Source organism: Syzygium oleosum, unplaced genomic scaffold, assembly GCF_021117445.2.
Source record: "Syzygium oleosum isolate NSW1041296 unplaced genomic scaffold, Sole_v2.1 Sole_v2.01, whole genome shotgun sequence".
NCBI classification, from domain to species: Eukaryota; Viridiplantae; Streptophyta; class Magnoliopsida; order Myrtales; family Myrtaceae; genus Syzygium; species Syzygium oleosum.
The window spans coordinates 20,746,074-20,816,010 of NW_026607485.1; the positions used below are offsets into that span (position 1 = coordinate 20,746,074).

At 39.8% G+C, this 69,937-nt stretch overlaps 7 protein-coding genes across 7 annotated transcripts; 4 read left to right on the top strand and 3 right to left on the bottom strand.

Moving 5' to 3' along the window:
- The first annotated feature begins 3,752 nt into the window (after positions 1 to 3,752).
- On the top strand, positions 3,753 to 11,992 carry LOC115688383 (succinate--CoA ligase [ADP-forming] subunit beta, mitochondrial). The gene is made up of 12 exons (XM_030614183.2): positions 3,753 to 4,081; positions 4,699 to 4,809; positions 4,897 to 5,008; positions 5,722 to 5,786; positions 7,103 to 7,180; positions 8,667 to 8,741; positions 8,830 to 8,982; positions 9,204 to 9,338; positions 9,825 to 9,989; positions 10,821 to 10,943; positions 11,523 to 11,594; positions 11,734 to 11,992. The coding sequence occupies exons 1-12, from the start codon at positions 3,980 to 3,982 to the stop codon at positions 11,806 to 11,808; spliced, it is 1,266 nt and encodes a 421-aa protein (XP_030470043.1). The 5' UTR covers positions 3,753 to 3,979; the 3' UTR covers positions 11,809 to 11,992.
- Positions 11,993 to 13,274: 1,282 nt separating this feature from the next.
- LOC115688336 (plastid-lipid-associated protein 6, chloroplastic) lies at positions 13,275 to 15,936 on the top strand. Its single transcript, XM_056309905.1, has 4 exons — positions 13,275 to 13,680; positions 14,694 to 14,930; positions 15,317 to 15,443; positions 15,558 to 15,936. Exons 1-4 carry the CDS (start codon positions 13,417 to 13,419, stop codon positions 15,767 to 15,769), a joined length of 840 nt encoding a protein of 279 aa, XP_056165880.1. The 5' UTR covers positions 13,275 to 13,416; the 3' UTR covers positions 15,770 to 15,936.
- Positions 15,788 to 19,325, bottom strand: LOC115688337 (glycolipid transfer protein 1). Its single transcript, XM_030614133.2, has 7 exons — positions 19,161 to 19,325; positions 18,512 to 18,643; positions 17,906 to 17,961; positions 17,656 to 17,786; positions 17,335 to 17,470; positions 17,084 to 17,215; positions 15,788 to 16,584 (listed from the first exon to the last, which is right to left on the bottom strand). Exons 2-7 carry the CDS (start codon positions 18,627 to 18,629, stop codon positions 16,549 to 16,551), a joined length of 609 nt encoding a protein of 202 aa, XP_030469993.1. The 5' UTR covers positions 18,630 to 18,643; positions 19,161 to 19,325; the 3' UTR covers positions 15,788 to 16,548.
- A 3,680-nt stretch (positions 19,326 to 23,005) lies between these two features.
- LOC115667088 (60S ribosomal protein L14-1) lies at positions 23,006 to 25,251 on the top strand. The gene is made up of 5 exons (XM_030588708.2): positions 23,006 to 23,096; positions 23,201 to 23,302; positions 24,437 to 24,566; positions 24,659 to 24,771; positions 25,031 to 25,251. The coding sequence occupies exons 1-5, from the start codon at positions 23,094 to 23,096 to the stop codon at positions 25,085 to 25,087; spliced, it is 405 nt and encodes a 134-aa protein (XP_030444568.1). The 5' UTR covers positions 23,006 to 23,093; the 3' UTR covers positions 25,088 to 25,251.
- Positions 25,252 to 29,312: 4,061 nt separating this feature from the next.
- On the bottom strand, positions 29,313 to 32,828 carry LOC115688338 (putative pentatricopeptide repeat-containing protein At3g23330). Its single transcript, XM_030614134.2, has one exon. The coding sequence runs from the start codon at positions 32,803 to 32,805 to the stop codon at positions 30,577 to 30,579; it is 2,229 nt and encodes a 742-aa protein (XP_030469994.1). The 5' UTR covers positions 32,806 to 32,828; the 3' UTR covers positions 29,313 to 30,576.
- Positions 32,829 to 35,470: 2,642 nt separating this feature from the next.
- LOC115688341 (putative protein phosphatase 2C-like protein 44) lies at positions 35,471 to 37,783 on the top strand. The gene is given in 6 exon segments (XM_030614137.2): positions 35,471 to 35,503; positions 35,917 to 35,965; positions 35,968 to 36,191; positions 36,613 to 36,880; positions 37,319 to 37,452; positions 37,640 to 37,783. Coding segments are annotated over 6 exon segments (852 nt in total).
- A 1,368-nt stretch (positions 37,784 to 39,151) lies between these two features.
- Positions 39,152 to 48,240, bottom strand: LOC115688340 (COP1-interacting protein 7). Its single transcript, XM_056312884.1, has 14 exons — positions 48,149 to 48,240; positions 47,871 to 48,009; positions 46,589 to 46,768; positions 45,952 to 46,072; positions 45,837 to 45,876; positions 45,455 to 45,507; positions 45,309 to 45,364; positions 44,653 to 44,805; positions 44,012 to 44,241; positions 41,987 to 43,548; positions 40,854 to 41,801; positions 40,304 to 40,703; positions 39,530 to 39,595; positions 39,152 to 39,433 (listed from the first exon to the last, which is right to left on the bottom strand). Exons 2-14 carry the CDS (start codon positions 47,927 to 47,929, stop codon positions 39,366 to 39,368), a joined length of 3,936 nt encoding a protein of 1,311 aa, XP_056168859.1. The 5' UTR covers positions 47,930 to 48,009; positions 48,149 to 48,240; the 3' UTR covers positions 39,152 to 39,365.
- Between the last annotated feature and the right edge of the window lie 21,697 nt (positions 48,241 to 69,937).

Sequence of the window (69,937 nt, forward strand, 5' to 3'; positions counted from 1 at the left end):
TTGTTCTTTTCAGTCCAAATGACATGACATAGTGCACCAAAGGAAAATCTAGAGAGGCGGTGAGCAAAGGAAGATCCACCGCAAACTTTCATTGCCCACCTAATATGCTCTTGCCAAGGACGGTTGCGCCATGGAAGGTTGCATTTAGTTGCCCAGAAAGAAGCCAGCCTAGAAGTAGAAGTGCACTCAAAGAAGAGGTGGTTGATCGAATCTGGTCTATCACCACAGAAAGCGCACAAGGCGGTGTCAATCCTGCGGATTTGTAGGAGGAGTACCTGGGTAGGCAGCCAGTTGAGAGAGATAAGCCACAAGAGAAAGGCATGTCGGGGGGCAATATGATGACCCCAAATGAATGAGTGCCATGGGGCTGGATGCCCTTTCCTTCTGATATGATTCCAAGCTAGCTCTACCGAGAAAGAGTCAGAAGGATGTGGAGACCATATCAGTTTGTCCGGAGTATTCTCCACAAAAATTGGTGGTGAATCCGTCCAGCTCAGGATAGTGTCAAGTGTATATGAAGGTTGCCATAAACAATCATAGAATTTCCGAACCGAAGTATCCCGGGGGATCCGCGATTGGTATATGTCCACATTGTTGAATATGAGGTAGAGTGGGCCTTTGTTATGCCACCAATCAAACCAAAAGGACACCGAGCGTCCATTACCAATCTTCCACCGAAATAGTGCTTGGGCGGAAGCTCGCAAATCCAGAATTTTCTTCCATGTCCAAAAGCAAAATGTAGGTTTGGATACAATCCAAAAGTTTGATTTTTTTAAGAAGGTTGAATGTATCCATTTGCACCACATGGATTCCTTATCAATAAAGAGAAGTCATATGTGTTTAAGAGTCATTGCTCTATTGTATTCCACAAGTCGCCGTATCCCAAGGCCACCTTCTTCTTTGGGTAGACATACAGCATTCCACGCTACCTTAGCTCCACCCATGCCAAGGTCAGGACCTTTCCATAGAAATTGTCGCAAAATAGCCTCAATTCTATATAATACTGATTTCGGAATAGAGAAGATAGTAGCCCAATACACTTGCATGGAATGCAGGACTGATTTGATGAGTTGTAACCGACCCAGCGAAGGACAGGAAATGTTGAGTCCATGAGCGGGCTCGAGCCGTTATAGAATCAATCAAGATTTTACAGTCCTCTTTACGCAGTCTAGTTGATATAATAGGCACGCCTAAATAGCGAAAAGGGAGTGTACCTTGTTGAAAGCCAAGGCATTGAAGTAATTGGCCATGCAAAACCGGATTCCCTCCCGAGAGGAAGATATTGCTTTTCCTATTATTCGGTTTAAGGCCAGACCAGTCGGAGAACAGGTCAAGAGATTCCTTGATCAGTTCAATCGACCTCAAGTGAGCTTCGGAGAAGAGGAGCACATCATCCGCAAAAGATAGATGAGAAATACGGGTTTTTTTGCATCGCCAAAACCAATGGAAATCCGGAATGTCTGTTTTTGCCTTTAGAATTCCGGACAGGACTTTCATAACCAGTATGAAAAGATACGGCGATAGCGGATCGCCTTGTCGTATACCTCGGCAACTAGCAAAAAACCCATGTAATTCCCCATTGATTGAAACCGAGAATTTGGCTGTTGACACATAAGCCATAACCAGCTTGATGAAGAAATCCGGAAATTTGAAGGCCTTTAGTGTCTTTTCAATGAACTCCCAGTCGACTGTGTCAAAAGCTTTCTGAAAATCCACTTTGATGGCGCACTTAGGAAGGTAAGCCTCATGATAAAAGTCCGCGAACAACTCTTGAGCAATCATGATGTTGTCACTAATTCTGCATCCTTTAACGAAAGCTGTTTGAGAAGGGCCAATCAAAGTTGGTAAGACATGAGCAATACGCCTAGCCAGGATTTTAGAAATGCATTTGTAAAGGGTATTGCAACATGCAATTGGACGGAAAATCAGTCATGGCTGAGGCATTAGGGGATTTCGGCACTAGAGTTAAAATGGTATTGTTTAACTCTTTAAGCATACAACCAGACTCAAAAAAATCTCTTACCACCATGAGAATGGAGGGTTCAATGATCTCCCAAGAGGTTTTGAAGAAATCAACGTTATACCCATCCGGCCCAGGGGCTTTGCCTCTAGCAAGTGAAAACAGGGTTCCTCATCCGAAACCGGTTGTGCTAGACGGTTCCTCTGATTCTCATCTATAACCCGGCCAATGAAATCCCGTATCTCACGGACAGATGGCTGGATAGACGCAGAATTACCATTGAGTAGCTCCTGAAAGTGACCAACAATGTGGTTCATGACCGCTTGTGGGTCAGTTAGTAGAACACTGTCATCAGCAAACACCGAAAGGATTCGATTTTGTAACCGCCAAATTAATTTTTTAACCATGAAAAACCCCAAACTGGTACACTCGTGATAAATTTACCCAAAATTAATTTTTTTACCACAAAAAATCCAAAACTTGTACACATGTGATAAATTTACCCCAAAATGGTAATCTTGTAACAAATTTACCATCTGTTAGCGGACCAATTTGGGATTTTTCGTGGTATTTGCCCTATGGATTTCCATGTGGACTTGCCACATCACCATAACCCATCACCATGTGTCATCCACATCAACAAATTTAACGGTAAAATTGGATGGAAGTTAACGGAGGGTAAATTTGTCATAAGTGTATCAGTTTCGGGTAAATTTGTCACGGGTGTACCAGTTTGATGTTTTTTGTGATTAAAAAATTAGTTTAGAGTAAATTTATCACAAGTGTACTAGTTTGGGATTTTTCGTGGTTAAAAAATTAGTTTGAGGTAAATTTGTCACAAGTGTACCAGTTTAGGATTTTCCGTAGTAAAAAAATTAGTTTGGGGTAAATTCATCATAAATGTACCAATTTGGGGTTTTTCGTGGTATTAACCCTTTATTTTACCATGGATGTGTATCTATATCATCAATATAGAGTATGAACTCACTTGTCTGGACGGCCCTAATTGTAGAGAAGATAAAAAGAAACAAAACTACAAATGACCATGAAGGAATTACCATTGAAATTGAAATTTCAAATTGTTTATTTGTCTGAAAAAACATTTGATTTTTATGGGTAAAAAAAACCGAAAATGATAGTTTGCCCTAGACCTATCGAAATGGGTCATAAACCTATTTCTTAACCCAAATTTGATGGATTGAGTTGTTATATAACTTAATTATATCCAATAAATATATTAGAATGGTATAACCCAAAATAATATGGATGTTAAATAGGTTCACAACTTACTCAGATCCAATCAACCTCTATGAACTTCTCTTCACTCTTTTTTGCTTTCACTCGATCTCGCTCTTGCTCTCACTTCGCTCTGTCACCTAAATTTAGGTATGAGTTTTCTATATTGAGTTAAATATAAAGATGTTTTAGTCGGGTTGTGTACATCAAAACAGGTTAAATAGATCAATTTGGGTCGAACCATTTCCGACCCGACTTAATCCACCCGTTCGACAGTTTAGCTTGCCCTCCCACGATTGAATCCAGTTAGAAAAGTGAGCGGGCGTCAATTGGGTTGGGTGTGAAATCGAGTTAAATATAAAAATACTTTAGTAATATTAGTCGGGTTGGGTATAAGTCACTGCATTTGTATTGCACGACAATAAATCAAAACGGGTGAAATATGTCAATTCTGATCGAACTATGTTCGGCCCGACCCGATCCACCGGTTTGGTCCGACGGTCTAGCTTGCCCTCCCGCGAGCGAATCCGGTCAGAAAAGCGGGCGGGCGTCTGATCGGCGTATTCTCTCTCTCTCTCTCTCTCTCTCTCTCTTTCTGTCAACCCTTCTTTTTCTCGCAAGCCTGTCTGCTCCAAGAATCAAGAGAGACGCCACGCCCAATAAGGAGACGAGGAGGAGGAGGAGGAGGTGGATTCTTCATCTTCTCCGCGAGGCTAGGGTTTTCCACCGCCTCCGCCGACCGATCGACCGAACGACCGGCCGACGCACCGACGCAGGCCGAAAATGGTGAGAGCGTTGCTGAAGCGCCTGGCCTCCAACACCCTCGCGGTGGCCGGCAAGTCCCAGCACCACCAGCTCCGCCGCTTGAACATCCACGAGTACCAGGTTCCTCTCCCCCTCCTCTTCCCCCTCTCGCGATCTGCCTCGATGCGGTGTCGTTCGTCGGGGGATTCGTCTCCGGAGAAGTTGGGATCTTTAGGCGCTCGGATTGCATCTGCGCCGGATGTGATCACGAGTTGACGGCGGAGATGCCCGAAGTATCTTGATGTTTTCGCGTTTCGTCTGCGGAGGAATGGCCGAAGAGCTCCCGTGCGATTGATTTTCGATTGTGCTTGTTGTTAGACGGTGATTTCTTGCTGCTTCAGGAAATGACACGGTTTTCACCTCTTACTTTTGACGACGCCGGAGTCTGCCGAGTTGCGGTTGTGTCTATGTCTGATTTTGTTGGGGTGCTAGGCGAGCTTATGGATCTGCTCATTTGTAGGAATACTGTGTTTTTGGGGATTAGAGAGATTTGATCAGATTTTTAAAGGTTTGGTAATCAACCTGCCTAAACGAAATTCATGAATGATGTGTCGGCTTTTAGGGAATATCTTGCGGATGCTCAATGCAGTAATTTCTTTTTCTTCATGCGCAGTTGGCTTGTGCGAATGATTTGAGGATGCTTCCTTGAGGCTTTTTAATCTGCTACCTGACACGGGCTTTGTTTACCTTGAGTTCAGGGTGCTGAGTTAATGGGCAAATATGGCATTAATGTCCCGAAGGGTGTCGCCGTTTCTTCTGCGGAGGAGATCAAGAAGGCAATTCATGAAGTGTTTCCTAATGAAAATGAGGTATTGTAAATAACATGGACTGCTAACCTGAGCCAAAAGGGCCTGAACATCAGTCTAAATTCTTTGTCTTTGCACTTTTTTTGGCAGTTAGTTGTCAAAAGCCAAATACTTGCTGGTGGAAGAGGATTGGGTACGTTCAAGAATGGGCTTAAAGGCGGAGTGCATATTGTCAAGGCTGATGAGGCTGACCAAATAGCTGGTATGGAAGCATTCTTCAAGAAAACTGCATGTCTTCTGAAATTTCCAACGTATGGTCCATTGGGCCCAAATTGCCTGAGAACTACACTTAGATTATATTCGATTCAATTGAATGGAATTGAGTTAGGAAATGGAATTAGAGGAAGAGTGGAGTTGAATGAACTCCAATTTCTTTGTTTGCTTGCGATAAAGAATAACTTGAGAATGAGAAGGAAGCGATAGAGCATCCAAATTACCCTTGAATTAATTGTAAATATAGAACCGTGAGGGCACACATGGAAGTGTGTGAAGGAAACAGGATAAGCTTATGGTAAATGGATTATCAACACCCCAGTAACCAAACATGGGTGGAAGGAGTGGGCATTCCTGTAGAAGTGGACAACTAAACATAAACATGGGAAAATGGAGAAGATCACACTTTGGTGCTCCTTTTTAGGGCTTTTCAAACATGTTAGGTTTTTCTAGAGAAATTTGAACCATTAATATGTGGATTTATTAAGGTTAAATCCCCATGTGGATAATTTGGAAGAAATTCTACGCAAGATAATATCATAAATTTGGTCTTGAAAGAAAAATTGTAGATGATGGCTGGGATTAATTTTGGCCTCTGGCGTATTTGATATTGTTAACACCGAAGAAATTGTTTAAAGTTTGTTATTGCCTTTCTGCTATATATAATATGTACTTCTCAGCATGAAAATTCATTGGTTGCAGGGAAGATGCTTGGACAGATACTTGTAACCAAACAAACTGGGCCTCAAGGAAAAGTTGTCAGCAAGGTCGGGCATACTCAATGTTGAATAGGCTTTTCTGCTTAAACATGTTGCTTTCGTTTACTTCCATTTTGTAGCCATATTTATTCTTGTAGCATACTAGATGACATGAATCCTCAAATTTTTGAGGACGCCCCTTTGATTGTTAACATACTTGTTCTTTTTGGCCACTCTTATAGGGCTGTTTTTCTTTTTTTTTTTCATTTCAAATTTGCTCTATGGGTTAACGTCTGGAAGTACCATTGTATGGTTCTGTTTTTCATCTAGTGAGGGTTTGTTTATGGTGTTTCTGTTTTTCTATGACAAAAATAGACTGATGAGTTGGCGAGTAGCTTTTTGTTTTTTCCTTTGGATTATCTTTTTTGGGTTGGGGGCCGTAATCCAGTTAGACTTTTGGTTACTATGAGAATGAGAAATTGATCCTTATGAAAAGACAAGTGTATGTGGAGTGTAAAGAAGCTGATTGGATATGGACTTTGCTATAGTCCTCACTGGGTCTCTTATTATTTAACCCAAGACTGAACTATACATGAAAGCCATAGGGTTCAACCACACCAGAACAGTAGGTTCACTCTGTTTTGGATTTGCTTGTTTCTGGTGTTGTAGCTGAGCAAGAACAGCAAAAGGCAAAAAGAAAACAAATTAAGTGGAAAACAATGGATACACATGAAGGCATGGTTTAAAACCATGGCTCTCTTATGTATTAGACCTTGTTGCGGTGCCATGCATGATCTGAGAGAGCAGATTCAACACTTCACTTTGATTATGGTGCCTAATCTCTCTTTGGCACGTCCTGTCTGGTATATTCAAAGATATTAGGTTGAAGAATGAATGTGTTGTTTTATGCCCGCTAAGATAAAGGATGGCTCCATAAAGGCATGTCTGTATCTTCTCTCTATTTTCTGCTGTGGACTACACCTGATGAACTGAATTAGACCTAATTTTGGCTTAAAAACAAAACTGAACATAGAAAAACTGAATTTTTTGGTTTGATTCAATCAGTTCAGTCAGCATTTTCAGGATTGTCATTTTTATTCTGGGGCATCCCTAGATATATTACAGGTGACAATTAAAACCTGGCTAATGAACTTGCTTTTCTTTTCTGTTTTAGATTTCCTATAGCAAGTAGGTGTCAGCCTTTTCGTTTGATTAGTTTATCAATTTGTTTAATTATTTAATGCGTATTCTAACAAATGTGAGCTTTTTCCTGCTGTTTCTTGTTATAGGCTCTGTATTCTCTTGCTTTGGGCCTGTCTTCTCTTTTCAATTGCTTCATGATTCTGCTCTCCCATTTATCATGACTTCATTGTTTCTTCCTGCAGGTTTACATATGCAAAAAGCTTTCCCTTATCAATGAGATGTATTTTGCCATCACTCTGGATCGGAAAACTGCTGGTCCTGTATGTCTTTGACTCTCTATGTATTCTTTAGCATTCCTTTTCTCCCTTTTAGTTCTCCAAATTCTGATCTCGGCTGAGATACATAGCCATTTGTTCCTAAAGGATCCTGCAATATTTGGTTTCTTTCCTATTTCTCACATCACTATCATGACTATTTAGCGATCTGCCACTGCCTCCCTTCTTTCATTAATTATATGAAGAACTGTTTTATGTGAATAACTTGAATTTTGCATTATGTGAATAACTTGAATTTTGCATCTTACTCTTTGGTCCAAATAATAATCCTGCGTAATGCTTACCATACATCCTGTTTCTTGGAGAACTGTTTTACGCAATATGAAGAAATGTTACGCAACTGGTGCTCTAATTCTTTGTCCTTGTGCTTACATACAGAGTTGATAGTCATCACGTGATGTTAATCTAGTCAAGGGTTTGAAACTCTTTGCACTGAAATGGCTTTAATTACAACATTTTATGGTAGTTGACAGCTTCATAATTGAATGGTAAAAGAGTGGCATAGGATCTATGTCAAATGTTAACTCTTTAGTACAACCGCGTCATAAAATTCAGACATACCATAGTTTTTTTGGTTTTTTGGTTTTTTGGTTGAAGACATACCATAGTTGACTTGTCTGATTTCGAGCACCAGGTGATCTAGTTGACTTTGTTACCTTTATGAGTGACGTCAAGTGATATGGCAACAACCTTCTCCCAGGTGACGATTATCTTGAGATCAGGTAGTGTAGTGATAGTTTTGATGGGGGCAAATAAAGAGGAGGTAAAAAGAATAGATATATGCGAAGGAAAAAATAGTTGCATGCTATGCATGTGGCATTAAAAAGATAAAGGCATCTTTTAGGAAAGATGAAATAGTAACGAAATTTTGAAAAATATAAAAAAAATAGGAAAGGGAGGTTTCTATGGATAAAAAGGAGAAAGTTGGGGATGTTATAGAAGCCCGCGTACTTACATTGTGAACTGTATATAGGAGAAAATTTAGTTTCACATACATTCAGACAATTGTTTATGCATGTATGCACAGTTTTTTTTTTATTTGCATATGCTTACTTGTTTGATTGCGTCTGTGTATCGAAGATACTTTTGTATTTATGATATTTTTTGTTGGCAAAAAATAGAATATTGCTTTAATCCACGGAACCGACCGCATTTAATGTCAAAGCTTGGCTGTTGTTTGATGATATGGTACAATGGTGTTCACCTCAAAGTTCCGGTTTAAACTTCTATGTGAATGTTTGGTTTGCTGTACATTTTCCGAGGCTGTCATTTGAGGCTAAGAAGCTGCAAGATCGTGCAGCCAGGTCCTCTTGTGTGGCTTTAGTTTTCCCTGGATGAGAAAATTATATTTCTTTTTTTTCTATTTTACTGCTCTCATGCATTTACTGCATATCTTCCTTTGTGAGTTTGTTGAGGATGATTTGCTTCCTCTATTCGTGCATTTATAGCTTACTCACACTTTACTTTGCAGATTATAATCGCCTGCAGTAAGGGAGGAACCAGCATTGAAGATCTTGCTGAGAAATATCCGGACATGATAATAAAGGTTTACTTTCCTATTCTTCATAGATATATGTCAGCGTTTCCATCTGCTTCATTTGTCCTCTTCTTATGGGACTTGTTCTTTCATATAGGTACCAATTGATGTCTTCCAAGGAATCACCGATGAAGATGCTGCCAAGGTGGTCGATGGTTTAGCCTTAAAGGCTGCAGATAAAAATGCAGCTATTGACCAAGTGAAAAAATTGTATCAGCTTTTCTGTGCGTGCGACTGTACGTTGTTAGAGGTATGCATATTCTTCTCTTTCTTTTCTGTGGTTGAAACTAATCATACTCTCCACTTATTAAAAGATAAAAAAAAGTGTACATTCTTTCTTTTTTTGTTTTGGAGTTTATTGTTTGGGGTTTTTTTTTTTTGGGGGGGGCGGGGTGGTGTTGTGTTTGGGGAGGGGGAGAACCTTTACCATTGGTACATTTGGTACTTCATGAATTTATTTTCGTTTTACAGATTAATCCCCTTGCAGAGACTTCTGATAGCCAATTGGTTGCTGCTGATGCAAAATTGAACTTTGACGACAATGCTGCATACCGTCAGAAGGAGATTTTTGCTCTCCGTGATCCCACTCAAGAAGACCCTCGAGAGGTTTGACTTTAATCTATATTCTACCACTGGCATTACACTTTTTTATCCTATTGCTTGGAGCTATTGATGCATTCGCAAACTCTTGTTCCATGACATCTGGCTTAAATATCTGCTTGACTGACTCTTATCGTTTATAAATCTGAAGTAATCGCTTTGAGAATAAGCTCATTGGATTGATATGGAAAATGGGTGTAAATCTGGTTAGTTGGGAGACAGAAGGAAAATTCATAATCCAAATAGAGTGGGTAGTGCATTAATGTGGCGGCACAATTTGGCGTGACCACAAGAGATCATTATTGCTTAAGATTTTGCAGTTAGTATTACTTTTCTACTATTTAGTGCTTACCTATTCAACTTATTCAGCTAGTTAATGCACGCAATTTAATTCCTCACGGGTCTTCTGCTAGTTAGAAATAACACTAAGTTTGAATAAGGGAGTTCCATTCATGAGATTTGGTTTCTTTTAATTTCTTGGCGCTTTTGTAGGTTGCTGCTGCAAAAGCAGATTTGAACTATATTGGTCTGGATGGAGAGATTGGTTGCATGGTGAATGGTGCAGGATTGGCAATGGCTACTATGGACATTATTAAGTTGCATGGTGGAACTCCTGCCAACTTCTTGGATGTTGGTGGAAATGCTTCAGAGAGCCAGGTAATAAACTGCATCTTCAGAAGTTCTATTATCTGGACAGCCAGCCTGTAAGGACAGCATTCCTCATGCACAGGATATGTTGAACCACTGATTCAGTTTTTTGTGTGATAGCATATGAAGACAGCCTTTCCAATAATGATTAATCTTAGATCCCTCTGCAAGTAGAACACCATTCATTAACTCATATTAATTTTGAAGCAGCAGGGTGTTACTGCTTTTGTTTTGCATCTCTTACAAAGTAAGTGCACACTTTATTGGAGCCTTTGGGTTTTTCTTTAGGCTGTGCCATTTTGTCTCCTGGTTTATCAATTCATTCTTAATTGATGAACTGTGAATATAGATAATCATCATGTTAGACCCTCCTGCAAGTAGAACAACCATTCAATTATTTGTAATAACTTTGAAGCAGCACACTGTTTCTGCTTTTCTTTTCCATCTTGTACGACTGCACCGCGTATTTGAGCATTTGGGTTTCCGTTTAGACTCTACTATTTTGGTTCCGTTCAGGGTTCATTCCGTCATTCTTGCTTCGATGAACAATGAATATCAATATGATTTCTTTTCATTGCTGTGATCTATATCTGTAATTAATATTAGAGCGAACTACTCCACATAGACCCTGCATAGGCTAAATATATTTGGTTGCTCATGTTGATGTTCATTATCATGCATTTTGCTCCTTTCCTTAGCCATGTTAGGTGCTCCAGTTAATTGGAGTTGCTTTGCAGCTTTTAACTTGCAATTTTTCCTGTTAAAGTCTCTCTTTTGAATTTTCCCATAATAGTTTCTCTGAATTATCGTTTGTTCTCTCCTACTTTTATTATTGAGTAGGTGGTGGAAGCATTTAAGATATTGACATCTGATGAGAAGGTCAAGGCCATCTTGGTCAATATATTTGGAGGTATCATGAAGTGCGATGTCATTGCAAGTGGAATTGTCAATGCAGCCAAACAGGTCAGAAGTGCAATGTTTGACGCACTGACTATTTGTAGGCTTATATTTTATTATTTTGCATACTTTGTGGTTCTGCTTATAGTTTCTTAGTTCAGTGTTTATGATTTTCAAACAACACACTTGAATAGCACGACGCCTTTGAGAAGTTAAAGTGGTCATTGGTATGCAAAATGGTTCTATACCAAGATTTTAGTTTTCACATCCATCTCAGAGCAACCCACATTTCCGTTTCGTTGCCCAGGAGAGGGGAAAAGAAACCTACCCTTTGATAAGAACTTCACCATGATGATGCTATTTTGTATTCTTTAAATTAGAAGGAAAGTAACAGCTTACGGGTTGTCGTGCCTAGTCAGCATGGCACTTTCTTTAGGACTAGCATATCTGCCTATTGGATTAGTGCGGTTAAATCCGGCCAATAAATAGAAATGTACCTGAAGATCTCATTTGAAGTCACTTGTGGAGATTCCAATCCAAATATGAAGACCGTGTGGTGCTAATTTAACTGTTTTAGCATTTTATTGCATGATATGATATTCGAAAGTGCTGAGATCTTTGCTTCTGCTTTTTGTTTGTTGCCAGGTTTCCTTGAAAGTACCAGTGGTGGTTCGCCTGGAAGGCACAAATGTGGACCAGGGAAAGAGAATACTAAAGGTATATGTTTTCACTTTGTTTGCTTTCAATGCCTTGCACCACCATGGAGTGAAGTATGATTTCTCTACCTCGTTTTCTTCTTCTGTAAATGGAGGATATGGTGATTTGATTTTGGATCCTGTTTGTGGATGATTTGTAGGAGAGCGGGATGACTTTGATCACAGCAGAAGACCTAGACGATGCGGCTGAGAAGGCAGTTAAAAGCCTTAGCTAGTTGAGGGAATACATTGTTGTTCTTGACCATTTTTTGGACAGTTAAAATCTGTCATTCTCGGGTTTATCCGATTGGAGTAAACAGAGCTCTGCCAATGCTTATATGATATGATTTATTTTTCAATTTTCAAAGTTTGCTTTTGAATAGACTGTGGAATAAAGAAGATTAGAGAAGAGTTTTGCTACTCCTCGCTATTAGTACAGTCTCTGCTGATAAATAGGGACTTCGACTGATGAAGCGGTTCACGCTTCCTGCTTTCACCATCCTTGTCCCAGAGGAAGGGGTCGGCGGATCCGGATCCGTATGAGAAATTTCTGGGACAAAGAGTGGGAAAAAATGAAGTGGGTTTCGACTGACTTATTTTCGGTCGAAGCTTTGCATTAATTGGTCTGATGAAATGAGAATATGCATTTGGCCTTGGAGTGATGATAGTTTGTCACACTGATTTGGCTGTCTTTTCCTTTTTCTGGAAGTCAAGTGGGTTTCCATGCTCTGATTCTTGCTGATTTTGTGGGCAGGGTACACAACTTATCCACATGTGAATGCTTATGCTTGCAAATCGGTGATCCGAGGGTATCTAAGCAAGCCCGTCGAGAGATCTCGGTTGAGGCAATTTCGGTTAGAAAAAGGTAGATGCGGTGATCATTGGATAGGCTCGGCTCGTGTCTATCTTATGAGAAGTTGATCTTAGTTGGCGGATTCATGAAATAGGATCCTTATACGGGCAATGTGTTCTTCAAGGGGTGAAAAAAGGATTGGCGCTTTGGAGTGTTTACGGGCCTTATGCCGAACAAAAATTAAGGAAAACATGCTTGGCCTTGGGCTAGGGAAGCCTTGTTCGATTTACGGCTTTCGCATTGCAATGCCGAATCCATATATCTTGAGCTATTACATTGTTACAAACAAATCTTCACTAAGATAATAATAAATATGACATTCGACATCTCTTCCATGTTTGCTTGACGAAATAGGACCCTAGACGCGTCGGAGAGACTCATTCAATTAATGAACAATCACATGTCAATATTGTTTTGTGAACAAGATTTAATACACTTTTTTTTTCAACTGTGCGTATTATTAATCTACATCGATATCAACCCATTCTCGTTCTAGACTAAGGCGCGAACGGGTCGGTCTCAAATAGATTTAAATGAATCGCTTTTGTGCCTTTTGTAGTGTCAAATTAATCATAAAGTACTACTATGGTTTAGAGAGGAGCTAGGTTTGTTCATCATGGCTTCTCTCTTTCTCACCTCTTTGCAACTATTGCGGTTCTTACAATTGAATCTTCATTCAAGCAAAGCACTCAAGACCTCTCCAAACATGTATTTATATTAGTGCATATTATTTTTCACCAACATTTTTTTTTAGATTTTCTCGAGTTTCGAGTTTTCGAAAGGGAAATTACAAAAAATAGATAAAAAGAGAAAAAGAAAAGTGATTGGCTTGCGTTCTGCCACAAACACAGCACCATCAAAATCAACTCTCTCTCTCTGTTTCTCTCTGTTTCTACGTTTGTTTCTTTCGTCTTCCTCTCGCGGAATCTCATATCGTGTCCCTCGAGAAAGCGACAAGGGCAGTTCCAAGTGCAGGAAGAAGAAGCCAGCCATGGCTTCTTCGAGATCTTGCCTCCTGCTTCCGAACCCATCTTCGTTCCCTCGCTCCCCTCCGTCGTCTTCCTCCCGCGCTCTCCCGAGTGCTCTGAACCGCCGCCGGAAACGCGACGCACGCCGTCGCCGCTCTCTGAGTTTCGATGGTGTGACGAAGTGGGGCCTCGCGACGCGGTCGGGTCTTGATGAGGTCTCTGTTCTCGACCCGCCGCCGCCCCCGGAGTCGGGGCTTCTTGCTGTTTCTCTCAAGCTGAAATTGCTGGTGAGTGGTTCTGGTACCTGTTTGAATTTGAATGTGTTTGAATTGCTGCTGCAGGAATTTCGCCCTTCCAGTTACGCCGTGCGCTCAAGAACAGTGATTCCTTTCTCTTTGGTTTAGATAGTCATTGAAGGGTCTGGTGAAGTAACTGTTTGGATTGATCATAACTCGGCGTATGATGAGCGTATTCAATCGTTGTATCCTGGGTTTTTGTCTCGAACCTGAGCTTTACGTTGTCTCCATCAAAACAAATGTCGGGTGTTTGCTTCTTAACTGTCTTCGTTGAACCACAAACATTATTTAAGGTAATCTTTCATAGGAAGTTGAACCGAACATTCTTGGCTATCTTCGAGAAATCTATAGACTTTCGTTTCCGCGTGCTATGTGGACCCTCCATCCTCAATTCAGAAAGAAAACCAGTTTACACATCAAATTCATCACTTTCTGGGAAATCAGGCGGAAGTTCCAGTTTAAATTTTCTGGGCTTGGCCAAGTTCTGAAATTTACCAAATGGCAAATGAAAGGGAGTTCATGTGGTTAGCCTGTGACCAGAGTACTTGCAGGATCATCGGCCATCTTCTAGATTTCACAACAACAAAATCTTCTACAGATGGACTGATTTGATTCTCTCCGTTGTCGTACTTAGCCTTGAAATAGTTAATATGGTCATAGACAAAAGACAGTAACAACAATTCACTTTGGAGCTTTTAAGAAGCTTGATAGGCATAGATAATATTTTGTCCAAAAGCTCAAGCTGTCACCAATGAGTTCACAAATCCCCAAATGTTTTAAGCTATGGGAAATTAGTCCACATTGTTGTTGAGTATAATATTTCTTTGCAATTATCATTTAGTCCCTCTCTCCTATCAATTTATGTAGGTTTTGAATGGTTGATGCCAAAAGAAGCTGACATGCATAGGGAGTCGACGTGATTAGCTTTAAACCCTCTATGTCCAATTTAATGTGTCAAAAAAAAATTTCTATCGTTGAAGCACAACATTTCCTGACAATCGCAGAGTGCTGTCTCTGGTCTGAATAGAGGGCTCGCTGCGAGCGAAGAAGATCTACAGAAGGCAGAGGCTGCTGCGAAAGAGGTTGAAGATGTTGGAGGACTTGTGGACCTTTCGGCTGATCTTGATAAGCTTCAGGGTCGATGGAAGCTGATATATAGCAGTGCATTCTCGTCTCGTACTCTAGGCGGCAGCCGTCCTGGACCTCCCACTGGAAGGCTCCTTCCCATAACTCTTAATCAGGTGTACTGCACTCGTTTTCCATGAGTTCTTTTGCCTGACTTCGGCATATGTCTGTTTTAGCCGGTAAATTGTTTTCACAACTTCGAGGTTGATGTTGGCTTTGTCATTGCATTTCTTCAAATGCAATAGCAATAAGCTGTATATTGAGCACCTTATGAGATACATTTTCCCTTTTGCAAACAGTTTCGTTGTCAAATATTATGTTAAACGGAGAGTAGAAATCTGGGCATTGTAAATTATTCTATCTAATTCCTGATTCTCGTTGGAAATATGATTTCATCACTCATTATGTAACTCATTCTGACTTAACTTTTTGTACTTCCCACTTTAACATCTTGTTCCATCTACTCATCCATCATGTTTCTTCTCTCCTGGAATTTCTTCAGGTCTTCCAACGGATTGATGTCTTGAGCAAAGATTTCGATAACATAGTGGAGCTCGAGTTAGGTGCACCATGGCCTCTCCCTCCCATTGAAGTAACTGCCACGCTTGCCCACAAATTCGAACTCATTGGTTTGTTTCTGCTTCAACTCGCATTTTATTTCCAGTATTGCAGTTCCCAGGTTAGAATCACCTGCCTATAAGCAAAACACTTTTCCTAATCAACCGGTAACTTGTCCTCTATAGGATCTGCAAAGATCAAGATAACATTCGAGAAAACGACGGTAAAGACGACGGGGAACTTATCACAACTCCCACCGTTAGAGATACCTAGGTTACCAGATGCACTAAGGCCTCCGAGTACAGGAAGCGGCGAATTTGAAGTGACATATCTTGATTCTGATGTGCGTATAACTAGAGGAGACAGAGCCGAGCTCAGAGTATTCGTGATATCTTGAATCTTCCAACTCGTGCTGTTCTTGTTCATTTTGGTTCCTTTTTTTTTTTCCTTTGTTCATTTGTAAATGCAGAATAATACGCAGCATTTGTGATCTCCCTGTTGAAGCAAGGAAATTTTGTATGTAAATTTGATATCTGATGCAACGTTGTTCTCTTTCCACTTTAACATGCCAATGCTCACTGGAAAGTGAGCACGTGCACGTGCATCCGCGCGCCGGTGGGCACGCACCGAGAGGTTTTAGAAAGGCCAATGTTGAGAAATGAACTTTAACCCCCGAAAAAGGGTCAACAAGGAACGTGAAAGTGGACACTTGTGCCTACACAATCACGGATTCACAGACGCCTTCGTGATCCATGCACAGAGATGGGCGGGCGATGAGAGCATTAAGACCATTTACCGAGCGACGATTGTAAGAGGAGTCTCTCTATTCATTGCTCGCACAAAACAACCGTGAAAGTGGCAACTCGAACAGCACATCATGGGACTGAGTTCTGTACGTAAATTTCATATCTGATGCAAAGTAAAGTGGCTCTTTTTCCGCTTTAACATGCCAATGCTCACTGGAGAGTGTGGATGACTCGAGTGCACCGAGAGGTTTCGAATGGCCAGATGCTAAGAAAATGAACTTTAACCCCCGAAAAGGGTTAACAAGGAACGAAAGATATGCTTAATCCCTAGAAAATGTATCTTCGCAATATATTGGATGGTCACACGTCTAATTCAAACAAGAAAAGATGAGGAAGAGTTTGAGCAGGGTCACCATTTGAAGCTCTCCAATCAAGTGCCTTTCATATTATCTAGACCAACACTTGCCTGCATCGAAGAATTCAATTAGGAGCATATGAAGAAAGTAATCGAGAGACCAAACAATTTATTTTTGTGGGCAATCTGAAATTAAATCGAATATCGTATTAAGTCATGAAGTACCAGTAGTCTAATAATACTTAAATTCTGAAGTTCAAGAATGTGTCACTATGAGAAGATGAAAAATGAGCGTTATAACCAAATCATCAAACTCTTGACTTAATAATGGCTTCGTAATTGTTCGTTAGCCTTTTATCTTCTGAAATGAGAGGGGAGTGAAACAAGTCTTCTTGCATAAAAAACTATGAGAGGGAAAAAAAGATATCAGAACACACAACTGCGAATCTTGAACCCACTGTCTTCCCTTCATATAATATCGACATTCAGGTATTATTTTCTTCAATTCTCAACTGTAATAATAGAAGTCGAATATCGATATAAAGTAGCAAAATTAGATCACCATTGACTAAATATGGCTTTTGCAGTATGTTGTAAAAGATGTTCTCACCAAGAACTTGTGATTTTCCTGAAGAAGTGGACCATACTTCTCACAAAACGACCTCATGTCAGCAGTGAGATCACCAGATCCGCCAACCACTTCCAGGAACTTTTTCCTGTCTGGAACAAGCTTCATTGCAACCTGTCACTCCCAAGCAATTACAACATTAGATTCTCCAACAGATAGACTTATAAATTCACGTTTAATCATCAAATCCTCAGATTATATTAATGGAGAATTGTCGGTACAAGAAGCATTACAGAGAAACTTGAAGTAGCAAGCCAGCCATGCCATTTCTTCAGAGTCTTCCCATAGGCATGATTGCAGGCCTGCGACATCGACCAATCCGGATGATCGAGCAGGTCGTGAAACAGTTCCACCAAAAAATCCATGGCCCTGAAAGCATTCAGGCACGCATGGACTTAAGCAAGAATTGCTTCAATTTTTTATTGATCAGTGATCATGTACAGGAGAACTGGAAAAATTAAAGTCATGTTCATTCATGAGGTTCATTAAAATCTGTGTGATCTCCAAAGGCATATAATTCCAACAAATTTTTCTTTGTCCTGACTTTCGCATACCTCGTCAACCAAAGAAGCGCGTTGGTGCAACTATAGGATGATTTTGCTGTTTTGGATGCAACTTCTGCACATACCATGCTGTACAAAAGGTTGAATTCAGAAGGACTCGACCTATATTTCTGCTCCATTCTCTACAAGGAAAATGGTCATATCTCATAAATCAGGAAAAAAAAAGGTTTGTATACTTGAGTGGGTTGTTTTATAAGACATGGAAGTTATTGCTCCCAAAATAATTGACATGTCGTCTTACCGAGAGATTTCCGCCAACATCGGATTTCACTGCGGCCATAGCAGCCCCAAACTTGTCTAGCATTAAAAGCACAAGATTAGAACAGGAACAAATGTGATTTGCTAAGACTTAATGAGCTAAAATATGTGAATTTCCACTGTTAAATCCAAACTCATGCTCCTAGCAAATCAAGGGTAATTTCATCGAAAGCGGTTGACCAATGATAGTACTTAGAGGAACCAAACGAGCATTACAGGGTCATGGAGTTCACCAATTCTCAGAAGAACCATTTGACCTTCTTAAGATTGAAATTTCTCAAAAGCTTGTAGTTTCATGAAATTGCTCTTGATTCTTGACAGGAAAATTATATAATCTTTATGGGAAATCTTTGTTCCATTGAGTAGTGGAGCGAATATTCTAATCTGATTATTTACAGAGCTATCTGCTTGTCCTTCAAACTCCGAGAACAAGAACAGGGTAAAATCGAAAAGAAAAGTAAGGACCTAAATCAGCTAAAAGGAAATTAAATAGTGCCATTAATTACACCTTCATCCAACATTCATTTACTAAAGAGGCATATAAACTCAGCTTAAATAAATAAATAATTAAGTGAAGAGCTGCACACACCGATAAGAGGCAATATCATTTTGCAAACATCAATGAAGGGTTTGGTTAGTATTTCTCCTTCTTTGGACTTGACATGCTTCAATTCTTCCAAAGGACGGGTAAATGCAGTTCCCTCCATATCAGTGCATATAACTGAGTAGCATAGAATAAACAAAAAAAAAGCATAATTATTCAAAAAATATAAGCCCTCTAGTATAAAACATTCTTTCAGGTTTATTCGACAATGATATGTATCCGGGTTACGCAGCAACCTGGCAATTGGAAATGGCGTATACCGTATACAGAGTCGCATGTAAGAGATGGAAACGAACAAGTGAAAACTCATCGTGTTCTTGAATGTTATTAGCTCATTCAAAACACGAGTCTCACGTACAATATCCCTACAACACTACAGGAAATCAAATGCAATGCAGATAGCTCTTCTTCTTCTTTTGATCTTTTTAGAAGTGATGCAGATAATCAATTTATTGATCTAAATCATGCAGCTTCAATATTAAGCAAGTACTCGAGCAGAAAAGTATTTCTGGCATACACGTGAACTCTCTATTATTTGTACATTGGAAGAAATTTTTTTTAATGCAAGACCAATATGGCGCATATAACATTACAAGATAATCACACACCATGCATGCAAATCTAATGCTCATACCTGGTTCGTCGGATTCAACAATAACGTATTAGCTTGACGTTGAAAGGCTTGCTCTGACGAAAGCGACTGATTGATATGAATCGATTGATCAGCAATGACCTGAAGGTGATAACAATCCAATTTCGTGGGGGAAGAAATAAAATGGGGTTGATGTTCCTTTTGTGATTCAGATTCTGCTTGCTGTGTCTTTTGTGTTTTCTAAGGTTTTCTTTTTCTTCTTTTTTTGTTGGATTTTTGTGGTTGCTCGGGCTTCTCGTAAGTAGACTTGCTATAAATGTGGACTGCATTGCATGGCGTCATTGTAGGGAACTTTGATTCTAACTCAACATATGACATTGCCAGCAACATAACTGACAGTTGACATTGCAACATGCAAATCTGTCTCTCTCTCTCTCTCTCTCTCTCTCTCGTAATATGTGACAAGAAGCAAGCTTGAATTCAATTTAACTAAATACAGTGGATGGCAGTTGGCGCCTAAAAAGATCCAGCAGAAAATGAATAGTTAATAGAGGGCAAAGAACGGTGGCACACGGTGAAATTTGAATGAGATTTGCTACTTTGCTGCATTTGATTTTCGGCCTTTGACTTTTTTCAGCATTTTATATACATGTTTTTCCTGCAACTTCAATCCTTGCTCTTGTGCCTGGTGGCTACCTGTTCTCAAGCTGCATTAGTTCGCCTTCATATCGAGTCCATGACACGCGTTATCGTCCCTTTCTCGGAGCCATTCAGAACCCTTCGATCTCCGGTGCCGTCCAATTGTGTTTAAGGTGCCATATTATCTTGATTATCCAACATAACCATACCGGGATTCTTTGGCCACTTACTAGTTTAATCATCTTACACCCAAGTTATAACATGTAATGTAAACCGCACTCTATCCGCTTCAAGTTTTTAGGGATAACTATCAAAAAAGTTATAAACTTATTGGATTGGTATCAATCCAGTCTTAAATCTTTTAATTGGACCAATTTAATATTAAACAATTTCCATTAGTACCAATTGAGTCAATTCGGTCAATTTAGGCCGGAAATTGCTAATGTGGACACCAAGCCATCCTACGTGGCATAGCTGGCGTTGATGTTGCCATTTTTTTTATAATTTTTTTTAAAAAATTATTATTATTTTCTTTTCTCTATCCTTTTTCTTTTTTTTTCTTCTCTTTTTGTTCGTTTCTTTTTTTTACTATTAAGGACCAGCAAGGGCTCATTGTCCTCACTCGACTAGCGTGGGCCACGAGCCCTTGCCCAGCTATGAGTGAGAGCCACGAGCCCTCTCTAGCTGTCGGCAAGGGCTTGCAAGCCCTCACCCAGTGGTTGGCGAGGGCCACTAGGCCTCAACCAGTGGTCGGTGGCTCCTTGCCGACCCTCAATAGTAAAATAGTTAATACCACAAAAAACCCTAAACTGGTACACTTGTGACAAATTTACCCCAAATTATTTTTTTGACCACAAAAAATCCTAAACTGGTACACCTGTGACAATTTTACCCCGAACTATTTTTTTGATCACCAAAAACCCCAAACTGGTACACCTGTGACAATTTTACCCCGAACTAATTTTTTAATATTATTTTTTACTTTTTCAAATTTTTTTATTTTTTCTTTTTCCTTTCCTTTTTTTTTTCCTTTATCTTCTTATTTTCAACCTATAGCCGGCGAGGTCGGCTTTGCCGGTAGCTGGCGAGGCTGAGCCTCGCCAGCGACGGCGAGGATGACCCCTTGCCGGCAACTGGCGAGGTCGAACCTCGCCAGGGGTGGGCAAGGCCGACCTTGCCGGCAACCGGCGAGGGGTCGTCCTCGCCGTCGCTGGCGAGGCTCAACCTCGCTGCTTCTGGGCGAGGCCGACCTCGCCAGTTGCCGGCGGGGCCGAGCCTCGCCAGCGACGGCGAGGACGACCCCTCGCCGGCAACTGGCAAGGTCGAACCTCACCAGGGGTGGGCAAGGCCAACCTCGCCAGTTGCCGGCAAGGGCGGCCTCGCCAGCTACCGGCGAGGCCGACCTCGCCGGCCATAGGTTGAAGATAAAGAAGATGAAGGAAAAAAAAAAAGAAAAGGAAAGGAAAAAGAAAAGAAAAAAATTAAAAAAATTAAAAAAATTCGAAAAAGTAAAAAATAATATTAAAAAATTAGTTTAGGGTAAAATTGTCACAGGCATACCAGTTTGAGGTTTTTTGTGGTCAAAAAAAAGAAGGAAAAGAGAAAAATTAGTAAAAAATTTGAGAAATTATAAAAAAAAATTTCACGTCGGCGTCGATGGTGCCAAGTAGGATAGCCGGCATCCATGTCAGTGAATTCTAATCAAAATTGGCTAGATAGACTCAATTGGTACAAATGCAAAAGGTTTATAATTTTTTTGGTAATTTTGCAATTGAAAGATTTAGAATTGAATTGATACCGATGTGATAGGTGTATGATTTTTTAGGTATTTTTCCCCAAGTTTTTAACATAATGATGCATGCACGTGTTCATCTCTATATTAGGGTTAGAGCTCTCGAGTTCATGATGTTTTGTTCAATGATATTGTTGATCAGTTTGATTGTAGGAAAATTTATTTTTTTGGTCGGTCCTATATCTAACTCTCCTCACCTTCTAACTTTTACTCTGCAAGACAGAGCACAAAAGTCGAACCCGCATTTGTGATTCTAACGTCCCGCCCCCAGTCCCTTTACCAGAAGGGTAGGACAATCTATATTCCGAAACTGTGTCTAAGAAGTGTAACAGTCACGTCCAAAAGAAGCCCACGTGTTGTCCCAAGCAAGAATTGACATATGCTGCTTAACTTTAGGCAACCCTTTTTCCAAAGCCATGCTGTATGCCCAAAGAATAAAGTTAATGAGAGTCAATCATATGATTCATATCCTATCAAGTTAAAGCCCCCTAACTGATTTCCCGTTATTATGTCATCAAACCTTACTTTCTCGTGATTTTCTATGAAGCCGCTTCAGAAAAACCTTATGTCCGAATCCACATTCTCATGAAAAAAGAAGGGTTAAATTTCTCCACTTGCTTCTCTTGTCATCAATCACTAGAAGAAACAAAAAGAACCCTAAAGAGGTTGCTTAGTAGCACGCGTGTCTTCTTTGCTCATGGCCGATGGGCCAACCTTTGTGCTCTAGTAATTATTTGATGTGTGTAAGACTTAGAGATCGTGGCACCTAGTACTCCGGATTTATCAAGTGATCAAAGAGTCTTAGATACCTTAATTTAGAAACAAAAGGGGAGACAAAAAACTTAAGGGATAAGGACATAAATAGTCCATGAAGTTTAGTTCAGTATGCAATGTAGTCCATGAACTTTTAATTTGTTCAATATGGTTTATGAACTTTAGCTCAATATGCAATGTGGTCCTTGAATTTTTGATCTGTTTAATGTAGTCCTTAAACTTTTTGTGTATGTTTAATGTAATCCCTAAACTACATGAAAATGTTTAATGTTTTCCTTCCATTAAATCGAGTTCAAGGGCAACATTAAACATTTTCATATAATCCATGGACTAAATTAAACATATACCAAAAGTTCAGGGACAACATTGCATATTGGGCTAAAGTTCAAGAACCATATCGAGCAAATCAAAAGTTCAGTGGCGATATTGCACATCGAGCCAAAGTTCACATATCATTTGTGGAGAATGTGAAATAGGAAAAGAAATTTCCTGTAGTGAAATGACAAAAAGGGGGGAAAAGAGGACCGGCCCAGCCCTAAGTATGAACCCCAACAAAAAAAAATTCCTCAGGAGAACAGAGCAAAGCCCAGCCCACAAGATCACGAACAAGCCCATCAGCTCGGACGGCCCAGATCAAAATCAGAAGCCACCTATAAAATCCCGAAACCCTAAACCCCTCCTCCTCTGATCTCTCGCCATCGTCCTCTGCCCCCGCTGCACCTCTCCCTCTCTCTCTCTCACGCCGTCTCCTGCATCCATCGCCGGCGACAATGGTGGGTCATCTGATCTCTTTCGCTTCCTTTCTTCCCCCTTCTCGACGAGGTTTGGAGCTGATTCAAGCTTCGGTGGTGATTCGAAATGTGGTGATGCTTTGCAGCCTTTCAAGAGGCACGTGGAGATCGGACGGGTCGCCCTCATCAACTACGGCAAGGAGTACGGCAAGCTCGTCGTCATCGTCGATGTCGTCGACCAGAACCGGGTATGCCTGCCACCCCCCTCCTTCTCTTTCTTTCTCGTCGCGAGCTTGAAATTCCGGGTTGTTCCGCCGTGATCTGATCGGTTGATGACTGGCTAGTGCTCCTTTGGGGGAGGTTCAAGTGTCGGTTCTTGTGGGAGATCGTGTGTACGGTGATGCTGCGCTGGTAGATTGGTTACTGAGAAATGGCTGTTTCTTGGGTTGTCCGAGATTTTGTAAGCTCTTTCACATTGCTGGCAGAGTGACCCACATGCTGTGGTCAATCGATAGCCATCTTAGCTGTCGGCGTGAGATGCAATTTTTCTAGTGTACAATGTTCCAGATGCGTGTATGAAGCAAGATCGAGCTTTGTAGTTTACGTTCCTAATTAGCACATTATGAGCTGTGGGTTGCAGGCATTTGTTATGTTCATTACAATATTATTAACCTACCAATTGAGAGAAAAATCAGTGTGATTGAGTTGGGGATCGAATTACATTAATTTGCCGGCATCTTTTGTGCGTCTTAAAATTCATGAGAAATCTGGATCAGGGAAGGTGAAGAGATGAGCACATAAAAATTTTCATTAGGAGGGTTCTACTTTCTGGTCGTGGTATTATTTTTAGTGACTCTGGTTGGCTTGCTAATATAATTTGTTTTCACTATTTCAAGATGACTTTTTGATATTAAACCATGATATCAATATTGTGTGTGGAATGCTTGATTGCAATTCAAGATTATTATATTTCAGATGCATTCTTTTGGCTTTCGTAGCATCCAGTGTTTTTCCAGGTTGAAATAAGTTGTGGTAACACGTGTTTAATTTGGTGGGAAAATGCTGATTGATCATAATTAATTCGGTATGATTCTTCAGTTTCATCTGTCTCTGATTGAGATTTATTGTGATGCATTGAACTGTATTCATTCAGTGTCTGTGCTAATTTGTTGCTTTGATAGCTAAGAATTTTACAAGATCCACATAGTGAATTTGTTTCTTTACCCATTTGATACAAATGCAAACTGAGACACTACCGTGCTCTCTGTTGGGCATTGTGGCACCTACAAAAGTAGATGTCTTGCTTTCCAATATTGAAATGCTTTCTCCCCAGTTTGTATAGGATATATTCATCTTAAACTGTTTTTTGCGTGTGCTGTCAGGCTCTTGTTGATGCCCCTGATATGGTTAGAGTGCAAATGAACTTCAAGAGGCTCTCCCTCACTGACATTAAGATTGACATTAAGAGGGTTCCATCGAAGAAGACACTCATTGCAGCCATGCAGGAAGCAGGTATGATCACAAAGTCCCCAGGATGTGAATGTTTATTATTTTGGGTTATTATTGTTAGGACTTTGTGTGATGAGTTTTGTTTATGATGCCAGATGTGCAAGGCAGATGGGAGAAGAGCTCCTGGGGCAGGAAGCTCATTGTTCAGAAGAGGAGAGCATCCCTGAATGACTTTGACAGGTTCAAGCTCATGCTGGCCAAGATTAAGGTTTGTTAGGATCCTTATTGCCTCTATCTTCTTCCTATTAGAATATATGATCAATATATAAGCCGAAAACGAATCATTTTAAGAAATCTGTGTTTATTATTTACATGAGGGTGAGATTCCCGGTTGGGTTGTCACTCTTTTCATCTATCGGTAGTATTGTGAGTTTTTAATTGCTTGGCATATTGTTGTTGAAGTTCACTGCTCAGGCACATGAGATAGTTGTCATACTGATAAGTGCTCATTAATCTTTCTCCTGCAGAGAGGTGCACTGATCAGGCAAGAGCTTGCAAAGCTGAAGAAAGAAAGTGCTTCCTAAGTGGCCGTTTTCCTTACTATTGTGCTGAATTTTTTTTCAGACTCCACAGTTTTGCTTTTCGTGTCATTTCCTTGGTCTCAGAGCAATTTTAAGGGGAATTGAAACTCAAAATTCATCTGTCTTCTGAAATCGATTCCGGTAGTCATGTGAAATCCTTGTTTTTAGAGGCTTGTTTGGAAGTTAGTAAATTCACCGCTTCACGCATGGCAGGTGGCGTGGAAACAAAACGAAGTCTATTTCAAAGGCGACTCTCGGCCGCTTGTTAGAGCTATCTACTCTCGAAATAGCTCCCCACCCTGGGTAAATCGCTGGAGTGGTTTTGGATACATAGACCTACTTGCAAGGCCCTAATTCAAAAAAAAAGCTTCAATTTTAGGTCGAGTGATAATTTTGGCTTCAATTCTTTTTTTGTATCGTAAAAAATCACCAACTTTAGGTCGAATGACAATTTTGATCCCAACTTGATTTTTATTTCGTAAAAAAGCATCAGTTTTAGATCAAGTGACAATTTTTGTCTCAATTTTTTTTTGTTTCATTAAAAATCACTAACTTTCATTTAAATCTTAAATCTTGTCTCCCTTGACTTAGAATTATTGATTATCCAACTTGAGCATTTCACCTTAGCAAAAAATTCACGTGGACTGTTCGTCTCTATCGCTTTATCGGCCTTTATTACTTTACCGGCAAGTTAAAAAAATCTTCAGATTGAATCTCTCTAGTCAAATTTCGTCATTTTGTTGTAATCTGAAGTTGTAGATCATTGCCCGTCGACATACGCCATGGACAAGATCTGCCAAGCTCACGATCATAATTTTTTTTCTCAAACAAGGGTGACTTCAGGCAGAGAGTTAACGGAGGATTAGATTTGGGAATGATGAAAGTTGGTAATTTTTTATGAGACAAAAATAAATTAGAGCCAGAATTGTCACTCGACCTAAAGTTGGTGTATTTTTTATGAAACAAAAAAAATATTGAGGCCAAAATTGTCACCCAACTTAAATTTTGTGTTTTTTTTTTGGAATTAGCCCGCTTGCAAGGTGCCCAAGTTGGAAATTGTACTGGACTAGTTGCTCTTCAAATGAAGCCACTCAGTCTAACAATTTCTCATACTGCGACTAAAGGCCCGTTTGGTTCGACTTTGGGGGAATGCAAATACCTTTGGGCTAAAGAGGTTTTTCGAAATGCAAGTAGTGTTTGGTAAGTGTTTTTTAAAATCAACTTGGGCTAAAGGACTTTTGCTAATTTTTTTTTTAAAAAAAAAAGCTCCGGTGGAGCTAAACCAGCGACCACCGCCGCCGGCCAGATCTGGTCGCCGGCCAACCGCCGATGGCCAGATCTGGTCGCCGGCCACCACCGCTTGGGGCAGCGCAACCCTGGCGACCGCCGCTTGGGGTCGCCGGACCTCGGGCGTCGCCTGGGTCGCGCAACCCAGGCCAAGCGCGACCCAGGCGACGCCCGAGGTCCGGCGACCCCAGGCGGCGGTCGTTGGGGTTGCGCGACCCCCAGGCGGTGGTCGCCGGGGTCGGGCTAGCCCTCAGGCGGCGGTCATCGACCGCCGGACCTCGATCTGGGGAAGATGAACAGTGTCGATGAACAGTGCAAGTTGCATTCCGAAAATGCAACTTCCCAAAGCACCTCCGGTGAAGAATTGGCCAAAGGTCCCTTGGGGAGCATTCCAAATGCAATTGCATCTCCCCAAAGTGAGTAAAAGAAATTGCCAAACACCATTTGCATTTGGCCAAGGGACTTTAGAGCCCAAATGAGCATTCCAAATGCTGAACCAAACGGGGCCTGTAGTACTTCATAACGCATAATAACGAAGTTCCTAATAAAGAAAGTTTGTAAGCAATATTACACAAGCACCTTCTCAGCTCTAAAGACATACATTTTGATCCTTGTTCAAAGTGCTTATTAATCAACTTCTATACAAGTATGCAAACTCACAATAGCTAGGTTGAATCAGGTACCTGAAAACCATCTTTTGATAAACGCTGAACGGCCCTTATCAGCTTCCTTGACACCACTCGTAGTTGAACAACTCCTTTCTTCAACCAGAGTTCAACATAGCAATTAGGGGTGATCGGTTCCCGGTCCGGTCCAGTCCCATCCAAGAACCGGGAACCGGACCGAGAGGACCGGTTCCCAATTTTTAGGACCGTGGACCGGACCGACTAGTCTTGGAACCGGGGACCGGACCGGACCAACCAGTCCGGTCCGTTTCAAATGAATCAAATACTTGTAAAAAAAAATATATGTCCCATGTGGGCTTCCAAAAATATACATCCCCTAATTTAAACACGTGTTATTAGAGAGGCAAAAAAAAAAAAGAGTAGAACACCGTATCAACAAAAAGTTCAATACACACTTCTGCCATTGTTCAATACTATCCATTGGAAGTCAAAAATTACATTTATTTAAGTGTTGAAGTTCAACACTCAATCTGGCCATAGATGAAGTGCCGCGGCAAATTATAGTTTCCGGAACAAACTTTACCTGTGGGTGGCAACCTATGTCATCGAGGTTTTCTTCACTTTCATGTTCTAGTGAGTCCATTATTGGATTCATAGCATCATTGGATTGATCCACTTCCATTGACATGTAAATAGATCGCCTAAATCAAGCAAAACATAGAAATGAGCCATCACACCAGAACAGCCATCAAATTCAGCCACCAAATTCAGCAAATTGAGTGAGAAAAACTTACTGATTATAGGAAATCGGGAAAGGGCTGTTCGTTTGAGATTGAGGGTCAAGTGAGGTAATGATGAATCTCGTGAAATATACAAGATTTGTTCCTCGCTTTGTGATTGACAGACAATCTAAGAAGCTTGATATTTTGTTAGCCTACTTGAACAAACTCATCCAGAAAGAATTTCCCTGAAAATCACAGGTGGTTCAGACTCTTGAACGCATTAAAAGAGATGACCAAACTATGCATAAATCATCAGGAGCCCCCCACCGCACAAATTAATTCCACGACAGATCAAGTCAGCTAGAAAGAAAGGTACAACACTAGAGAGAGAGAGAGAGAGAGAGCTCACCGACGTAATCTTCTAGGTTTAACGTCAAGTAAAAACCCTTGAAGGCCTTCATTTGAAGACGATCATTTATACTTTGGAGGGACATAGAAATAACAAAAATGGAAGCTCACGTGTGACTGCATCATCATAGTGAATTTGGCGGAACTTTGAGGCGAGGCCGTGAGGCGTGAGGCGAGGCCGCGAGGCGGAAGGCGAGGCCGCGAGACGGAAAGGGAGATCTAAGGCGAGGCCGCGAGAGGACGTCGAGCAAGGCTGCAAGAGGAAAAGGCGATCGACGTCGAGCGACTCGCTCAGATCAAGGTGTGAGGTGAGGCCGCGAGAGGACGTCGAGCGAGGCGAGAGGCGAGGCTACAAGAGGGAAAGGCGTCTGACGTCGAGCGACTCGCTCGGAGCAAGGCGTGAGGCGAGGCGGCAAAAGGGAACCTGGGAAGGCTTGGCTTTGCTCAAGTTACTGTGGTTAGGGTTACCGAGAAGAAGAATTGGGAAAGTAAGTAGAAGGCAGAAAATTGGGAAAGTAAAGTAACTGTTTAGAAATTTAAAAAAAAATAAAAAAGTCAACCCATTCGCAGCAGCTTGATGGCTCACAAAATTGGCAAGTCAGTAATAACAAATAAATTCCTTGAAAAGATAAAAAAATAACTAGCTAATTTTTAAAAAATATGCATAAATGATCGGTCCGGTCCTATCGGTCCGGTCGGTCCGGTTCTCACCATGGAACCGGGAACCGGACCAACCGTCCACCGGTTCCAAAAATGGGAACTGGGGACTGGACCAACACCCCCTAGGCCCGCCCAGAACCGACCGGTCCGGGTGGTTCCCGTTGCACACCCCTAATAGCCATGTGAGCCCTTTCAATGATTCCTTTTATTGTTTGCCCACTGTCTCAGGCATCTTCTCTGTTCCAAGGAAATCTCAATCAAAAACAGGGGCTTCAAATATTTTCGAGACCGACAGTTGTCAAATCCAGGGACGTCGCAGAGAGCCTCGCCATATTCCATATTTCTGCTACATGGATTGATATGGTTTTTTGTCAGCATCAAGGCTAGAAAACTCTAGCGATGCCTCGGGAGGCATTAGACATCCCGAGCTGAAATGCGAAAAGGAATTCGATAGATTCCTTAAGCATTAGACATCCCACTTGTGCAGAATTTAATGAAAAAACTAAGACTCGAAGCGTTTTCAAACAACAAATTTATTTTTTTTGTGCAGATTAGACATTCTAAGCAGGACGAAGGTGTTCTGCTCAAACTGATCAATATATATAAAAGTTGAACGGAGGCTAAAAGATGTTTTAATAAGTTTCTTGGAACAGCAGATCTTAAAACTAGTGCATTGGTAGAGTAGATATACAAGAGGAGAGAGTGATCCATCACCTTCACTTTCCTCAACTTGACAAGAGTGTCATCACCATCTACAGCCAAGTTATAGAAATTCCAAAATTGTCCACCAAATACTTTGCCTTGCCGTTACCCATTTGATCCTGTACATATGCTTCTTCTGATCTGATTATGTCCATTGCTGTCAGCTAGCTCAAACGGTTTATGTACAGCAACCATTTTGCCTTGTCTGGCATCTCTCCTGTTCTAACACCATCACCGTCTTCTTTAAGCGCCTGAACATTTTCTTGTGAGGCTTGCAACAGGGCAGTGGCAGGCTTCTCAGATTCCACCATAACAACGGTGTTCCCAATAATGGGGACGTCATCCCTGTCACTCTGATGGGAAAGCCAATCATCGCCATTGTTTAGTTCAGCACCGGTAGAGGTCACTGATTAATTCTTAATTCATTGTCTGTAATACTTCTCTTGGGGCTGATTTGCTTTCATAATTCTCAGTTCATTAGATGTTCTGATTTTGAATTAGGGAAGAGTGGCAGCCCTGGTTCTTGAAGTTCGCAGATATTCTTTTTTTCCTATCAGTTCACTTGGAAACATTTCATCCCATTGATTCTGGGTTTCGAGGCTTCACTGAAGAAATACGGCGGCAACTGGCCATTTTAGGCTCTGAGAGTCTCCTTATCCTGGATGTGGATACCTTTGTCTCCAGCGTCACACTGGTGTTCTCTTATATTTCTTCAGGCAACAATTGAACTGAACGAATTAGCCTATTCCAACTGAGTCACACTGACGGTACTCAATCTGGTAGTCTTAAATCTTGTTTGCGGTAATGTAAGAGCAGACTGATCAGGAATGGAACTGCTCCTTCTAGCAACCCTTTTCGGTCTGTCTATGCAAAATCAGATGATCGACTAGACATTTCGCAATTTCCGGGCATCATTTAATTACTTGATGCAGCTTCTCTCTGACTAGATTTAAAAACTCGTCATCCACTGGCATCTAATCTCACAGCAAAACCACATTTCACCGTCTTGCTTGCCCAGTCTAATCCATTCGTTGTTGAATATGTCTATGATAATACTGCTCGCTAGATTTGATCTTGTATCACCATGTCACCAATAATCACCACAAGAGCACTTTCCATCCTTGAAATGGTGAAAGCGGCTGTTATCCCTCACAATTAATTCTCTCCCGACTATCTTTGATATAAACTTGATAGCTTCGTGGCAGTCGGTACACACTCTTATATTCTTTATGATTCTGATTTCTGTCCCGGGAGGAGTGCTTATGATGCCGAAAGCAATGGCCAGCCTTTCACTGTGGTGTTGCAACAGTTGTTTTTTCTGCTCCTCCTCAACATCATGTAGCACTTCACTTGTATTGGGCTTATACCCATCCTTTTCCATTTGCTCTAAAAGAACTTCAAGGGCTTCATTTATTTTGTTATAGTAGGGATGAGATGTGTCTCCTGACAAGAAGGCATGGACTCTGTTCCTCACTTCAATCCAGCTGCAAGCCGGTTTCTTTCTGAAGCCCCTTTCCTTCATAGAAAGTTTCCACCTCGCGGCGTCTTTCCATCTCTGGGCAGCGGAATATATATTTGACATCTGAACATAAGCTCCAATACTCTCAGGATCAACTCGAAGAATTCTCTCAGCAACCTTTTCAGCTAACTCAACATTTTTGTGGACTCTACAGGCAGTCATTAAAGGGGACCATAAGCTGCTTGGTGGTTCTGAAGGCATACTGCAGATAAAATCATAAGCTTCTTCCAACCGACCTGCTCGACCAAGAAGGTCAGCGATGGCAGCATAATGTTCTAACCCTGGATTAATTTTAAAGTCTTGAGTCATACGGTTAAAGTACTTCCATGCTTCGTCCACAAGACCTGCATGACTACAAGCTGTCAATACAGCAATAAATGATACATAGGTAGGTTTCACTCCCTCCATTTGCATCTTCTCAAACAATGAGATGGCATCAAGTGCGTGCCCATGTAAAGCACACCCCATTACTATGGCAGTCCATGAAACGATGTCGTGCAGCTCCATATTACTGAAAATCCACTTAGCCTTCTCAATTTTCCCACATTTGGCATACATGTCGACAAGAGAGCTGGCTATGTACACATTATCATCAAATCGGGCTCTCATGATATATCCATGGAGCTGCTTTCCCAGATGTAATGAGGTCAAGTGAGAGCACGCAGGAATGATACTCGAAAAGGATATAGGACCAGGCGTCACATCGTCCTTCAGCATTAAGCGGAAGAATTTGAGACCTTCATCAAACATGCCATTCTGCGAGCAGGCCGCGACAATGGAATTCCAAGAAATGCCATCACGCTGAGGCAACATGTGGAATACACGATACGAATCTGCGACACGAGCACACTTTGCATACATGTCTATCAAGCTACTACCGATAAACAAGTTCGAATCGAACCCGTGCCTCACAGCATATCCATGAATCTCCTTTCCTTTACCAACATCTACATGCTCCGCGAATATCGGAAGAACACTGGACAGAGTAAAGGAGTCGGGTCTCAAATCAGCATTCCCCATCTCCCTAACCATCGCCAGAGCTTCTTCATACATTCCATCCTGCACATTCCCGGCAATGACAGTATTCCAGGAAACAACATCCCTCTTCGGCATCATATCAAACACTTTCCTCACGCTATCCCTCCGACAACACGCTTCCCTCCTGCTTCCCGCCGAACCGATTCCATTTTGTCCCGATGCGCTCAACCGACACATCCCGGGTCCAGAATTCAAACAGCTCTCGCGATCACGGTTCCCCCGTTGCGGCATTTCGTCGAGCACTTCATGCGCAAGACCTCCGGTCCCAACATTCCCACCCAGGCTCCGGAACTTGGCGTACATGTTCATGAGCGCATTGCCCGTGTACAGGTCACAGTCGACGCCGAGCCGCACGACGCACCCGTGGACCGACTCGCCCAGCCTCGGGTCCATCAAGGAGGCGCACGACTTCAGCACCGAAGGGAACACGTTGTGATCCGGGCACTTCCCCAGAGCGCGCATCCTGGCGAAAGAAGCCAGGGACTCGGCGAACAGGCCGTGGGACGCGTAGCACCGGATGATGGACTTCCAGGCGGCGGAGGGCGGCGGGGGGGAGGCGGGGAGGGCGGCGAAGGCGCGGAGGGACTCGCGGAGGAGGTTGAGGTCGGCGTAGACGGAGAGGATGAAGGAGAGGGAGGTGGAGGAGAGTCCCTTGCGCTTGACGATCTGGGCGTGGAGCTGCTCGGCGCGGGGCTTCGTGGCGATGGTGCGGGGGTTGTCGAGCGCCGCCTTGAGGACCGTGCTCGGAAGCGAAGCCATTGGTCCTCCGCTTTCTTTGCAGGGACGAGGTCTTTGCTTTGCTTTGCTTTTTATATTCCGTATAGTTAAGAGCATGGGTGATCTCCGACCGAAAAACATAAAGAAAAAACGTGGGTGAGCGATTTCAGGGTCGGTTCCCACTTGGAATCTGGAACCGGATTGGACAGAGTCTATTTGTGTCGGAATAACAAATAAATAAAAATTAAGAAGTATTGGCGGGTCCGAACGGTCCTGTTCCAAATATTTGGAACCGGAAACCCGACCGATCCTCCGCGAGAACCATTAGGAACCGATCGGTCTGGTTCTTGGGTTGAACTGAGACCGATGCGCGCTCCTAGTTAAGAAGTTGGGACACTCATCTTTATGGATTCCCACGTGGCAAATCAAGGACATGTCGCGTGCCATAAATGTGCCAAAGTTTGAAACTTTATCATGCAATTTTACTTATTATTCCGATGTCAATTCCGTCTTAAAATTTTTAATTTTACTAATTGAGTTCTAAATCACCACGTGAGCAATTTAAATTAATTGGGTAAATTGACAAAATAAAATTTTTTAGAACTGAATTAACATTAGTAAAACGGATGGTTAACTCATGGGGTGGGGATTTGAGAATAGGAAGGGAGGGCATTAGTTATACGTGAAAAGGGTCAAGGAAGTTTTTAAAGTCTGGTTCGCCTTGCAAAAACCAGGATTTGATTCATTGAAGTACTCGGTTGACCAACACTCTTTTAATTTCCTAGGGAATTAAAGACCTTTGAAAAGAAGTGGATAAAGAAATCACAACCGGCAAAAATTATCGGTTTTAATTAATGACAATTAATCCTCCACCAGAAACAATTGAAAACCCCGCTATGTCTTAGGTGGCTGTTCCATGATTGATCTAAAACTCTATAGTTTACAGAAGGTGGAGACATGCAGAAATTTTTCCAAAGATAAGTAGGAAAATCATGGAAAAACTTCAAATAAGGGCCCGGAGTGCCCTCATTTTATCAAATAAAGGCTTGAAGTGGACATTGATTCAAATAAGGGATTAAAGTGGCTATAACAGTTTCAAATAAGGGCCTAAGCTCGCCGGCTGGCCAAATATTCCAGCCAATCAAGAACATTTCCGTCCAAAAATAATTTTAACATAAATTTTCGCCATTATTTGAAACTGTATATAGCCACTTTAGGCCCTTATTTAAAACAAGATCCACTTCAGGCTATTTTTTGAAACAAGATTTACTTCAGGCCCTAATATGTGAAAATGAGGTCACTTCGAGCCCTTATTCGGAATTTTCCCAGAAAAACAAAGGTATGATCCCAAAAGTTAGAAATTTTTCAAATATTTTTGAACTGGCGGTGCTATTTCCACACCCTATACGATTAATCCACTCCATTTTCCATTGAAAAGACAAAATTATCGTCAATGATTCAATTGGAATTTAAAGTGTGGCCCCAAATCAATTTACTTTCCTGATTCAAAGGCACAATGTTTTCCTTTTTAGTTTTGGATTTTACTTCCGTGCAAATAAGTTTTGTTGAGTAAAAAAGTGATGGTGATAGACACATAAGTGAAAGTTTATAAATAAGTGATCTTGTTAAAGAAGTGTCTATGTTAAAAATTTCCTAGATTTTACTTGACAACGCAAAAAGAATTAGGTTTCTTAGAAAATTTTATTTTCAACAAAACTAATTTTACGAAAGTGATTGATTAGAATTAATCAATTTTGTAGTTGATCACCCATTTCTGGTTAGAATTGAAAATCATGTTTTTATCATGTTATCGTTTTTTTCTCTAATGATGTTTTTACATTTTCTGGTAGAGAAAACCAGTGCTCCTTTTATAATTGAAGTGTGGAGGATTATGAGGTTGGCATCATAGATAGAAAATAGAGGACGATGAGATGTATAGAAGAAGAAGACGACGAAGAAGAAGAAGAAGAAGAAGAAGAAGGAGCAAGAGGCGTAAACGATTTGCAAGAGCGGAGAACTAAGACGTTAAAAGTGAGGAAAGAAAGAAAGAAGAAGGAAAGTAGGACCCGCAAGAAATAAAAGAAGAAAAAAAGTTGATCAAATAATAATAATAATAGATGATCACTTTTGGAGAGCTATACCATAAGTGGTAGATCTCACAAAGGATACTGTTGTCAAAATAAAATAAAATAAAAAAGAGCGTCTAAGCTAAAAAAGGAGTGGAAAAAGCGTGGCCCTTTTTGAACTTTTAATTTTAATTTCAGATCCTATATATGTAGAACAATGCTGTTTGTGGGTAAATATGGAAAATCCAGCTTTTATAAATCCCTAAAAGGTAAAATTCCTCTCCTTCATAAGTTAGCACAAATACTAGTAGGGATTAACAATAGACAAAATTTTAAGGCAAAATTAGACAAGAGTCCTAAGCAGAAAAATAATTACAAAAAATGACAGTTGAATTTGAATTGTCTTGAGCAGATACATTCAAAGCTGACATTTAACTGCCAAAATAACATCCTAAACACACAATTGCCCTCTATTGGCTTCAGACCAAACTGATATCTCCTCCTTCCAGTTTTTCCAAACTCACTTTTTACATTCCCATCTTCTCCAAAACCTCCCTCTCTTCTTATCATTCATCCTTTTCCTTTCTGCAAGTTTCAAGGGTTGTATGTGTATCATTGGAGTCTCCAGAAAAAAAGGGATCATGGGGCTTCTTGATATTCACCTGAAGCTCAAGGTAAACCTCTGCGTGTGTGTGTGTGTGTGTGTGTGAGTGGTGATTGGCATTATTCGTTTTTTATTCAAGAATATTTATTTATGATCCCTTTAGCCTTTTCATCTGAAAGATCTTCCACTTTCTGTGTTCAAGTTGAAGCAAGCGGGAAAGAAAAAAGACCAAAAAGAAAGTGGACTTCGTAGGTTTACTTTGCAAAGTTGTCAGAAGATTAAAGTTAAAAACTTGTATATCATGAAGAGATGTTCTAATTAGCAATCCGGATATTCAACTTCCCAAAGTGAGCAAGATTTAGTATATGTAGTAAAACTCTGTTTAGCAAAATGAATTGGAAAATTCTGGCATAAAACGAAAAATGAATTTGGACAATAGCCCCCTCAGAGCTGAATGAGTATACTACATTGTGATCAATTCAGGCATATCAAATTCAACGCTTTCTGACTGGAAACATTGGAAGCAAGAAGAAGAATTTCAGGCGGGAAGGAAGCCTGCATGGATGATGCAACTATCACATGGCCATTTCGTTCACGAAAATAAGGATGGCTTGGGCTTGGACACGGACTCGGTTGTGATTCAAAGAGAGCAAATTCAAGAGCTTGAGCTGTGGCTCTTTGGGGTTTTTGATGCTCAAGTAGGAGATAGAGTCACCAAGTACTTGCAATCGAATTTGTTTGACAAGAAGCTAAATGAGGTACTCCTATAAAGCAACCGTGTCACTTTAAAGATTTATTTTGTAGTCAATTGCCCTTTAAGATCAAGCTATGGGGGTCAACTTGAAGTTCTGTTTGCAGAATCTATCCACTTAAGCATCAAATTTTCCATTCGAAAAGCCTTAAACTTTTGTTATATTTGATCCAGGTTCTGATTCTCAAGGTTGGTTTTGCACTGATAAGAAATCTAGTTTATGGGTAACTTAGATTGTTTACCTTTTTTGCCTCTTAAACATTTCTACAGTTTCACATTCTAGTTTCTTTTTTGGCCAATTTCACAATCTAGTAATTCAATGGTGGTGATTCTATATGAAATATCTTGATAACATTACTGTTATTTAGTTATTTCTGGACTTGGTTGCCGTTGCGACTCTGCAGCTAGTTTTAATATTATCTTTGCAGTCACAGATAGTGAGGGAGGCCAAAGAAACAACGAGAAAAGCGTACCTCGGCGCTAGGGCTAAGATAAGGGAGAGCAAGAAGGTGATGGATGGGGAGGCGGTAATGAAAGTGGGTTTGGCGTCGGTGATGGTCGTGAATGGAGAAAAGCTTGTGATGGGTGACATGGGTGACCATAGAGCAGTTGTTTGCAGGAATGGTGTGGCTAAGCAGACCACAACCAAGCACCAGCAGTCAGCCGAGAGGCATTGGACTCAAAGAATCATCCCAGGTAAACGGAAGTCATTTATCATTTGTTAGACGAATCTAAGCCTCACTATTCATCGAAACGTGATTGCCTCGACGTAGCATAATTGCTCGAGGCAATAAGGTTCTCACCTAAGTGCTAATAAGAGAAAGACGAGAGATTGAGTTTTGGTGAACGTAAGTGGTGGCTTCTCAGTTCGAATATCTACACCTGTTTCCTTGTTTCCTAAGTGTTTATTAACCAGTTTCTGATGCAGATTCAGTATTCCACGCAATTAGTTTAATTTTTGTCTGTACCAAAAGAACAGTCTTTTGCAGGAGGGTGAGATTATGTTTGAACATGGTTTCGTGTGGTTCGAAGAAAGCACAGAGGGTGCTGTGTGATTTAACTCACATTTTAATGTTCGATAATTTTTCCTTGGTTCATGTCCGGGAAACATGATGGGGCCTCTCTACTATGCAGGTCGGATGTTAGCATGGACTTCTAGCAGGGAAGACGCCTCTAATCAGTCTAAAAGCTCCAAAGTCGCGATTGGCGTTGAGAGGATCGACACAAACACCGAATTCATCATACTGGCAAGCTCTGGCATATGGGAGGTAAGTTCGTCGAACAAAATGTCAATACCCTCACCATTTTTATGTTCTTTATCAGCAAACAATTCAAGGAATTTTCTACTCTGTATTCCCGTTTGCTATGCCGAAAGTTATCATTCACAAGGCTATTAGTCATTTTCTTCTTCCTGTTTTCGCAGGCTTGCTCATATGCGTCTCTTGTTTTCTCTAGGTGATGAATAATCAAGAAGCTGTGAATCTGGTCAGGCACATGGAGAGCCCAAAAGAAGCATCTGAGTGCCTTGCAAAAGAGGCCTTGACCAGGATGAGCAAAGGCAGCATTTCTTGCTTGGTGCTTCGCTTCGAAGACTTGTAAAATATTGTCAAATCCTAATTGTAGATGATTTGGAGTTTGCAAAGAAAACTCCTTGATGATGTGAGAACTGATCTTAGCTCAGAGTAACTTTTTCGGGCCGACTATTGTTTCCACCTCAACCATCATGAAGTTACAGATAGAAGGCAAAGAGCGATAGTGCCCGGCTGTGATACTCCTGGTGAGCAATGATGTATCATTTCAATTAGATTAAGCAATCAAAAGGCTCAAAAACTAGAAGCACAGACTGGAGAACTCATCAGCATATTGTGTAACCATTTCATTTCATGCCCAGATCAGCTTTTCTGATATACATCTGGTTCTTTTGATCGATATCGGCTTCTAATGATGGATGCTATTGCTTCCCTAAATGAGATTAACCGTCAACGATAATGCAGTCCTACGTACAAACTGATTAGGGTCGTGCCTACTGATGCGGATCGAATAAAGTAATGTGGTAGATCTGATGCTGAAGTTGAGTAATAGATGGCCAATGGTCTTCTTATACCACATTCGTCTTTTAGTCTTCTAATGCTTCTGTCTCTAAAGTATATGCTAAAGTATATGCTTTTTTGTTTGAGTTGGTAATCCCGTCAAAAGTATATGGCTGCTGTTAAATGCAGACATGACGTTTTACGTGGCATTTTAAAACGAAAAATATTTAAAAGTAATTAATATTGAATATTTAAAGACAGAAAAAGGGAAACTTAAAAATAAAAAAAAGGATCAGACCAAGGTCGAGCGACCCAGGCCAGATCCCTGGGGACAATGACCCTCGTTAGGCGTCGCCCAAGATCGTGCAACCCCAGCGAGGCAATTGCCAAAGGTCGCGACCCCGGCGGTTGACGGTTGGGTCGCGCAATCCCCAGCAACCCCTAGCAGGGTCATAGGACCTAAGCATATCTGGCCCAGGTCGGATGACCTCTGCCAAAACTGGGTTGGGCGAACGCAGCCAGGCGACGCCAGGATCAAGCGACCTTGGCAATTGACAACTGGAGCCAAACATCCCCTGGCCGGGGTCACACAACCCTAGGCCAGATCTGGCCCGTAAGATGATCTCCAGATCTCTTCGTCAGCATGAGCCCATCTTCATATTATGTTGGTATCATTGTATATGTACATTCTGCCTTCCTTTCCCATGCAAATATATACCTTTCTCATGTACTCATCACACTTTTTTGCGTTTACTTTGTATACTGGATCATACCGTTATCTTTACAGAATAACGGTACATCGCCTTTCAGATCCATTGCTTTCTACGGCGAAGGAGTTTTAAGCTTCCAGACCATAAATTCCTCTAGGGTCACGACAGTTCATAATGACTAAGTAAAAAGATTTGAATATCACAGCTCAAACTGAATCAGAGACATATGTAGTAAAATTTTTCAGATCCGTAAAGTGCATGAAAGATGCCCACGCATGAAAAACGACCAGACATACTTACATGAAAAGACACCCGGCCAACTATATACCCATTTCAGATAAGAAAACAGTCGAAGCGAATCACACAAATGTAAGATCCCACAAGTGATGTTACAGATGTGAAGACGAATACACTGCTTCCCCACCTTCAAACACAATCTTGTTATGTCGTAACCTTCTTTTCACTGTTCTTGCTACGGAACGGAGACAGCAAGGAGAAATGACGAGAAGCTGTGGACAAATCGATAGAATTCTTGATATCAGCACAATTCGATCTCTTTCAAGAAACAAGAAATATAACTGAAGTCCGTCGCCGGATATGCTTACATTTTTTTGGAGTGTTGACTGCAGTAGGTGTTTCATCTTGCGAAATGAGATTTTTCAGTGTAGAGACTGACCAGGGCAAAGAAGAAAAGCAAAAAACAGATAGTTAGCTTCAAAGAATCATACTAAATGCTTACTACTCTTCCGCTAAAAAGTACTGTTTCCAGATTAGCAACTCTACTAGGCAAAACTTGAAAATTAGCTAGTGCTATAGCAATTCTCCTACAAAAAAAATTATAATAGCCAGAACATTAGCTTCTAGCTAGGCCAGTGAAAGCTGGCACTCCAGCTCATTCAGTTGATGCGATAGTGGCAGCCAGCAAGCTCATTATCTATTACGACTGATCAGGATGACTCAGACTATGGCCTTATGTAAGCAATGCCCGGCAAAACCAAGAGACAAATGTTCAATACTTTAAGTCCAGAGTAATTACGTCGTCAGCTTACGACACATTCATATCATCCAACAGTCTCAGAGACTTGCTCGCTAAAGAATGGTTGCCACCTTCTAGACTGGAAAAGTGTCTATGATTCTACAATGGAAAGCATTTGTATTTCATTTGCCTTTTCTTTTCCTATCACTGTGCCAAAATGGCTTTACGCGTCTTTAGCCAATGCAGTAGGCAAATATGAAACAAAACTGACAGTTGTCATAATCACAGACCAGCAATTCAAGTCCTACAAAACATGCTATATTCACAATTTGTCTACAGAAATATGCACACAAGATGACTTCAATTATATGAATAGTGCCCATTCAGTATTGATAAAAGTTACCTTCGATGGAAGAAGCTGAATGTGTTGCATGATCATCTGCATCAGATTCACTAACACTTCCATTATCAGCTTCATTAACACCACTTGTAGTTGAACTACTGCCTTTCCTACCAAATTTCAATAGCCGTCTAAACCCTTTGGTTGATTCCTTAGATTGTTTGTCCACTGTCTCGGGCATCTTCTCTATTTTGAGGTTGTCTGTATCAGAAATACGGAATTTAATACTCTCTGGACAGACAGTCTTAAATTCGTAGGATGTTGGGATTGCCTTGCCGTATTCCGTGTTTCCCATACACGGATCTTCCAGAGAAGACACCCGAGCATAAGGGGCTTGATATGGTTTTTCAGCAGTACTAAGGCTCAAAACCTTAATCGATGCTTCTTCATTGCATGTTGTGACCTGTAAAGAGAAAAGGACAAGGATATTCTAATTAATTTGTCCGAAAAAAGAGCATCTTTGATGACCTTCACTCTCCTCACCATGGCAAGTATGAGATCACGTCCACAGCCAGCAAATGGAAATTCTAATTTTTTTTCACCAAATATTTACCTTATGGCTACTGATTTCCTCACGAACTTCACTGTTCTTCTGATTAGGTCCATTGGTGTCGGCTAGTGCAATTGGCCGATGTAAAGCAACATCATTTGTTACGATATCTGGCTTCTCTCCTAATTTCCCACTATCGCTATCTTCTTTAAGCAACTGAACTTTTTCTTGTGAAGCTTGCAACATGGTAGAGGCGGGCTTCTCAGGTTCCAGCATAACGACAGTCTTTTCAATAATAGGGTTGTCATCGCCCTCACTCTGATGTGAAAAAGGGTCATGCCCATTGTTTAGTTCAGCACCTTTAGAAGACATTGATTTGTTCTTGTTTGATGCCTGAGCTGCTGCATCCTTTGGGGCTGATTTGCTTCCACAATTATCAGCCGATTTAGGTGTTCTTATTTTTAATTCTGGAAGAGTAGCAGCCTTGCTTTTATCAAGACTGATGATTGCAGATAAGTTTTTGCTGTCAGTTCCATCGGACACCTTTTGTCTCGTTAATTCTGTGTTTCGCTGCTTCACTGAAGAAACACTGTGGCTGCTGGTTCTAGGCTCTGACAGTCTTCTAATTCTGGCCATGGAAACCTTTGTCTCTGGTGTGACACTGGCATTCTCTTTTATTTCTGCAGGAAGCGATGAAACTGAGCGACTTAGCCTATTCCCAGCTGAGCTACTGGCAGCACTCAATCTGGTTGTCTTCGAAGTTTTCTGAGATTCACTGGAATTGACAGAGAGAGCCCTGACAGAGGACCTCTGTAGAGGAGAGGAAGAACCTGGTTCTGCATCACTAAACTTCGACCCTTTATGAGAGATTGGGGAAGTTTTTGTTGGTAGTTGTTTTCTTGTTTGCGGTGATGGAAGAGCAGGCTGTGCAGGAATAGAACTGCTCCTCGCAGCAATCCTCTTTTGTCTTTCTAGCTTCAAAGCCTCCAGCCTTTTTACTTGTTCCTCCTCCTGATTAAGACTCGGAAGAGCCAAAAAAAATAATCAGTTTCATTAAAACACAACTGAAATGATGGTTGTCAGGTCATGCACAAGGACAGAAGGCCCAGTAGGAACTAGAGTGAGAACAACAGGCAAGTTTCATTATGCCTAATTAATATTTTAATTACAGTAAAGTGTCCAAAATAATTAAGTACCTTTTCCTTCTTCATTTTCTGCAGATCAGCTTTATAGGATCTTAGTCTTTCGGCACGTGCTTTTGCTTCCTCCAAGGGACTTAGTTTTGAAGGCTTCCCTTTTCTTATCGGTCCAACATTCTTCTTCTTGTCTAACGCATCTCGGGTAAGTTTAGACTTCTGGTCCTTATCCGGCTTCTTAGAGGCCCGCTTACGTTCTTCCTTCTCATTCTTATCCTGGCTAGAATTTTCTCGTTTCTGAGCCTGCATCTCATAATCTAGAGCGGGGTCATAACCGATCGATGCTCTCTCTGTCCCACGTTCTGGCATCAAGCTTGTATAGTCAGGCTCATAATTAGGCTTGGATGCATTTTCTGTCCTCTGGCTGGTAGATGGGAATTCAGAATCAATGTCTAAAGCCTTTCGTTCAGCATCTTCAATCCCACTAACAGGAATAGATCTCAAAGGAACAATGTAGGAATCATCATTCACAGTACTCGGCCACTTTGCATTTGAATTATGGGTTGTATTCTCATCTTCAGCTAAATCAGAGGGACGAACAACATTTATGTTTTCGCGTCCATGGATCATGAAATCATCATTTTCGGTCCTCCTATAAGCAACCCTTCTGCCATTCACTTCTGTGTACTGGACATCTAAATGGCCATCAAGAGACATTCTACCATCACTCCCTTGACCGACCTTAGTAGACATCATTGCTTCATCAGCAGACGCTCTAGTACTGAAGTTTGATTTTCCACTCATTTTTTGCATATCCGCCAAGCTCCCCCTTTGAGATTGATCCATGTATCGTCCTCCAAGAGCTAAAGGATCATCATTCCTCATAGTCTGCCGCCTTCTTGACCTTACTTCCTTTTCCATTGAAAACATACCATCATCAGCAGCACGTTTTTCCTCATCATTGTCTCTCAACAAGAAACTCTGGAATGCTTGCCAGTGTCCACCATCAGTTTCATTCCCATAAAGTGCTTCATTGTTATCAGATGAAATCAAATTGTTTATAGAGCTTCCATCCTTCTCTTTCCTTTTTGACGACCAGGTCAGGTTCTGGCTAGCCTCAATTTCTCCATTGTCCTCTTCATTTTCGGAATCAGAAGCAGAATATGACTCACCATTGGAAGAGTTCCGTCTCTTCGGAGTGATGTAATTGATGTTCCGAATTACAACCGTGCCTGATTGCTTCTTACTTGATCGACCGGTCTTCTTTCGGAGTGCCGAAGCCTCCTTCTCCGACTCAACTAGTTCTGGGGAGTGATCCTCCTCTGAAGCTTCTGATTCAGAATATGGTTCACCGCTCTCAACAGAATGCCTTCTGCGATGTGGTTTTCGACCATTACTTGATCGAGGATCCTGAACTGGTACATAAGCTGGTTGGAAGAAGGGACCGTTTGCTGGATAGTTCTGATAGTAAGGCATGGGCTGCATTGGATAAGGTTGATACACAGGTGGTGCGCCAGGTGGAGAATGCATTGGCCATGGCGGGAACATAGCATTTGGAAATTGAGCTGGGAAATATTCATGGCCACCGTGAGGTGCTTGATGATTTATCGGAGGCTTCCCATCTAGCATGAGTAATTTTCTTAGTGTAAAGAGAGCAACGTGTAACACAAAATTCAGTGAGTGGAACAGAATATAGTAACAGTACAAAGAGCAAAGCATGGAACAAGATTTATTGAGCACTTTTCAACAGGAAAAATTGATTCTGTCAATCTGTTTCAGGCAGCAGAATCGTTATGAATGTCTGACATGCTATATGAGTACCTACGTGTAGACCGACATATAACATCATATCTGCAATTTGTCTCGCAGAATTGAATTTGCTTTTCCATTGGTTTCCAAGCTCATTGTCCTACTGAATCAAGTATCCAAAATTACTTTCCTAATCAGCCATTCCTTGTTGCTCTTGTTAATCTTCTCAGCAGTTACAGGGACAGGACTTAATCCACAACCAACTAATCTTTAGTATTGAAGCATCTGTAACAATCCAGAACAATGCTAAACTTTTCTACATGTTGAGCCAATTACCTCCACTTGGAGAAGTACTTGGATGACCATTAAATTCTGATGCTGGTGCATTGCGAGAGTCAGTCCATGCCTCCTTTTGCTTGTTGGAGACATCAGATAGCACAATGCCTGATGCACTCATGGCAGCAAAATCTGATTGGCTGGACAAGGCCTCAGCTGCTTCTATTTCAAGCCATTGACCGCTCTCATGTTTTCTCTTCCACAGCTCTATAAATTTAGTGCATGCATCCCTGTTGCAAAATTGAAATGGAATTCAACTATCTATTAATATCTTTACCATCATTCACAATTCATCTCTGTATGAATGTCACCAAAATTGTCGTCGTACTCCAAACACACCACCCCCCCCCCCCCCCTCCCTCCCCCTTTTCTCCACACACACAACTTTACTGATTTTTGGTCCCAACTATTTGTACTAAAATTTTAAAGAAAAAGACAACAAAATACACAACAGATTGGATACAACCTAACCTAGCTATGATGACAATCTTGAGCTGCATATGAGAAAATACAACATGTTAATCCATGTAGTGCACAATTGCATACTTATTCTGACCATATCATGTGACTTGTAGCTAATACTGTTTTTGATTCATTCAATTGAGTGCGGGAGCAGATGGGCAAAAGGCATAAGGGCTTACATCAATCGAGATGCTCCAAAGCATTCCGCAAAGGACATCAACGTTTCCAAGTTATCTATTTCGAAACCGGCAGCAACAGCTCTGGCAAAGGCCATTCCTTGCTCCTTTTGAAGGACACTTTTTCGTGTCTCCAAAACTTTCAGAAGCTGAACTCTACATAAACAAAGTAATTAGAATACAGCTGAAGCCAACGCTGCATAACTACGATGGCCTATCGATCAACACCACAGAAGAAAGGAGTGAATTACTGGATGTCTTTCTGATAATTCACCCGAGAAGGCATTCTTCTCACTCAAAGGTCATTAATTTCTTCGACACGCAACATTTGCCTCTCGGAAGTAATGAACAAAAAGAGAGAATTGATGATGCTCCTTCCAATTCAGTTATTCATCTTCTAACAGGTACCATCTCAGATGAATATGATTCTAAGAGCTGTGCATATACTTCCAAGAGGGACGGGATAGACACATGGCAAGATCCGGGCGTGCTTTCTTAGGCTAAAATGCCAACATGTGCTTTAAAATAGAACAGAGAAATCAAATTGCAGTAAAACTGCAAATAATGAAGCCTCCAGAAAAACTATTTGTCCTTAATGTGAATTAGCACAGCAATATCTTGTAATCATCTTTCAAGTAATCTTCAGAAATAGTACTTACTTTGAATTTCCTTCTTGTGAGGTGGATCCACTTGCTTTAGAAGGCTGTGCACTAGGCTGACAAACATAATATAAACAAAATTAAGCAAACCTATTGGAATGGGAACAATAAGACATGAAATGACGCAAAAATAATTGCTCCCTTACCGTGTAAATAACAATAGCTTTATCCTCACTACCCTCAAGCAAGGGATTGCCGCCTGCAACAAGATAGTGATCATTACACCGTATAAGTCAGAGCAATCATCAGAAATTGTTCTACTACATTCAGAATCCATATCTCAGTATCGCAGAGCAATAAATGCTTGAGAAGAAAAAGGAACACAAACGACAATTGATGAGCATAACACGATAGGCACCATGTTTATCTTCTGTTGGTCAGATAAAGGAAAAGGAAAAATAAGACGTGCAGACGACTCAAATGTCAAACAACCTCCCAACCCTTTCCCCCCGTAAAGAAACAAGCAAAGAGGAAAAAGATGATTTACTCGAACACAAAGTAATAACCCTACATTCACATTTACAGTACCTTCCACAGACTCTGCAGGTTTCCCTTCATGGTCTTCCACCTGGTGCACGGAAAATAACCACATAAATTTGTTTTGTTATATTAACGATCTCAAAAATTGATCAAGGTAACTTACACTTTGTAATCCTCCGTCATTGTTACTTTGAATCGCAATTGCCTCCTCAATTTGCAGGATCTCAGATTCTAGAGTATATACTCTTTCCAGGATTTCTGGTGTGCTCACAAATCGTACAAACCTGAAGAAGTTTAGCATCTTTTAACATGCATGCTAACTACTCCCATATCAATCATGTGATTTGAACTTTTCGTTTTCCAATCAGCTTGAGTAGTCAACGTTCTTTCTGGTTCAATTGCAAACCAGATGCTAAAGTAGACGCACAATTTATCTTCGTCAAGAATCAAGGTTTAGAAGACAAACATCCAGAGAGCAGTTCCATTTACAGAATGGTAGAAGCCTATGTGGTAATTTTCCCGTATCGAGTCGCATATGAAGAATGTAATACCCTACTGCCACTAGTAAGCTACCTTGTTTGTCACCTTTTTCAATACTTTGCCACGTCTTAAAGTTACATGAAAACTTACAAAAGATATTCTGTTAAGTCATTCAGTCAACGTTCTTGGGAGTTACTTACATGCTTATGATTGTAATGGGCATCAAATCCCTCAGCCAGCTATTCTATACAGAAATATACTCAAACTTTCGATATATTGGCGAGTACAGATAGTCATGCACATCACAGCAGAGCACAAACCTTTCCACTGTTCCCTTAGTGAACCATGTTGCGTCACTGTCAGGCTCCGGCTCAAGAATAATTGAGTAACCCCCTCTAGCCACCTGTTCTTGTGCAGCCTTCAGATGGGCAAGAAAAGGGCTAAGCAAACCAGAAGCTATTTTCACACTCTTCCCATTTGCAACTATAACCAAGTCGCACCTGCAAATGCAGTAAACATCCGATGCCTAACTCAGTCAACCCTTGAAAGTGCAAAAGCAAGTAAGTTACTCATTGCACAAGATTAGAACAAAAGTAACATTGTTCATTGTGGCACTTCTAAAGTTGATGAATCCAACCATTACATGCCACTTGTCACAGGTCCAATAAAAGAAACTCAGATTATCAGAGAAATGAATGGTACGCTCAACTCCAGGATGATATCAGAAAGTCTCAAATTAGATCCTTCACACTACTCCTTTACCCATTTATGGGATTTCCACCTTTATATGTGGTGGTCTTCAACAATTATTTCTGCTTCCCTAATCAGGTTGGCCAGCACCAGGCTTTCATTGTCCTACAGCCAGTGCGTGGGGGACACCACCACACGGATAAGAGTTGGTGAATGCAACCGCAAAGAACCATAGAAAAGAGGCTTAAGAATCATGCTGCCACCCTAATACCCATGCTTGAACTAGGGGCCAAGGAATGAAAGAAACCGAGGAACATAAACTAAAGTCCCAGACTGAGAGAAATAAGTGTTTGGTTTGCCGGTTTCACTGAAGATTCCTTGGATGCAGGCTTTCGGTTGTTCGATGATTGCGGTGGAGGGGGAAACTAGTAACTCCTCGTTGTAGCTCCGTACCAAAGTCCAATCCAGACTCATTCAACAGTCCGCAAAGCACATAATTCACCACTAGAACATCAATGTTTAAAAAATTGCACGAGGCATGCGGGTCAACATCCATGATAAAGACAAAACAACTTGATCCCAGACTGATCAAACATTAGAACTCTAGAAGGCTTCTCGGTGGAAAGATTCTTCATGCAACAGAAAGAACCTCGTCCGATTGTCAACAATAACAAGCGCTACAATAGATCCAGACTCCACATACTGAAAGACAATCCTGCATTGACTCTTGCAGACTCCTTTTGTTTCCAATTTTAAGGCAAACGGAGCGACCCATTAACCGAGGATGCATTACAATAATCACCAGCAATTACTTCAACGATGGAGTAGACACACTCAAGACGACCGAAACAAGCAGTAGCTGGATGCGCGAGTGAGAGAGAGAGAGAGAGAGAGACGAATCAAGAAAAGAACCTGGTTCGAGTAGGCGTGAGCTGAAAGACAGCCGAATCTAGCCGCGTCGAAGGCTTCATCGAAGAACCAAAGATTGCAAATTTGAACCCGGGCTTTGACCAGCGAGCGACAGCGAAAGCGACCCTTTATCACTCACTCACTGATCCCCCAAAGGATCAGAAATGCAACATCAATCAGCAGAAAAGGGATCGACCCAGAATCAAGGAAAGCGAAGCGGAGCTGCCGAAAAGAAAAGAAGAAGAAGGCGAGCAGCAGCAGCAGCAGCAGCAAGGCTGTACATCTGCCGACCGCTCTCCTTGCGCTTGCAAGTGCGAGCTCACGGGGCGCAAAAGATGCCGGAGTAGGGGAAGTTCTAGAGAGAGAAAAGGTGGGTTTATAGAGAGAGACAGACACACACACGCACAGTGACACGGAGGATCCGAGATGGGGCTCTGCTTTTACTTTGGATACCAAGAAAGTGAGAGAGCGGGCGTAATAAGAAAACATTCCTATGTTTTTTCATGTCCTTGTCTTAAAAAAATTAAGATTATTCTAATAAAATATGCTTATCGAGCATCGCGGGTAATTTCATTTCCTTTATATAATCCGTGTCGCATGAACATTTCCGTCTAATTTAGATCGCATTTCCCCCGTCGAGTAATTTCTAAAATGAGACAAACGAGACTTTCGAATTCTAGGTCGAGTAATTTTTAAAATGAGATAAAGGAGGCTTTCGAACTCTGGATCATACTTCTTGAGACATGGTTTAGACACTCACCATACGCATTTTATAAGAAATGTTTTTCGATTTTTGAAATAACTATGTTCATTGTTATTTTCATAATATACAAATGTACGTTGCCATCTTTTAACAATTCCCCCCCCTAGAAAGCTGGTCGCTGGGGTTGAACTGCGTGAGGTGGGGTGTGATTTGAATAACGTAGGGGTAAAGTCGGAAATTCAGGCGATCTGGCCCCTACGCCGCGAGACGCTGATGTTGAAACGACGAGCATGATGCTGAGGTGGCGATAAACAACGGTCGGGGATTCTACGGCTGAAATTACTGGAATACCCCGCTCACCCCCTTCATTCGATGCAATCGATGGGTGCGGTTTTGTCGTTCTTTGTTGTTTTTCTTGCTAAAACTGTCGTTCTTTGTTGTTGTTGGGTTACTAGTGAAGTCCTAAACACTCATCATTGTTCAACAAAATGCGGTTTGACTTTTCATCCGGGAGCCAGGAAACAAGAAATCCACGAGGAATAAGGTTGGGTTAATACCATGAAAAACCCTAAACTGATACACTTGTGACACATTTACCCCAAATTATTTTTTTGACCATAAAAAACCCCAAATTGATACACCTGTGATAATTTTACCTCGAACATACCACAAAAAATCCCAAACTGGTACACATGTGACAATTTTATCCCAACTAATTTTTAATATTATTTTTTTATTTTTTTGAATTTTTTTGAATTTTTTCTTTTCTTTTCTTTTCTTTTTTTTTTCTTCACTTCAACCTCTGGCCGGTCGCCGGTCCGGCGACCGGCCAGAGGCGGAAGCCGGCGAGGGCCGCCCTCACTCGACTCGGGAAGGGCGACCTTCGCCGGATCTAGCGAGGGCGGCCCTCGCCGGCGTCGGGCGAGGCCATCCTCGCTGACGCCGGCGAGGGCCGCCTCGCCTCAGCGGCGAGGGTCGCCTCGCCCGACGTAGGCGAAGGTCGCCCTCGCCGATCCGGCGAGGGCGGCCCTCGCTGCGTCGGGCGAGGATCGCTCCTGCCGACGCCGGCGAGGGCGGCCCTCGCCCGACGCCGGCGAGGCGCCCTCGCCCGACGCAGCGAGGGTCGCCCTCGCCGGATCGCCGGGACGGCCCTCACCCGACGCCGGCGAGGGCGGCCCTCGCCCGACGCAGGCGAGGGCAGCCCTCGCCCGATACCGGCGAGGGTCGCCCTCACCGAATCTAGCGAGGACGGCCCTCGCCCGACGCCGCCCTCGCCGGCTTCCGCCTCTGGCCGGTCGCCGGACCGGCGACCGGCCAGAGGTTGAAGATAAAGAAAAAAAAATAAAAGGAAATAAATAAATAAATAAATAAAAATTCGAAAAAAAAATAAAAAAAAATAATATTAAAATTTTAATTCAGGGTAAAATTGTCACATATGTACCAGTTTGGGGTTTTTTGTGGTAAGTTCAGGGTAAAATTGTCACAGATGTACCAGTTTGGGGTTTTTGATGGTCAAAAAAATAGTTCGGGGTAAAATTGTCACAGGTGTACCAGTTTGGGGTTTTTTATGGTCAAAAAAATAGTTTGGAGTAAATGTGTCACAAATGTACCAGTTTAGGGTTTTTCGTGGTATTAACCCAATAAGGTTTTGTTCATTGAGTCAAAGTTAACCTCGAAAAGCTTCATTTCAGGTCTCATCCAGATCTCGAGATTTTCGGAATGTAAAAAGGTTAGAGAGTATTTTCTCTCCCCAAAGAAGATAAAGATATAGAGGAGTTAAGAGTGCAAGACATATGAGCACCGATACTAGAGATGAGTGGTTCTATATTCTACCTCGAACCTACCCGTTGATACAGGTTAATAATTTTTTGAATACTTTGGAACCTAAAACCTACATTGTCACAAGTTTCAGAGTCAGTTCCAGGATCTACTCAGACTTCACCTATATTATTAATTGAATTATTATAGTGAATCATCACATTTTATGACCACTAATTGCTACTACAATCCACCGACAATAACTATATTTAGACACACGAAAATATGAAATATTAACAAAGTAGAAGCCCTAGTCATAAAATAGAAACTCATATTAGTAGTTCCAAATTATACACTCGTCATCGGACGCTATAATATACCGTAAAATCATGCGAAGACATAGACCAAGAAAAACACAGTCAGGTTCCACGTTCCACCTAATTAGAACCTAAAACCTCCCCGTCAAAATAAGTTACCTAATTTTTGGAACTTGGAACCTACCCTGCATACCTTAGAACCTAGAACCAGACAAGTTCATTTCCGGTCTGGTTTTCAGGTTCAACTATGCTCACCCCTAACCGACATGAAAAAATAAGAAACGCATCCGTGGAGCCCGCCTCACAAGACGGGGACAGGCCGCAGAGGATCTCGTACGAGCGAAAAGCTCCCTTCCTTTGGTAAGGTTACATTTTAACCGAATAATAATGATCCAAGAGAAGCAAATCCCTTACCAATCGACAAGATTCACCTCAAAATCCATATCAGCAAATCGGGTGCCGGATCAATTGTTGCGCATCTCAACCAATTCACTTTCCCAAACAATTTGGTGTATTCAGGAACTTACTCTTGAAGAAATGCTCCAACAAGATTTGATCCCGAGACTACAAAGAGAGGTGTGAACTCTCTTGTCATCTAAAGCTGCGCATGACAACCATTCTGTGCCCGGGAACAGATTCTGGTCAGAAATGATTCTTTTTTATTCTGTGCCCGGGAACTGATTCTGAGCATTTGAAAGTGTTTGGTAACGGCCCAAAATTTCTATTCCTGAAATAGTAAAAGAACAGAAATGCGTTTGGTAACGGCATAAAATTTCTTTTTATTAATAATTTTTTAATAACATTTTAAATATTTTAATATTTCTTTCTTTTCTTTTTTTCTTCTCCTCCTTCTTGGCCATGGCCGGTAAAATATTTTTTAATTAATAATACTTTTATTAAAAATAATTTTTTTATTTTTTTTGGCCATGGCCGGTAAAAAATTTTCTTATAAAATATTTTTTATTAATAATTTTTTTTAAAAATATTTTACTAATAAATATTTTTTCTTTTTTATTTCGCCATGGCCTGGTCGTTGGCCATGGCCGGTAAAATATTTTTTTTATTAATAATATTTTAATAAAAAAATATTTTATTGAAATTATTTTTTTTCTTTTTTTTTTGCCATGGCCTGGTCGCTGGCCATGGCCAGTAAAATATTTTTTATAAATAATTTTTTATTAATAATATTTTAATAAAAAATATTTTTATTGAAAATATTTTTTTTATTTTTTTCGCCATGGCCTGGTTGCTGGCCATGGCCGGTAAATTTTTTTTTATTTTTTTCGCCATGACGTGGTCGCTGGCCATGGCCGGTAAAATTTTTTTTATTAATAATATTTTTTTTTTATTTTTTTCGCCATGGCCTGGTCGCTGGCCATGGCCGGTAAATTTTTTTTATTAATAATATTTTAATCTCGCCAGATACGACGAGAGTGGCCCTTGCGTCGGACATTAGAAGTTATATTAAAAACCAAGAAAAAGAAGAAGAAAAAAAAATGATTCTCATTTTTGTTCCCAGAATCAAGAAGCTACTTTTTTTTTATTTTTGATTTCTGCTCCAAAACTGATTCTGGGTACAAATTTGCAAGAATTTGTGCCCAGAATCAAAAAATTAAACAAACGGATTTCTATTCCCAAACTGATTATGGGAACAAAAGAACAGAATCAAACACTATTTGGCAAGTTGCCATGCGCAGCCTAAGTCAAGCCCTTATTGACTGCTATATTTATGTGGCCAGTGGATATATTTTATTTTTTCTTTGGCTTTGCTTGTCCTCGATGGTCCTGCGATTCAATTCAATTTGGTCAAAAGGGTAGTATGGAAAAAGGGCTTTTTGTGAGGTCATCCTTTTCAATTTTTTCGCAAAAGCATGGTTACTGTACTTAGCCGGCTGAATCGGAAGATGGTGCGATAATATCGTTTTGCTAGAAAGTATTCGGATGACTTGGTCAATATTCACATATTTTGCATACTTTAAAACTAATGCGCAATGATAATGATAAATTCGGCTTACTAGCGAATGCGCACCACGTGTTCTCTTAATATCTGTCCAATTAATGGTCTACACTAACGTATGTTTCCGAGAAAATATGCCTCTCGAGTAACATTTCGAGTCCTCTGTCCAGCCGCATCATGCTATTGAAGGAAGCAACGATGAAGCTATTATAGCCTTCAAGGGTGGTTTGATCACCATATATCATGACGGTTACTATTTGTCACAACATATAGTCACTTGTCATGGCATATGTCACTTGTCATAACTAGATCACCACCTGTCAATCGATACCTAATAGTTTTGATTTCCTTTAACTAATGACTTAGCCTCTTAGGGAAGCTTCTTCCTCGCCATACACTCTTTTCATCGGAAGCCGATTCGGGTCGAAAATTGGGCGCCATAACCCATATTCGTACATGTGGGTCTATCACGAGGTGGGTGCTTTGACAGATTCATCAAGACCGAATAGTGCATCTAATACACAAGTTCCGCAAAAGTCAAAAACACTCGAGAAATCTTTTGTGGATGTAGGGTTTTCATCGAATGTACTTGTGAAAGAGGGTGAAGACCATGGTAGGCAAGATAATCATAAAATTAACCACACGAATAGAAATTATTATCTGCTAACTATGTGCTTTAATTAGATAAAGTAACTTTGAAAGCCATATAAAACAGATTTATTCACCTATAACCTTTTCCTCCGAAATTTAAAGAAGGAAAAGATTATTTTGATTTCCCAAATCCTATGAAAGAATTGTATGCAATCTTACGTATCGGCTTTCGAATATTTCCAAATATTTCTAGTGTTTTGTGTTAAATAAGAATCAACATGTAAGTTTCGTAAAATTAAAAAATTCAACAAGTAAAAGTGGAAGTCATCCAAACATATTACCGAAATTGATCGCGGAGACTAATTCATCAAACACGAGACATATTGTTTCGTCAATCCAGAGTGGTACATGGCCAATTTTTAACAAACATCGGGGTCAAAACACCTTATGCGCGTGTCGATCAATCGAAGAAATAATTTGATGCTAGACCCAAAAAAAGAATACCACCTTAGCAAGACACTTCTCTTTTGACCAGACCGAGCAGACATCGAGTGTTTGGTTTGAGTTTTGCTAGTGAGGGCGAATCTAACCCGCCACGATGAAAGCCAAAGGGTAATCACCGCCAAATCAATCATTGATTTGATGATTTTTTTGGATTAACAAACAAATCCACTAAGTGATCATTTTGTCCATTAAGAAAATCATTCCCTCCTAGACCGACTCCCATCATGATATTCTTTCATCTTATTTTTTTTTTATATTCCGCGATGTCTCCTAATTTTATTGCCCAACTTGAGTTATAATTGACATGATGTTTCTTGGGTTGTTGACAGATTTTGTCCATACATGAACAAACAATTTGCTAGCATTAATTTATGGTATGTGCATCCACCGTGCCAGCACATGCTTTTAAGGTATGGTTGATGTGCATGCATGTGATGAATTCACAATCTCTCTCTCCTTTGTTCTCTTTAGGAGAACTCTGAAAATATAGACATGTTTAAGCTCCGTCTGTTTCTAAAAAAAATGAATAATTCAAAGAATATTTTTTTAAAAATGATTACTTATATTGTTTGAAATAATTAGTCAATGAAAAATATTTTCATTATCGTAATCAATTTGTGTCTAAACATTTACGTGGACGATGTGAATATTTTTCATTTGCTCATTTTTGTAAGCAATACAAATAATTATTTTTAAGAAAATGTCTTCTAAATCATTCATTTTTTGCGGAGTCTAGGGTTTATCTAGTAGCATGGAAATAGTAATACTCGAAGAATATGTTTCCTACTTTCCCTAGTTTGGCATATCATGGGAATTGGCCGGACGGAAACTTTCCCCTAGTGTCCGAAGGCGGTCGAGGGCTTTGTGTGTGGTTGTGAGACGGGTAGACTTGATAGGAAATATTCGATAAGGTTTTGTCATTGATGTGCTCTAACGATGAAATACCAATTGATGTAGCTAGAAAATCAAATAAATTTCTTCTATCCTCTAAATATAATAGCTACAATTCTTTTTTGTACATAAAATTATGAAGTTGATTCCTTGTCAGATCCTTTTTAGTTCGCCAGATTTCATGAAATAAAACCAGAGCAACATGAATTAATATGGTCACTCAGCAGATGTACAAATACACACGCCTACCTAGAATGCTTTAAATTTATTTATTTTTGCAATAACTTAATCTTTTTCATTTTTTTTAAAATGACGACCACTCTCTGGCTCTTTAATAAAATAGTGAATCCGTGCGCATGGTAAGATTTGGAGCTTTTGATGATAGCCAGATTAAGCCAAAAAAAAAAAACAAGGTTTTCACTCATTTTTGTCAGGCAGCATCTTATTATTTGAGGGGGGATTAGATAAGAGAACAATGAATTTAGGTACTGAATATTAAATCTTGGGAAACTTTAGGGCATCTCTACCAAATTAGGGAAAAGCACAAACTCCTCTCATACTATTAGCCGAATTCAACTTTGGTCCCCCAATTATTATCTTGTTATAATTGAGTCCCCCAACTTATCTCCGCCAACAATTTAAGGACAAAATTTTTCCGTCAAAATGTGGACAAAACATGTTGAATTAGCACTGGCAAATCGACATGTGGCCCCCTAAGAACAAGTGTCTTAAAAAATTACACTTTTAATCCACATACTTTAAGAATGTTCAATTTTAGTCATTCTGCATTGTTTTAGTTACAAAACTAGTGATCACATTGTTTTTCAACAAAAAAATTAATTTCTCTCATCCCATATTAATCCAAATTGTTATGGAAATGTCAAATTAAAACAAAGCTTTAATTGGTAATTCCATACGCTTACAAATTTTCCAATCTAATTGAAAGTCTTATAAATGCCATCGTATTCAAGTCTTTACGATCAACATGACGGGGAGTTGCTGATGACACTAATTAGAAGGTTTCTTATAAACTTTCCCGATTCTTTCAGCTACAAAATAGCAAGTTAAAGATGTTATATTTTTTAAAAAGGATCCTTTTTTTTGTCTAAATGCTGTCTTACATACTTTTATGTGGATCTATATAAAAATGTGGATGTTCTATTATTGCATATGATGGAATTAATCTTAATGAGGCTATCAATCAGATTGTGTACATAGTTTCTTTGAAAGTGACATTTACTAAGATTTTCTGATAAGATGTGATGAGAGAATAAAGTTTCTATCGTAAGGGCTAATTTTATAACTATAATAAAGTACAAGGATCAAATCGGAACATTCTTAAAAATACGAAGACGAAAAGTGTAACTTTTTCAGAAACCTGTACACGTAGGTGCAAAGTGTCGATTTGCCGGTCCTGACTCGTCACATTCCGCCCATGTTTACACAAAAAGTTTAAATTTATCCTTAAACTATCACCATAGATAAATTGGGGGACTAAACGTGTGAAAAATATAGCACGGGGACCAAAACTAATATCGTGTAATAGAACAAAGACGCGTTTTAAAATTTCCGCTATCATTAATTTTAAACTTTTAAAAAGTTGGAAGAAATATTCTGTGGGTTGTTACATGTCTCTTCTTCTTAATTGATTCCGACACCTAACATGATTATCTTCTAATTGTTTGCAATTACGGGATTCCTGTCTGATGACATCGCAAAAATTGTTCGGAAACCGAAATTAGATAAATAATTGTTTGTTGGCACTGCAAGTGCAAACCAAAACAGGAAGTTTGGCCTTGATTCATTGTACTTTCATTTTTTTGAGTATATACTGTCAAATAAAATAATATTCCTTTATTATTAGTAAATAAGTGGGGTACTGTTGTGTATGTATACATGTATACATATAATGTATATCTTACATATTGTACTCGTGTCTACATTTAATTTTAGAGGAGAAGATAAAAAAGAAAAGAAAAGAAAAGAAAGAAAAGGGTCAGTCAGCAATGACAATTGACCGATCAAGGTTGACCTTTGGTCCTTCTCGTGTGTCAAAGGAAGATTATTTTCTAGCCATGAGTGGTGCTCGTTGAGTTGCGCGAATTAGTGGAGGAGATTAATTGATTTCAGATTGGTCGCTCTTTATGGATCTTTAAATATATCAAAACTGGGTTAAAAATTTTGTGACAAATTTTATGCCCCGTTTGTTTCACGAAAAATAAACGATTTAGAAAATATTTTTTTTAAAATGATTTGCTTATATCTCTTAAAAAAATGAATGAATGAAAAATATTTTCATCGCCCATAAAAATATTTAAACATAAATTATTGATGATAAAAAATTATTTTTCATTGACTGATTATTTTAAACGATATAAGATATAATTTTTAGGAAAACGTTTTCTAAATCAATCATTTTTCACGAAACAAACGGAGCCTTAAGTATCTCTTGTTTTTTTCTCCACCTTGCTATATTTTTTTAGTGAATTTGCGGGTTTGAGTTCATAGTCGAAGAATTGATTGAAGTGCATCGACATTGTTTTCTTTTGAAAGGGATTTTATCCTAGAGTTGGTATTTCAATTTAAGCCCTTGGATCATAATGGGGATATAACTATCTTGAAGAACGCTTCCTAGAAGTGCCTTGCCTCATTAAGTTTTCCTTTGCTTTCTTCTTTTGGATTTGTTTCTTTGCTTTCTTCTTTTGATTTATTTTCTTCTAATTTCTTCTTTTTAGTTCATGACCATTTTGAATTTATAGCCTTCATATATCCACGACCTAAGATTGACCTTTTGTTCTAAAAAATTACGCAAGCCATTTTGTGCAACGTTAATTGGATAATTAGTTGTTTATAATTATTGATCTCAATGGTGATGAAGATAGCTTGTGTAAACAGAAAGTTACAAAATGTGTGTGTAATTAAAGTAACTCGTGGGTACAGTAAAATTTATATACTAGGTGATGTAGTAAACTTTTATTGAATATTGGATATGATCCATTTGTTTGAAGGTCTATATATTTCTGGTTTATATATTACTTAACTGTGACATCTAGAATTTTCTATATTCGTTGATAATATTTAGGATATAAAGTTAAGAGTTATAGCTTGGAATTTCAGACCGCATGTCGATCATTAATTTTGTGAGGAATGGAAGGTGCGAATGATGATTTTTTACGACTGTAATCACCTGGACTCTGATGTGTTAGAATTAAATTGATAAGATGTTGAGTGTATGTTGATGGTATAGTGTGGTGGTAATTGATTTACTGTCATATTAATTGTTTATGGGGACTATTATACTTCAAATTTCATACTTGATGACATTCAAGTTTTAAATTTACTGAATTGAAATTTTCCTAGCATCTGATATTGCTCACTGATAATTTTAGTGGATTTCAGATATTTTTCGGATTTATCAATGTTTAGAACGGACACTGGTTTCCTTGTTTGCATACTAATTTAATAAATACTTCAGTAACTTGATTAAAAATCTACTTTGAAAATCTTATGGTTGAGCCTTTGGTCATTCTTTACTTTGTGCACACCTATTTTCATTTTTCCTAAGTGTTTTGATCCCCACACACTCTTAATTTGAGACATTGAACTTAGCTTATTGATGAGATCATGCATTACATCATGTATTTTAACCTTAGTCAATTAATATTATTGATGACTTACTCATTTACTTGGTCAAGAAGAAGCCATATCTCATTTGAATAAAAATATCTCCTTGTAGTTCATTTTATTAGGCCACTTGTACACCCTAGCTACTCGCTTAGGGCTACTTTAAGCATTTTTATTGGAACACATACCTTTCTATTTTTTACACCTAATGTTTTTAAGCCAATGATATGCTATTATGATTTAAATAAAAAGGTATGTGTGATTTAAGTAATGATATGCATGAAAAGATGATGTGCTATTTTTTACACCTAATGTTTTTAAGCCAATGACATTTATTACTTTAATCATGTTTAATCAATTTCATCATTATAAACCTTGTCTTGGCCGTGTAGTTGAATTTTGGAGAACTTTCAAATTGCAAAGATAGAAGTCCCCATTTTATTAACTACCAGCTTCCAATTTCTAGCTTTCTCCTTCTTCGACTTTCATTTTTAAATCCTGCGAGTAAAAGCAAATGCCCCATACTCGTATTATTAAAGTTTCTACTTCAATCTTTCAGGTGTCGGCAAGGTAAATTATTGGAATTCCACTACTTTCCATAAATGAATTTTTTCGTTTCAAAAACAGGAATTGTTAATTTTGTGTTGTGTTTATTTTGTTTTGTTTGAAGGTGACTAAAGCTTTAAGTTGTCAAGTCTTTTTCAAGGTAAGTGAAACCTTCGGGAGTTAAGTCAGCTTGATCTACTTAGAACTTTTGACTTCGTTGATTGATGTTTGTTAATTTAGTTGAAATTGGTGTTAAGTGCGAGTAAACCTTAATAATAGCATGTTGAAATATTATGATGATTTAACTTTTTTGATGAGTTCTTGCATGCTTGAAATATGTTTGATTTATTTCCGGAAGATGTGGTAGCATGTGAAATGTCAAAATGTGAAGATGACGAAACTGGATTGGAAAATGTTATTTCGTAAATTTTGACCCACTCATACACCTTATACACAATTGCCCCTGATCATATTTACCTTATACTCACCAGCCGCCGATCATATTTCACCTTATACATAATAGTCGTTGATCATATTTACCTTGTACTCACCAGCCGCTGCTTATACTCACTTGCCACAGCTTATATCCACTTAATTAGTATATTCACTAGGTATATTCACTTGCCACTACTTATTTTCACTTATTGAGTATATTCACTTGCTTGAATATATTCACTTAATGAGTATATTTACTTACTGCTTATACCCACTTGTTAAGTATATCCCTTTGCTGAGTATAACCACTTGCCGAGTATGCCAATTTCCAATTTTTGAGAATATGTTACTATTGCTTTCATGAGAAATGAAAAGAGTTTAGCGTGCTATCATTATGTCATCATTAAAAGCCAAAGTAATGATATGCATGAAAAGATGATGTGCTATTATGATTTAAATAAAAATTGAATAAGAGAATAAAAAATGTCACATAGGAGAGAGAAATTAATTTAAAAATGCCACATCAACATTTTCCGTTAGACAAATTGATAGTGTTAATGGAAGGACATGATTACACCAATTTGACAAATTTTAGGATTCGATTCCATTTTTTGAAAGTTTTAGGATTCAATTGCATTTTTGCCACAAGTTTTAGGATTTCTAATGAACATATCCCAAAAATTTTATATATATATATCATAAATGAGAAAGCTAGCTTTCAATAGCTATTTTTTCCTTATACAATACATTGTAAAATATTTGCGTAAAGCCTTGACCATGGAACAAAATCTCCAAGACTAAAACCAACCATGTCTAGATGTAATGGCTACTTCAGATTCATATCACCTACCGCAATCCTCATAAAGAAACACGAGCATGTTGCTCTTTGATCTTTAAACTTGGGTCCCCAACCAAAATTTATTAAGTTAATATCTATGAGTCTAAAGTGTAAATATCTTAACACATTATCAAAAAATTTGGTAGACATATATAGAACCATAAATGAGGAAGCAGCTTTCAACATCTATTTTTTCCACGACACAATAATACATCTTAACATATTGGGAAAATACCACCAAAAACCCCAAATTATGCCATTTTGTGATAAATTTACCATGAACTTTTTTTTGTGACACGAAAAATTTCAAACTATGTCACTTGTGACAAATTTACCCTGAACTTTTTTTTATGACACGAAAAACCCCAAATTATGCTACCTGTGACACAGTTACCCCACAATACTTTGGCCCATGAGCATTTTCGTCTTTTTCCTTTTTCTGTTTTTTTTTCTTTTTTCCTCTCTTCCCTCCGCCGGCCATGGTGGAGGGAAACCAGTGAGGGCTGCTCTCGCCGGCCCAGGCGAGGGCGAGGGCAGCCTCGCTCGACGCCAGCGAGGGCGACCCTCGCCAGATCTGCAGGCCCAGGCAAGGGTGAGGGTCGCCCTTGCCTAATCCAGCGTCAGGCGAGGGCAACTTCGCCTAACTCAGGTGAGGGTGACCCTCGCCCGACGCCGGCGAGGGCATCCCTCGCCCGATGCCGGCGAGACGACCCTCGCCGGCTTCCCTCCGCCATGGCCGACGGAGGGAAGAGAGAAAAAAAAAAGAAAAAAAAGAAAAAGGAAAAAGACGAAAATGCCCATAGGCCAAAGTATTGTAGGGTAAATGTGTCACAGGTGGTATAGTTTTGGGTTTTTCGTGTCACAAAAAAAAGTTCAGGGTAAATTTATCACAAGTGGCATAGTTTGAGGTTTTTAGTGGTATTTTCCCTAACATATTTGCATAAATCCTTGATTATGGAATAAAATCTCTGAGGCTAAACCCAATCGTGTCTAGATGTAATTGCTCGTTAAGTTGCGTATCACCTACCGCAATCCTAATAAAGAAACACAAGCATGTTGCTATTTAACTTTTACACTTGGGTACCTACCAAAATTTTGACTAGTGTCTTATCATAGCAGGATAAGTACATTGAAAGTTTTAAAACTTATCACGAAAGTACAATTGAGTCTTTAAACTTTCAAAAAAGTGTAGTTTAGTTCATAAACTTGTCAAGAAAGTGCAATTAAGTCCTAAAATTTGTCTTGAAAATGCAATCAAGTCCTAAAATTTGACTTGAAAGTACAATCAAGTCCTAAAACTTTCAAAAAGTACAATAAAAGGAAGGACTTGATTGGATCAATTTGACAAGTTTTAGGACTTGATTGCTCGTTTTGAAAGTTTAAGGATCCAATTGTACTTTCGTAATAAATTTTAGGACTTAATAGCACTTTTTGAAAGTTTTAGGACTCAATTGCACTTTCGGGACAAGTTTTAGGACTTCCAATACTTATTCCTATCTTAACTATTAATTTAATATTTATGAGTTTGCAAACTAAATATCTTAACACATTATCAAAAAATTTAGTAGACATATATAGAACCATAAATGACGAAGCTAGCTTTCAACAGCTATTTTTTTCACAACATTATCTTAACATATTTGTTTAAAGTCTTGAATATGGAACAAAATCTCCGAGGCAAAACCCAACGGTGTCTAGATATAATGGCTAATTAAGTTACGTATCACCTACTGCCTAATAAAGAAACACAAGCATGTTGCTATTTAATCTTCAAACTTGGGTCACCAACCAAAATTTTGACTGGCATCTTATCTTAACTATTAAGTAAAAATTTATGAGCCTACAGTCTAAATATCGTCACACATAAACAAGATTTAGTAGACATATATAGAATCATAAATGAGGATACTAACTTTCAACAGCTATTTTGTTGCGATGCAATATGTCCTAACATACTTTGAATAAACCTTGACCACGGAACAAAATCTCCAAGGCTAAACCCAACCATGTCAATCTGCAACGGCGAGTTAAGTTGCGTATCATTGACTGCAATCCTAATAAAGAAACACAACTATGTTGCTCCACAATAGGGAAAATTGTCAAATCAGTCCTAAACCTATTGTACGGTGGCCAATTCAGTCTTAAACCTTTTAAGTTTGCCAATTCAGTCCTAAACCTTTTAAATTCTTGCCAATTGAGTCCTTCCGGTCAATTTTGGCCGGCCAGCACTGACGTGGCCGCCGGTCGGCGTCGGCCAGCACTGACGTGGCCGCCGGCCGGCGCCGACCGTCCGGTCAACACTGACGAGGCAATTTTTAAATTTTTTTAAAAATTTTTAAATCTTTTTTTTTCTTTTTCTTCTTTTTTTTTCTGCTTTCTCCCCTCTGGCCTGTCCGGCGACCGGCGGCCGACCAGAGGGCAGGGCCGGCGAGGCCTCCGGCGAAGCTCGCCCCGCTGGCCCCTGGCTGGGCAAGCCTCGCCGGCCCCTAGCTGGGCGAGGCGAGGTCGAGCCTCGCCGTCGCCTGGGTCGCGACGGTGAGGTCGAGCCTCGCCAGATCTGGGCGAGGCTCGACCTCGCCTCACCTCGCCGTCGCAGATCTGGGCGAGGCTCGACCTCGCCGTCGCGACCCAGGCGACGATGAGGCTCGACCTCGCCTCGCCTCGCCTCGCCGTCGCCTGGATCGCGACGGCGAGGTTGAGCCTCGCCTCGCCGTCGCGACCCAGGCGACGGTGAGGCAAGGCGACGGCGAGGCGAGGTCGAGCCTCGCCATCGCCTGGGTTGCGACGGCAAGGCGAGGCCGACCTCGCCTCGCCCTCGCCGGTGGCCGGCGGGGCGAGCTTCGCCAGAGGCCTCGCTGGCCCTCCCCTCTGGCCGACCGCTGGTCGCCGGACCGGCTAGAGGGGAGACAGCAGAAAAAAAAAGAAGAAAAAGAAAAAAAAGATTAAAAAATTGAAATAAAATAATTAAAAATTGCTACGTCAGCGTTGACCGGACGGCCGGCACCGGCCGGCGGCCACGTCAGCGCCGGCCGGCCAAAATTGGCCGGAAGGACTGAATTGGCAAGAATTTAAAAGGTTTAGGACTGAATTGGCAAAATTAAAAGGTTTAGGATTGAATTGGCCGCCGTACAATAGGTTTAGGACTGATTTGACAATTTTGCCCTCCACAATATCTATATTTGGGCCACTTGTCCATATTGGAAAAAAAGAATTGCGTGACAGTGCAGTTATTTTCGAAGCTATGACGGTACTTCCTCCACCATATATTTTAAAATGCAAAATTGAGAAACTCTAGCAACTAGTTTGCTGCGGGGCGATTCCCGAATTTACATGAGTGGGATCACCTCTCAAATGATTTTTTTTAAAATTAGGATGTATAAAATCTTTGATTAATTAGTTTGATGCCATATTGAACTTACCAAACTAATTCCCACAAATTTGACCATAGTTTTACATGCATGAACAGAGAGGTCAAAAGTTAAACACATGCAGACCTTTTCAAGCTTAAAATAGAATAAGCATATCAAATTAAATAGAAAATCAACATCGGTTTGAAGTAACAACAGATTAGGCTTTGTTATCTTTGCCTTCAAGCGGTAGAGGTTAAAAATGGACAAAGAACTCGTCGAGCTATATAAATCGAGAAGGCTCGTGTGGAAGAACCCTCTACTTTATTCGTTTCTTTTGCAAATTATACTATACAAGTTTGCTTTGAATCTAGTCCATTTAAATCGATTTTTACATGTTTTTTTAGAAGATTTTACCATCTACGATTAAGTAATTTGTTTATTCTTAATTTGTTACACCCATAGATGATAAATTGGTCAAGCTCCACCAATACCCAATAGCAGTTCATTTATTTCTTAAAATGGACTTATTCGATTAAGTTGAGAGTAAATAATATTTTTTGATTTTTTAAAAAGGGATGGATGAGATGTTTCACTATTTAGTTTCTTTCCCCCTCATCTTGTTTAGTAATGGACCGATGATTTGTTTTTCAACTTAGCTAATTTCTTCTCGTTTCTTAGTTTGTGATGGCCTCAACTTACTCAGCCAGAGGCCACCGTCATTCTTAGGGATGACCGTGGCTGTCATGCTAACACTGCTTATACAGATTTTACCTCTTGTCTTACTTATTTATGAATTTTTTGTTTTATGAGTCTGAAGCTACCTCTCTTTCCTCATCATAATTTTTTTTTTATTAAACGTACATAGAACCGCAATAGGAAGCTAGTTCTTAACAACTGCTTATCGATGAAACAATGAGTACTTACCTACTTAAATAAAGCCTTAACCAAACATGGAACAAAATCTCCGAGGACTAATCCAACCGCGTTTAAATTCTCTAGATTTAAACAACTAGATTAATTGTGTATCAGCTATTGTGTCCCTAATAGAGAAACAAAAACGCGTTGCTCTTTCATGTCAATACTTGGACTAATCACTCAGATTTTGCCTTGCGTCTTATCCAGCCTCCATGAAACTTTTTCTTGTGAGTGTGAAACTTACCTAGGTTTTCTCCTTGTCAGAAGATTAATTAGACATGCGCAGAGAGCAAACCATCCTGAAATAAGCGAGTTTGATATCAAATTATCAATTTTGTGCCGTAACTTTAAGCGTTAATTGTGTTCATGGTGAACGTTGGCTTGTTTAGCAGAGCTATGGAGAACATTCAAATTTTCCATCCATGTGACCATGAAGAGATCTCCATGATCGGCAAAGATTTCATTAAGCAAACCAAAAAGGAAAAAAATTACATAAATTTCACTCGATCCATTTCGCTGCTGAAGCGTTTGATATGTTAATATTCTAGAAAAAAAACATCTTCCCGTTATTATGTTTCACGACAAAGAAGACCTATGTCATCTTTACAACTGAAAAACCAAGAACAAAGGGAAACAACAATATCGATTCACCACTATGCAGTAATATCCATAACCTAATCTATAACTTTAAGGTCAAGTCCAGCGCCGCGGAGCTTGATCCGGGATCGACGACATCTTTCTGGCCATTTGTGCACTCCATCTCCAAGGTGAGACGCCGCTCCAACTGATCAAGAAACGGCTGGGTGCGATCGGCGGGCAGGTCTACGGGCGCGAGTTGTTGGGCTTGCGGGGGCGGTGATGGCACAAACATCGACCTGACTTGACAAAAATTACCTCTATCCCTGGGAAAAACTCCTCTTGGGGTGTTGGCCAATGGAAGAGCACCGATCGGGTTGATTCCACCAACGAAAGGGTTCATCTCTGGCCTTGTGGTTGGCACCAAATAGCCACCTTGCTGAGCTTGAAGTGTTGGCCTGTTGGGGATAATTGAAAGATAAAAACGGGGTGGGTTAGGATTCAAGATAGTCACATCTCTAGGGTATGAGAGACGATTAGTTTCACTTCTCATTCTTGAGGAAGCTTCATCTAAACCCATGTGAACCCCAACGTGGTCTATGAGGACCCAGTTGTCCATGAACACCTCACCACACAACCTGCATGCAACGGGAGTGGGGTTCTGGTTTTGTTCCCTTTGGGGTGATTGATGAGGCCCACCAACACTCAGGAACTCAAAATTCTGCCTATTCCAACCACGACCAGCCATTTTTTTTTTCTAGGAGAATTCAGCAGAAGAGTGTTTAGATGAAGGCTTTTAGGAGAGAGAAGGAATGCTTCAATATGTGATGATAAATCAAGAGTGGGAGTGTCAATTTATAGATGTCATGGTTCATGCAATGACATGCAAGTCATTAATATTTGCCGTTAATGGTTTGTGTGTCTGGGTCTGGGAAGGATTTATTACATTTTTGGGCTTTGTTAATGACTGCTTTGAATTTTTTGTCATTTATAGGCAAAATGTGGGAGAGGTATTAGGGGAAATGGGAAAAGCATGAACTAAGAGTCGAGAAACAAGAGATTAGAGCTTTAATTGCAGAATCCTCGGGCAGGGCTAAAGTCTGGATTGCTAGTGATGGCATATTAATGAAGGTTCTAATAAATGATATTTCCCAGTTTTAACAGAGCAAGTTGCATCTATCTACTGAGCCTGATGGGGAGAGCTTCGGCAAATTACAAAAGTTACTGGTCAATATCATTATGCCTTTTCCAACCTATTTGGTAACATATCGAGAATAGGAGGGGAAGCAACTTCCCATTTGGATTCATTTTTCCATCCATGTAAATACAGTATGTGTGCTCTATCCTTATAGAAGACAGAAAACTTGCTTATTTCTCATTTTAGCATTTACATAAATACTTTACTCTTTCTGCCTCTATAGTAATTTGTTTTGTGTTCATGCTCCCCTCAAAAGACTATTGATCTTATCAATGAAGAGAGACCATTACTTGTTACTTGCCACTTTTACTAACCAAAGTAAGAAGCTAATCTGAGGGGCTTGGTGGAATTAATTTGTTAGCAGATACGACATGTACGAAACCCGATCGACCCGATAAAAGTTCGACCCGTATTTTCGATATTGCCTTACTTATTAGACTTAGTCTGGAAGTAAATTCAACAAAAGTTCAAAATGATATCGTTTGACGTAGACCTTGTCTTCAAACAAATCCAATAGAACTTCGACCCGTATTCTGGATATTACCTTGCAAAAGTCGTGCGACCCTCGGCACTACAAAACCGTGGCAGCCAGCCCTTGCAAGTGGCACCCCTCTTTTTTCATTTTAAACTTTTTATGTTCTATTTTCTAAAGAAATTGTAAAATAACTATAGGGACTAGATTGAACAAATTTAAAAAGTGCAGTGAGTAGCGGTACAATTGTCTCATTTACCAACTCTATATAAATTTATCATTCTTTATTTGAATGGTGTATCAACTCTTTTCTGATTGAATTACTATATACTTTTAGTTTACTCAATCTCATTTGAGTTACTTACCAATATTTATATTTATCAATTTTTATTATCTTTTATCAATCTTCCTTACAAACGTTTTAAATTTGTCAACACTTACACGAATTTACTCACCTTTATTTATATGACTTATCAACTTTTCTCTTGTTAGGTTACTAATAGATTAAATTAATTTTGGGCACTCATCAATAGACTCATGCTAATATATACTTTGATACTAGCTCTCTTTCTTTTTTTTTTTCGGTCAATATACTAGCTCTTAAAACACTTCAATTCTGATTAAAAGCGTATTTCGTACTTAGTTTTGAAATTTTTATGTTGGTTTAGTCTTCAAAATTAACAAAAGTGATGAGGTATTGTACTACTGGAACAAAATATGCAACTAGTGAAGAAAACCAGGGAGACCAGAGCTCAAAAATAGGATAACTATATTAAATTGGGGAAAGTTTTCACTCAACTCAATTGAATCAAATTAAGTTTAATGAGTTTTTTTTTTTGGTCAAAAGTTTAATGAGTTACGTGGACGGTAAATGCTACTTTAATTTATATATAAAAGATAAATGACCCTTTTAGCTCGTGCAATTTTTGTTCAATGTGCAGTGTGATTTATGAATATTGAATGGAATAATTGTCCAAAAAATCTTAAACGTTTTGTATGGCGGTCAATTTAATCCTAAATCTTTAAATTGTGTCAATTTAGTTCTAAATCATTTTACGATTTGCCAATGTAGTCATTCCGGCCAATTTTGGCCGTATAGCTGATGTGGACGCCGGTTGTCCTACGTGGCATAGCTGGCATGACCGGCACTGACGTGAATAATTTTTGTAATTGTTTTTACATTTTCTAATTTTTTATTAATTTGTTAGCGATTTCTTCTTCTCTCTTCTTTTTTCTATTCTTTTCTTTTCTTTGTTTTTTTTCCTATCGTTAAGGGCCAGCGAGGAGCCGCCAACCACTAGCTGAGGCTTGGAGACCCGTCGACCCCTCGACGAAGGTTGCGGCCCTCATACAGTGTCTAATGAGAGCAAGCAAAGGTGTCTTAGCCCTTGCCCAGATTCAGTGAGAGCCGCAATAGCCTCGCCTATGGCCGGCAAGGGCCCTCACTTATGGCCAGTGGCCTTTGTCGGTTGTCGCCGGCCATCACTGCGACTCGGGCAAGCGTAGGGAAATAGTATAAAAAAAGAAAGAAAAGGAAAAATAAAATAAAATAATCAATAAAAAATCTAAAAAAAATTGCACAAATTGTCTACATTAGTGTCAATCATGTCATGTAAGACGGCCGGCATCCACGTCATCGATTTCCAACTAAAATTAACCGGAATGACCACATTGACAAATTGTCAAAAGGTTTAAGATAAAATTGGCGTTATTGAAAGGTTTAGAATTGAATTGTCTGTCATACAATAGGTTTAGAACTTTTTGGATAATTTTCCAGACATTACATTGATCCAATTGAGTACCTAAAATTTTATAAAACGTGCAACATCATTCTTAGTTAAGTCCCCGGACTATTTTAATATGTTCAATTTCATCTCTGGGTTACTTAGTATTAATGAAATTTACTGAAATAGACACTAATCTAATTCAACTAATATCGGATGGAGAACATCATGAATTTCGTATTAATATTTACTTGAAATTGGCAAGTACAGTACTTGTTTCTTTCCTGTGTATAATCTAATACAACTAATATCTGATGGAGAAAATTACATACATGAGTTTCGTATTAATATTTACTTGAAATCGGCCAGAATAGCATATGTTCCTTTCCTGTGTATAATATTCACTTTAAATAAAATTTGGAAACGGATGGTTTACATCACACTTGGGTCGAGGCCCAACAGCATTGAAAGCCCACTTCCTAACACAAAATTTCAAGAACATGTCAAGGAACATTTCTTGTAGTTTTCGTATATTTTTCTATTTAAGCAAAACTTTGGGGGATTTCCTTTACTTTTCAAATAAGAGCTATTTTCAGGAAGAAAGAAAAGGAGTCTTGAGCGTAATAAATTAATAACAAGAATTAGATAACCCTTTTCTTTTTTTTTTTTCAAGAATTAAAATTGGATATTTATTTTAAAAAAATGAAAAAAAATGCGAAAGCAATCAAAATTTCTCACATCCAGTACAAAGATGCATTGAGTTGTTGCATTTGGGGGATAATTAAGGAATTTCCCTAGTTTCTTTTTTTTTTGTAGAAAGTTATAGTTAGCTTTTTATTTTTTCATCCTTTTCATTGTTTTTTTCTTTGGCTAATTTTACATTTTCTCCCCTTTAAAACTAGATTGAATTATGATATTAGAGTAACATGCATATGAGAGCCCAATGGAAAAGCTCAAAAGTGAGACAATATGGTGTTTCAGTTTAAATAAATAGGTGGATGATGTTTTATTTTCTGCTTTTTATATTTTTCTTGTGCGGACTGTTGTAAAATTTGAATGGCTTCGAATCAAAGAGCAATCAAGTCGGACTTTGAGGCGTGATATCACTTTCCTTAAGGATTTATTTGCCCCACAATGTTGCTAATGGTCACGGGCAAAAATCCTCCAGGATATAACAAAGTCTCAAAATGAGAATACTAGTTAGCAATTCTAGTATTTCTCCAGGGTCTCTCTAGGAAACAATTGAAAATGATAGCTGTAGTTTTTCGAAAGAAGACTTGAAAAAATTGATTGATTTTTCCTTCTTGCGAAAAACTGACATATATAGAAATCGGTCTTCATAGGCAACTCTTCACGAAAGGTTGCAAAGCTAACAAAGATATTCCTTCGGAAGAAGTTGCAAACTGAACAAATGCAACCCTTCGGAAAAGGTTGAAAACTGAACAAGTATAATCTCCAAAAGTTGTCTTGAAAAGACACATGTAAAATTCGGAATAAAATAAAAAATATATATAAATAAAATTCCGAATTTTCATAATTTCGAAAATTATTTAATAAACAAAAAACAACCTTTCAACTAATAAAGATTAAGGAGATAACCTTACGAAATAAAATAAAAAATAAAGGGATTAGAGCTAATTAAACCGCGGCCGCGCCAAGTGCTAAGTGCGC

What these genes read in the sequence shown, in the direction of transcription:
- LOC115688336 (XM_056309905.1), top strand. Translation starts at nt 13,417, where the DNA reads ATGGCTTCTTCGAGATCTTGCCTCCTGCTTCCGAACCCATCTTCGTTC. An exon ending in CTCTCAAGCTGAAATTGCTG is followed by an intron (nt 13,681 to 14,693) that starts GTGAGTGGTTCT and finishes TGACAATCGCAG; the next exon opens with AGTGCTGTCTCTGGTCTGAA. An exon ending in CCACAAATTCGAACTCATTG is followed by an intron (nt 15,444 to 15,557) that starts GTTTGTTTCTGC and finishes TGTCCTCTATAG; the next exon opens with GATCTGCAAAGATCAAGATA.
- LOC115667088 (XM_030588708.2), top strand. An exon ending in ATGTCGTCGACCAGAACCGG is followed by an intron (nt 23,303 to 24,436) that starts GTATGCCTGCCA and finishes GTGTGCTGTCAG; the next exon opens with GCTCTTGTTGATGCCCCTGA. An exon ending in TGCAGCCATGCAGGAAGCAG is followed by an intron (nt 24,567 to 24,658) that starts GTATGATCACAA and finishes TTATGATGCCAG; the next exon opens with ATGTGCAAGGCAGATGGGAG.
- LOC115688340 (XM_056312884.1), bottom strand. Translation starts at nt 47,929, where the DNA reads ATGAAGCCTTCGACGCGGCTAGATTCGGCTGTCTTTCAGCTCACGCCT. An exon ending in AGAAAATGAAGAAGGAAAAG is followed by an intron (nt 41,802 to 41,986) that starts GTACTTAATTAT and finishes AGTCTTAATCAG; the next exon opens with GAGGAGGAACAAGTAAAAAG. An exon ending in AGTCAACACTCCAAAAAAAT is followed by an intron (nt 39,434 to 39,529) that starts GTAAGCATATCC and finishes ATTTGTCCACAG; the next exon opens with CTTCTCGTCATTTCTCCTTG.
- LOC115688337 (XM_030614133.2), bottom strand. Translation starts at nt 18,629, where the DNA reads ATGGAGGGAACTGCATTTACCCGTCCTTTGGAAGAATTGAAGCATGTC. An exon ending in AATGATATTGCCTCTTATCG is followed by an intron (nt 17,962 to 18,511) that starts GTGTGTGCAGCT and finishes TTTTAATGCTAG; the next exon opens with ACAAGTTTGGGGCTGCTATG. An exon ending in TTGCTACTTCAAGTTTCTCT is followed by an intron (nt 17,216 to 17,334) that starts GTAATGCTTCTT and finishes TGGGAGTGACAG; the next exon opens with GTTGCAATGAAGCTTGTTCC.
- LOC115688383 (XM_030614183.2), top strand. Translation starts at nt 3,980, where the DNA reads ATGGTGAGAGCGTTGCTGAAGCGCCTGGCCTCCAACACCCTCGCGGTG. An exon ending in AAGGAAAAGTTGTCAGCAAG is followed by an intron (nt 5,787 to 7,102) that starts GTCGGGCATACT and finishes TTCTTCCTGCAG; the next exon opens with GTTTACATATGCAAAAAGCT. An exon ending in GAAATGCTTCAGAGAGCCAG is followed by an intron (nt 9,990 to 10,820) that starts GTAATAAACTGC and finishes ATTATTGAGTAG; the next exon opens with GTGGTGGAAGCATTTAAGAT.
- LOC115688338 (XM_030614134.2), bottom strand. Translation starts at nt 32,805, where the DNA reads ATGGCTTCGCTTCCGAGCACGGTCCTCAAGGCGGCGCTCGACAACCCC.